Here is a 72,089-nt window from a genome sequence, read left to right on the forward strand (position 1 = left end):
GTTCCCATTCCACCCCTTTGACATGGTTGAGAAATACAAAAGTTGGAAACATCAAGTATGCAGTTTCCCTCTGCTCCATTTTTAGTCCCTACTTTATTTTTTAAAAAAAACGAAAGGATTACTAATTGCTTTAATTATTACTATTTTTGGCAAAACAGTCTATGCCCTAGCAATCCTAAAATAAATGTAGCTTTGAAAAAAAATTAAAGCTCAACAACAGTTGGCCAAAAACACTTAAAAACAGAGTATAGAATTCATTCACGTGGTTCGTTGTAGCTGTATTAAACAACACACCATTGAAGTTGAGTGGTTCCACTCTGTATATCCCCAGCCAGTCTTGACCATATGAAATGACATTCAAATACCATGGAGAGGACAGAAGAGTGTGAAACTTAGAGGCGGTTACAGCTGCCAGTTGCTGCTTGTAGCCACTTTTCCACACATGGATAATGGTGTCCGGCTTCAACTATAAAACCAAAAAGAAACATGTGCGAAGACAAGAAACCCAATGTCAGAAATTTCAGTGAGTTCTCTAACTTACAATGTTGAAAAATTAGATCTTAGAAAGTCAGGATGTGCATCATACTTGTAAAATTTAATACTACCATCTCACTGCCCACCAATAACTTCAATTCAGCAGACATGCAACGCAGGCTCCCCACCCACCCAACAAAAAGCTCAGATGCCCAAGAAAAAGTATCCATCGTTTGCCCAGAGACTAGTAAGGTTTCACCATAAGCAGAACAGCTAGATGAGATTGCAGAGAATGAATGTTCAGATAACAGCACAGAAAGTACCCTGGACTCATGCTGATCATTCAAAATTCTGACTGCTTCAGCCCATAGTAAAAATCAATCTGTACATCAAAGAGGCATAATACAAATGCAAGGAACATGGTATTAATGTAAAGTAAATTTATTTTTTATTTTGTGTATATTTAAAAATTACAGTGCACTCTTAAATAGAGCATCCACAAGTACTACTGTAATTAGGAAGGGACAAAATATGCTACATCATTCCTCACTTTAAATAATGAAATTAACCAACCATTGAAACGGAGAGGCTCAACTTGATGGTATTTTTGCCAGTCCTGTCCATAGGCAATGTAATCTAAGTACCAGGGTGCTGCAAGAATGGTTGTGAACCCAGCTAAAGTTACTTTAGATAACTCTGCTTTCATATTTCTCTCGATCCACACTTCAACTATAGTGTCTGGCTTAATCTGCAAAAATAAGTATATTTAAAATTTATACAGCCAACTATAAGTTACAAATTGTATTTTCTTTCTGAAAAATATTAATTTGGCACAAGTTGAATAATGAAGCAGCTACAGTACAAGCGGTGTTAAACAAACCTATTGTATCTTTTCCATTTTAGGAAGCCCGCTCTGGTGCTTGATGTACTGTTGAATGCAAGAAACCACTGGCCAAAATTTTAAATGCAGAATGTCTAAGTTAGGAACAGGAGTAGGCCATTCAGCCCCTCGGGCCTGTCCTGCCATTCAATGAGATGAAATGAAGGAAATGAAAATCGCTTGTCACAAGTAGGCTTCAATGAAGTTACTGTGAAAAGCCCCTAGTCGCCACATTCCGGCGCCTGTTCGGGGAGGCTGTTACGGGAATTGAACCGTGCTGCTGGCCTGCCTTCAAAGCCAGCGATTTAGCCGTGCTAAACAGCCCCTTCATCTACTAAAAGATCACGGCTGATCTGTGACCAACTCCGTATACCCGCCTTTGGCCCATATCCTTTAATATTTTTGCTTAACAAAAACCTTAAAGATTTAAAATTTATAACTGATCTAGCTTCAACTGCAGTTTCTGGGAAAGTGTTCCAAACTTCTACAAAGTTCTTTCTTTTTAAAAATCATCTTTATTGTCACAAGTAGGCTTACATTAATACTACAATGAAGCTGTGAAAATCCCCTAGTCGCCACATTCCAGTGCCTGTTCGGGTACACAGAGGGAGAATTCAGAATGTCCAAATTACGTAACAGTAATTCTTTCAGGACTTGTGGGTGGAAACTTGAGCCCCAGAGGAAACCCACACAGACACTGAGAACATGCAGACACCACAGAGTGACCCAAGCCAGGAATCAAACCTGGGACCATGAAACAAGTGCTACAATCTCTCCCGATTCAAGAGTCTGGCAACAGCGGGGAAGAAGCTGTTTGAGTGTTCTGACTTTTGTATCTCCTGCCTAATGGAAGAGAGAATAACCTGGGTGGGAAGAATCTTTTGATTAGGTTGACTGTTTTCCCAAGGCAGTGGGAGGTGTACTGCCTGCTCTTCTCGTCATAGTATTTACATGGCTGGTCCAGTTTAGTTTCTGGTCAACAGCAAACCCAGAGTGTTGATGGTTCTCTATCTACTCAAATCTCCTCTTCAGGGAGGACAACCCCAGTTTCTCAAATAAATCCTCATTTAGTAAATGTTTTCTGCATCCTCGCTTTATAGTTCCATTTGAAAACAATTCTTTGCAAATAAAATTTTTTAAAAAAAGGGAAAATAGTTTAGATTCTGGTCTACAAAAATAGATGACAAGAAATTGATATACTATTACCCCAGTAATTGCTCCAGGTCCATTTTACACACTATACCCATGTGGAAGTTAATGAATTCGTTCATTTAGATGAACAAGATTACCCCAAGTGGCATAATCTCTCCAGCAGTTGAATTACACTGGAAAAATCGGATTGAAAGAGTCATATCCAGGTTAAATTACAATCCAGACACAATCCCAAACATAGTTAATCTAAAAATGATAAAGTGGGAACATTATTTTGGGCGAGTCTGTAACAAAATCTGGAACAGTTTACTGTTTTGTCCTTGGTTAGGAACACGAAAATCAGAGCAAGGGTAGGCCATTTTGCCCACTGAAACTGCTCTGCTCTGCCATAAGAACACAGCTGATCATCCATCCACTTCAAAAAGGGCAATTTTCCCCTGCACCACCCAAAATCAACTGATCTCTATTGAATATACTCGATGATAGCCTCCTCAGCCCTGTGGGGTAGAGAATTCCAAAGGTTCACCACTCAGGTGAAGAAATCCCTCGTTATTTCAGTCCTAAGAGTCCCCTTATTCTGAGACGGCCTCTCCTGGTTTTAGCTGTAATCAGCAAGAGGAAACATCCTACCTGCATCATTCTTGTAGAGCCTGGTTAAGAATTTTTATGCTTCAAATGAGATGATCTCTCATTCTTTCAATTGGCCAGTCTCCACAACCTCTCCTCTGCAGACAATCCCACCACCCCAGGGATTAGTCTGGTGATCTGTTGCACTCCCTCTATGGCAAGAACATCCTTTCCTTACGCAAGGAGACAAAAATTGAACTCAATACTCCAGGTGTGGCGCAAGATATATTCAAGAGGCAGCTAGATGTAGCACTTAGGGCGAATGGGATCAAAGGCTACAGGGAGAAAGCAGGATTAGGCTATGGAGTTGGATGATCAGCCATGATAGTGATAAATGGCAGAGCATGGTCGAAGGGCCAAAAGGCCTCCTCCTGCTCCTATCTTGTATCTATGCAAGATATCTTTACTCCAGTCTTCAAATACTCATGCAATAAAAAGGCCAACTTAGGAATACTGCATTTTCCCTACCAGTGGATAACTTCATACATTTGTCCACGTTATATTTCATCCACCATGTTCTTGCCAATCACTTGGCCCACCCAATTCCCCTTGAAGCCTCTTTTTCATTTTCCATGAACTAAAATTCCAACCTAGTTTGTCATCAGCAATCTTAAGAGTGATAGAGATTGTGAATAGCTAGAGATTGTGAATGTCTAAGGCCCCAAACACCCATTAGTAACAGCCTGCCAACTCAAGATTACCCATTTATTCCTTCTTTAAAACCAATTCTCAATCCATGCCAGCACACTACCCCCCCCAAATCAACATTAGGAAAATAAAGCACTATTGCAAAGCAACTGAACTTCGAAGGGTATAGACAACATGGTGAACCTGCTCCAAAAGTACCATATTATATCTAAAACAAGTTGGAGGAAAGCACAAACAGGTTTTACAGATTGGTTTTAAAATAAATATTTTGTTTAAATAATTTGCTTAGTGGTATTTCCTCCAATAAATTAATACCATGAACCCTTGTAAACATTAAGATACAAACAAGCCATGCAATGCCAAGCACAAAAGCAGAAGCCAAAAAGATAGGAAACAAAACATGGAAATGTTCAACAGATTGTACATGTCACATGCCGATTCTGCTCCCTTAAATAGTATTCTACTGGAAACACCAAGACTATATTGCATAGTGTAGGTTTTATACAATATATGCTGGCCAAGTTAACTATATACTTACCTTCGCTCCATTATCAAAGACTTCCTGCCAGACCATGTAACCCTTCATATTGGCTGTTACAATATCCAAAACACTGCAATTAAGCACACATGCAGTTAGTATATTAATCTGCAAAAAGCAGCTAAATTACCAAGAGGTACATGTGTCTAGCTACAGCATTAATTGCATGAAACCTTTTACACAGTTTTATCCATTAAACACACTAGTATTGCAACTGGTCAGGTTCCTCATGCCACTACCTGGAAATGGTGAGTGACAAATGTGGCTTCAGGTTGGTTTGGGCAAAATTATATTAATGGCGCATATCTACTGTAAAAATGAATGAAGCTAATGACACTTGTTTACTTATGCCTAAACTGTTGAGGGAAAGTGCAAATATCCAAAAAATTACTGCTCATGTTGCATAGCTCTTTTAGCTTTGCAGAATGGCACCTGACAATCTGATAATGTGTAAAGTTGCTGTATTTTTAGTAGAAAGTAAGGTCATATTTAGATTAAGCACACTAAGAGCAGGACGGTGGCGCAGTGGTTAGTACTGCTTCCTCACGGCACCAAGGTTCGATCCGGCTCTGGGTCACTGGCCGTCTGGAGCTTGCACATTCTCAGTATTTGTGTGGGTTGCGTCCCCACAACCCAAAAGATGTGCAGGGTAGTTGAATTGGCCACACTAAATCGCCATTTAAATTGGAGAAAATGAATTGGGTATTCTAGTTTTCTATTTTTAAAAAAGTACACTGTATAAAATTATTTTTTTTTTTTTTTTTTTTAAATATAGTGTACTAGCTTCCAGTCAATATCTGACACTGAAAATTAACTATTAACAAGCCTGGAGTCTCATTCTTTCAGGTATAAAAGTCGAATTTGAAAGATCCCGGTCCCCAATCTTGGTCTATTTCTGCATTTCAGTCACACAATCACATCTATACTTCCTTTGCAACCTTTAAATATGTGATTCAGAGAGTTGCCAGTTTACTTGGGGCCCAGGCACATGTGTTTCCAATGCGCGTTTTATCAACTTCATAAATGAAAATAATTGAGGATCCAGCACGTTAGTACTTTAATTTGCAACTTCATTGATGTTTAAGTTGCAATTTCATTGATACAAAATTAAGTTTCTAGGTTTCATAACAAGAGATGGGACATAAAAGGTTGAATGAGGCACCACTGAAAGATAAACTGCTGGTGAAACATTGGAAGTGCTCAGTTTTGGACGTCACAAGTCAGGGATGATTTACTGATCTTAGATAGCAACGGTGAACTAGGCCTGGGATGAAAGCAGACTCAAGTCAGAGCCCTAACTGTTATTCCACCCATTACACCTGATCTCTCTCGATCAAGCAATCCCATTCCTCTATCCTTTAAAAGTTTTGTTCCCTCCCATTTAAAATTTGTTTGCTTCCACCACTTTCTGTATGTCATTGCTTGACCTCCAACTATGTAAAAAAAAACTCAACCTCTGGGCTTCATTATAATACTCTTAATTGATCACCCAATAGCTTGTGAATTTCCTCCCATGATATATTTCTCAAAGTAAAGCCCCAGAATTGCTTTTCTAAAAATAAAATTGGATAAATCAATGTTTTACTCACTGAAGACTGAAGTAATAATAAATAATAAAAAGGACCATGAGTAACAAACATTGACCGGAATGGCCTCATCATTCAAATGGGGTTGTGCCAAATAACCAAAAGTTCTATTGCAGAGTGCAAGTTGATATCTACAATTCAGTTAGTAAGAGTAACTAAAACCTGTTGCATTGATTGCAGCAAGAGCCTGTACAAACAATAAAAAATATTTAGATTAATTCATATCTTATGTCAGACAATGCAAAAATAGAAGGCTCCTGAGCAAATGAATAGGAATGCACAATACAGAGAGTGACAAAATGAGAAGATCATTACTAAAAATAACAAAACGGTAATGTATCAAAATGCTTACTTTTGAATATAGAAAGACTCAAGTTTCCTGTAATCACTTCCAAAACCTTGCTTTTGCATGAACTGGGTAACAGCAGGATTAGATTTCCTACAGGAAAAATATAAAACTGGAAGGTCAAAATGAGCAAACTGGCTCCAGGCAATATTTTTGTTTTATTCAACAAGGATGAGCAGACTGGCTCCAGCCAATATTTTTGTTTTATTCAACAAGGATTTAACAAGTATGCATGCTTCATACAAATCAATGACACTCGTACAGCAATATTGGTGCAATTTTAGGTATTCTATGAAACAAGTGTGCAGGTTTGAACAGGTCTACCTGGTTATGACCAACGACTAGTAACTTTATTTACACCTTCATAATGCAGGATGTGCAGTCCAAAGTCTCAACCTGATCCAAATGACAAGGTTTTAGAAATATCGCATCAAACCACCCCCCCCAAAAAAAAGCTATCGGCATCAATGCAGAACAGGTAGAGCACAAAACAGAAGTCATTGCAAGCATAGAAACAAACAAGACAGAGTGAATCAGTGGCAATATCCCCAACATCTTCTCTCCTCCAAGCATACAGGCAATACTACACACTTGCACCACATCCATAGCTTCAAACAAAGAAAAATCCTGAGAACTCTAGAGCCAAGGGGAAATTACACAGACATCCCAGAACACAAGTCGAACTGTCCTCCGGCCCCAGGATAGAATAGAAAACCATTGTTTGACTGCGCGAGGCTACAAGAGAGGATTGGGTGCTACAAGTCCAAGGAAACTTCAGACCTCAAAACTCAAGGTCTCCCACAGAAAATTAAGTGCAAGAGTAAAGAACAAAGATCCAAGCTACCAAACCCTGTCCACTGGATCCCAGGTGAAAATGAAAATCGCTTATTGTCACAAGTCGGCTCCAAATGAAGTTACTGTGAAAAGCCCCTTGTCGCCACATTCCGGCACCTGTTCGGGGAGGCTGGTATGGGAAGGTCTAAGGAAGGAACAGGCCACGAGACCATCAACAATGACATACCCCTTAAGGGGACAACAGGATAACTAGGAGGCCCTTGGTCAAGGAGAATATAGTCAGATTCCAGCCGACAAAAGGGGAACATGGAGGGAGGGGGACGTCAGGGCACCCTCCAAGAGGAGAGCACCGTGGGAGCCACCCCGCCCACCCCAGCACAAGGAAACCCATCCTGCCAACCAGGACCACTCTAGTAAAAGGATGAGGTCTACCACAATACAGCATATCCCGCCATCTTGCATCACCGCAATTAGCTCAGGTGAAAATCACAGCAAAGTGAGGGACACATTGGAAGGAACACCTCCAGGGTCTCTCCGAAGGAAGAAGAGTAAATAACAAGATTCGAACCACTGCCCAAGGCATTTCAAAAGGACAAGAACCAGCCAAGTAAGCCACAAGGTGGTCTTACTCCTACGCCAGGGAAGTGGAGAAAAAGGATAACCATTTTGTACAATACTCGGTCTGTCCTAAAATAATCACCTGCCCAGGTTAGATCCAGCCACACCGGACTCCTCCAGTGTCCCAAAAAGGAGCACCCTGTTCCTGGGGAAAACAGGATACCGAGCATGGTGCCAGATCTGGCCTAGTCCAGCACCATCATAAGGAAACTCAGAACCTGACCCAGGACTGTCCCAACTCTTATACCCCACTTACAGTTCCATAAGAGGACAAGCCCCTCCACACAAGGATGTACAGCGGAGGCCTAGTCAAGGGGGAACCCCAACCAGAGGAAGAGCCACCTAGCTCTAACAGGGGAGGGGGTGCCTTCCGCGATCAGATGGGACAGAATTAATCCTACCATCCCCAATGCAGCTCTGCTCATTTTTCTTCTACATGAAGTACCCCACCCCTCTCCCCAAATCCAGGATTGTCAGACAATGAGGCCCACACATATTAAGATAAAGACTGTGCACAATTCCCACATTCCTGTCAACATTATATAAAAATGTGTTAAAATTGTGATAGCTGGGGCGGAATGGTGATGCAGTGGTTAGCACTGCTGCCTCATGGCACTGAGGACCCAGGTTTGATCCTGGCCCACTGTCCATGTGGAGTTTGCACATTGTCCCAGTATTTGCATGAGTCTCACCCAATAACCCAAAGATGTGTAGGCTAGGTGGATTGGCCACACTAAGTTACCCCTTGGGGGAAGAAAATTGGGTACTCTAAATTCAAAAATCAGGATAGCCATCAATATGGATAATGAACACCCACATTATTCACTTCCTTGTAAAATGGAGAAAATGGACATGAAGCAGGCAACAATGTGGTCAACAGGGAGCAAAGTCCAGGATAATAGGAGATGTGAGGCAGTCCTCAGGATAAAGACTTCTCCACTGGTACATCAAGAAAGCAGAATCAAGAATGAAGCAGGGTCAGATCAATAAGCACTCTTCAGGATCTCTCAAGGGTTCTAACGATCAAAGCACAAGACATCATTTCTTCCAGCATGCAGGGTGGGAGGAGGAATGACTTGACTAGTTTGGCCACCTCCAAGCCCTCATGACCAATAGGACAACACAGGACCAGTGGCTGGAAGATCAACCCAACCAAAGGCCCTGAAGCCAACAAGTGTGCCCCATCAAATTTAATTTCTCTAGTCTCCAGATAGAGATCACCAAAACATGGCATCCAATTCTCAAACCCAAATTGGGATCTGCACCACCTCATCCTGGGAACCATGCTCAGCAACACTCCCTCTTTCTCCCTCCTGGCTAAGTCAGGATGGATGGCAGGCCATGCAGCAGGAATTCAACATTATGGAGGTGGGCACTCAGCAGGGACAGTGCTCCACTGCAAGAGCCTCCTCATCAGCCTCCATAAAAACACCATGCAACTCTTGGAATTGAGCTTTGATGGCCTGCACCACAGACCAAGACTTTCAGATAAAACAGCATCTCTGTTGGCAGCCATCATGTCGATGCACACCACAGCAGTCAGGGTAGGAGCCCACTCAAAAGCAACTGGCACCAAAGGCAGTGCCCCACCTCAGCCCCTTTCAGCTGCCACGAGAGCAACGATTTAACATCCTATCCCTGCTCTATCATATAAAAACAACCACCAGAACGTAAACCAAGAAAAGGCAAAAATAAAATGTACACAGGATGAAGAGCAGAGCCAGAGTGTGCAAAATCGCAGCCACTCCTATGCTCACATCAAGTGACATCCCACCCCCAAGTGATTTTTTTTAAAAACACTGTTGCAAGCACAAATCCAGTTTTCCTTTACAAAATGCAGAGTTGCAGACTAAAAATCATCAGGCACTTTAAAAAAAAATAAAAAAAATTCTAGAATATGGAAATCGCTGGCTAGGCCAACATTTGTATTGCCCTTGAAGGAGGTGGTGGGTTGCCCACAGTGCTGTTTGGGAAGGAATTCCGGACAGGATCTTAAACCAGTGAGAGTGAAGGAATGGTGACATAGTTCAAAGTCAGGATGGCGAGTGGCTTGGAGGGAAAATTGTAGGTGGTGATTTTCCATGCATCTGCTGCCCTTGTCCTAGGCGGTAGAGGGCTCTGGTTTGGAAGGCACCGTCAAAGATACCGTGGCAAGTTACTGCAATGCATCTCGTACATGGTACACACTGCTGCCACTGTGTGTCAATGGTAGAGGGAGTGGATGTGAGAGGCAGTGGATAGGGTGAGAATCAAGCAGGCTGCTTTGTTAGGCAGCAGTCATTGTACGAATGCTATGGTAGGCAGACATGCCTGCAACAAATTGATTTGTAACAAGAGCAAGTGGAATACTTGCTTGTTTCCTCACTTGGGTTTCTCACTACCTGGTGAGCACCTAGTCAGGCAGCAGCACCCTTCAGGATTCAGTGTTAGTATTAAGTCATTTTTGTTGGGGGGGACACAAATTCCCAATTCAAGGCAGCATTCTGTGCCATTGCATAAAACTATCTCCCAAGAGATATTAAACAAAGAAATATTTATTCATTAGTTGCACAACAGGCTGTAGTTATCAACAGATTTCTGGACTTCAACCACATACAAATTCCAGTACGGCATTTGGGGCGGCACGGTAGCACAATGGTTAACACTGTTGTTTCACAGCACCACGGACCCGACACAGCGTCACGGACCCGGGTTAGATTCCCACCTTGGATCACTGTCAGTGAGGAGTCCGCACAATCTCCCAGCGTCTGGGTGGATTTCCTCTCAAGTCCCGAGATATGTGCTTGTTAGGTGAATTGGACATTCTGAATTCTCCCCATGTACCCGAACAGGCGCTGGAGTGTGGCGACTAGGGGATTTTCACAGGAACGTCATTGCAGTGTTAGTGTAAACCTACTTATGACACTAATAGATTACTATTATTACAGTTGTATTGTTTTGTTTCTAATTTAGAGTACCCAATTCATTTATTCCAATTAATGGCAATTTAGCATGGCCAATCCACCTACCGTACACATCTTTTGGGTTGTGGGGGCGAAACCCACGCAAACATGGGGAGAACGTGCAAACTCACACGGACAGTGACCCAGAGCCGGGATTGAATCTGGGACCGTGGCACCGTGATGCAGCAGTGCTAACCACTGTGACTCCTTGCTGCCCTTGAGTTGTATTGTTGAAATGCCACATAGTTTGGTTCTTGACTGCATCAAGAAAGCTGACATCTCCCAATTAGCAAGATAATTATTCAACTAAATAGGATAAGGGCTCAATAGTTCAAGTGAGGGCAGCACAGTAGTTGGCACAATTGCTTCACGCTCCAGGGTCCCAGGTTCCATTCCCTGCTTGGGTCACTATCTGTGCGGAGTCGGCACCAGTTTCCTCTGGCTGCCTCCCACAGTCCAAAGATGTGCAGGTTAGGTGGATTGGCCATGATAAATTGCCTTAAGTGTCCAAAAAGGTGAGGTGTGGTTACTGGGATATGGGGATAGGGTGAAGGCACGGGCTTAAGTAGGGTGCCCTTTCCAAGAGCCGGTGTAGACATGGGCCGAATGGTCTCTTCTGGACTGTAAATTCTACGATTCTAAGAATGAATAAAGCAAGGTAGTCAGGTGGGGAAATAAAAGTGAATAATTTACATACCAGCATTCAAAGTTCACTTCATCTCCTCCCAAATGGATATAATTATCTGGAAATACAAAGCTGACCTCTTTAAAGAGTCGATTCAAAAAATCATAGGTTGTATTTAGAGAGGGATTTATAGGTCCAAATGTTCCAGAAGGTTTCGCACCACTGTAACATGGAGTAAGAAGGTTTTTTATGCCTAGACAAAAGAGGGAAGGGAAAGTTGATTACTCAAGCAAGGTCATTATGACACTGTTTATTTAATTACGCAACTATAAAAATTCTACCCACTTACGGTGGGGTTTAAGTGAACACTTTCTTTAAAATTTTGGGTTGGTGTGTTCAAAGCCCATGTTGGGCAACAAAATATTTTCCTATTCAGTGTCAAACATTGATTAAGTCAGCATGACTCGGTGCGGAAGATGGTGGATCCTTTTTGCTTCAAATGCTCGAACTGCAACCAAAAATAACTCTTTTCCTCAAGACACTAATTTTCTTAGCACTTCCCACACCAACCATCCGCCAATTTTGTGTAAGGCTGACAATTGCTTTTAACATTACTCTGGTGTTAGGCAAGGTCACATCCGAGGCTCAGCTCCCGAGACTTCTATCCATGTGGCTAATCCGCCGACACCGTCGATTATTTTCTCAAATTTTCATCAATTCAACTTTAACAGCTATTACAAGTTGATGTTACCAGAAATTGGTGTAAAGTAAACCAAGTAACAATAATCATCTGTATAAAAATTAATTCTAACTTTGTTGATATTACATTTGGCTCTTGGTTTCCACTCACTCAAACTATGAATAGTCCCTCTCCATTTGTCTTACCACAATTTTGAACAATTTTCAGATCTCCACTTTAAAAACTGCTCTACTGTAATTTCTCCATTCTCATAGCCAAGGCCTCTCATCCCTACCTCTGAAGTGACATGATCTACTTGTACATGCCACTAAATACTGCCGAGAGAAAAAAGCAAAAGCAGCATTTTATGGTTTCTCCATTCAGAAAATGTATCATTTTGCAATCAATCAATTAAGAACCTTTAACCACCCCTAGCTGTTACTTAGCAATGCACTTCCCACAAAGAATTACCCAAGTTTTTAAGCAAAATTACAAACATGCAAACAGAATATTATTGGATAATAAGCTTGTGGAGTGACTGTTTTCTTTAACCTGTGGGATCAGAAAATTGAATAAGCTCTTTTTTAAAACTGGAATTTTACTTGGTCATATGGCACTGTTCAGACAAAAAGAAAAGATCTCCTCCCTCCTGCACCAGCATTAGAATTGGAGCATGACACAATGATAATTGTGAAAATAACTCTGCTCTCACCCAGAGCATTAAAAAGGACTGGGCTGGGCAGCTTGGTGGCACAGTGGTTAGCACTGCTGCCTCCTGGCACTGAGGACCAGGGCTTGATCCTGGCCCCAGGCCGCTGTCCGTGTGGAGTTTGCACATTCTCTGATGATCTGTATCGGTGTTACCCCCAACAACCAAAAAAGATGTGCATGGTAGGTGAATTAGCCACACTAAAATCAGCCCTTAAGAACTATTCCTGGCTGGAAGGTCCAACTCGCTCTTGCATTGAATGATGAACTATGATATCTGTGCTGGTCCTAAACAACCACCTAACTATCCTAATCGCATTTTCCAACACTTGACCCATAGCCTTGTATGCCATGGCATCACAGGACATCTAAATACTTAAAATGTTACAGGGTCTCCACCATCTTTTCAGGCAGTGAGTTTCAGACTCCCACCACCCTCTGGGTGAAAAAGCTTTTTCTCCCTACATTCCCTCCAAACCTCCTACCCCATGGTCATTGATCCCTCAAACATTTCTTCCGGTCTACTCTATTCACGCCCATCAATTTTATACATCTCAATCATGTCCCTTATCAGTCTCCTCTGCTCCAAGGAAAACAACCTCAGTCTATACAATCTGTTTATAATTAAAACTCTCCAGTCAGAAAAACACCCTTCAACCATCACCCTCTGCGTCCTGCCACTCAGCCAATTCCGGATCCAATTTGCCAAATTTCCTTAGATCATCAGTTTCCCAAGCTATCAGTCTCCCACTGAAGTTCAAGTATTGCCTGCACACCCTGATTAGCTTCAATCAAGTTGGTCAGACGTTACTTGCTCTTAGCAAACCCATGCTGACTGTTCTCGATTAATCACTGCCTCTCTAAATGCAGATTAAATCTGATACTTTTTGTTTCCAATAGTTTCCCCACCACTGAGGTTAGACTGACTGGCCTGCAGTTTCCTGGTTTATCTCTTCTTAATAATGGTGCCACTCTATAAAGGAATTGCATTGGTATTTGTTACAAATGGTCATTGAATTTTACATATTTGTCCAAAATTTAAGTATTCAGGAATATTCCAATCAATTCTCATTTTAAATTTTTTTTTTTTTTTTTTTTTTAAAACTTCCTCTTACCCATCTGTAATTTAAGTTTCTAAGAAATATAGATTCTGAACTTAATTAGGAATGCAAACAGGCTGTGTGATGCCTAAAGTGTCCAAGTGAGGAAGGGCTGCCGCTCACTACTATGCTCATCAGCAATCACAGCTGCATTGCATAAAAGTTTAGAGCTGCTTTGTATGGACTAGTCATTTAAAACAGGTAAAGCTGTATTCCTTTGCCTCGTTTCCCTGGCCCAAATGCATCACCTCACACGGGCAGCATGGTAGCACACGTGGCTACACAGCACCAGGGTCCCAGGTTCGATTCCCTGCTGGGTCACTGTCTGTGCGAGTCTGCAGTTCTCCCCCCTGTCTGCGTGGGTTTCCTTCGGGTGTTCCAGTTTCCTCCCACAGTCCAAAGACGTGCAGGTTAAGTGGATTGGCCATGCTAAATTGCCCTTAGTGTCCAAAAAAGGATAGGAGGGGTTATTGGGATATGGGGAAAGGTGTGAGGGTTTAAGTGGGTCGGTGCAGACTCGATGGGCCAAATGGTCTCCTTCTGCACAGTATGTTCTATGAAAGGGTAAAATTGTTTATTTAGGTGCTAATCCACTCACCTTTCCATGACTGTGTGTGCCCTGGAGAATCAAACTCTGGAATGACCCGAATCCCTCTCTCACGAGCATACTCAATAACCATTTTCACATCTGCCAATGTATAAATGTGCGTAACTGGATGGAATGCACCCTACAAAAAAAAAAAAAAAAAGGACAACAATTCAGGCCAGCATTATAAACAGAATCCCAGCAGCACAAGGATGCCAGCTAGAGATTTGACATATGGCGCAGATTTTCTTAATTAAGTTACAAATCAATAAACATTTTTTTTTTTTTTTTTTAAATGTTTCATTTATCAAAGCAACTTAATGAACTACTGAACAATATTTGAAGAAAAGTAAATCCAGGTGCATACAGAGTCAGACATGGGGCGTCATTCTCCGACCCCCCGCCGGGTCGGAGAATGGCCGTTGGCCGCCGTGAATCCCGCCCCCGCCGAAGTCTCCGGTACCGGAGATTGGGCGGGAATCGGGCCGCGCCAGTTGGCGGGACCCCCCCGTTCAATTCTCCGGCCCGAATGGGCCGAAGTCCCGCCCAGAAATTGCCTGTCCCGCCAGTGTAAATCAAACCTGGCATTTACCGGCGGGACCAGGCGGCGTGGGCGGGCTCCGGGGTCCTGGGGGGGGGGGGGGGGGCGCGGGGCGATCTGACCCCGGGGGGTGCCCCACGGTGGCCTGGCCCGTGATCGGGGCCCACCGATCCGCGGGCGGGCCTGTGTCGTGGGGGCACTCTTTCCCTTCCGCCTCCGCTACGGCCTCCACCATGGCAGAGGCGGAAGAGACTCTCCCCACTGCGCATGCGTGGGAAACTTTCAGCGGCCGCTGACGCTCCCGCGCATGCGCCAGGAAACTGTCAGCGGCCGCTGACGCTCCCGCGCATGCGCCGCATTTCCGCTCCAGCTGGCGGGGCAACAAACGCCATTTCCGCCAGCTGGCGGGGCGGAAATCCCTCCGGCGTCGACCTAGCCCCTCAATGTTGGGGCTAGTCCGCCAAAGATGCGGAGCATTCTGCACCTTTGGGCCGGCGCGATGCCTGTCTGATTGGCGCCGTCTTTGGCGCCAGTCGGCGGACATCACGCCGTTGGGGGAGAATTTCGCCCATGATCCTGGGCTACACAGAAAGGAAAAAATAGTTACAATTTTGATGTTGCTATCCACTGCAAATAGGGTACAGAAGTTTCAACTGAGGCACAGCCATCAAATTGGAGGGTCAAAAACAAGGCCACCTACTCTGGGACGAGGCCAGAGATTTCAATCTGTTGTGAGACTACACCAACGTTACAAAAAGAGGGGCAAAGTCATGGAGACTTTAGGAACATTGGGATAAGAATTATATGTTCCAGGTAACAGGATATAGTGTTGCTCAATGGCTCCCATCTTCATTAATCAAAGGGAAATACAGCACGGTGACAGTGATTAGCACAGCTTCCTCACAGCACCAGGGACCCGGGTTCAATTTTGACCTCAACGGTCTGTGTGGAGTTTACAAGTTCTCCCAGTATCTGTGTGGGTTCCCTCCAGGTGCTCTGGTTTCCTCAGTCCAAAAGATGTGCAAGTTAGCTGGGGTTACAGAGATAGGGGGGGGGGGGGGGGCTCCTTGCTGCACTTGAGTAGTTAGGAAGTCAAATGTTACATTGGCCTTCATTAAAAGAGGAATGCAGTACAGGAACAAGGATGTCTTACTGCAGCTGTGCAAAGCCTTGGTGAAGCTACACCTGGAGCAGTGTGTGCATTTTGGTCTCCTTATCCAAGAAAGGATATACTTGCCAGAGGGAGTGCAGTGAAGGTTCACCAGACGGATTCCTGGGATGGCAGGATTGTCTTACAAGGAGAGATTAGGTTGACTCGGCCTTTATTCACTGGAGTCAAGAATGAGGGGGCATCTCAAATGAAACAAAATTCTAACAGTTGGACAGACTAAAATGCAGGGAAGATATCCCTGAACAAGGGGTCAGTGTCTTAGATTATGCAGTAGGCCGTTTAGGACTAAAAGGAGGAGGAGACACCTCTTCACTCAGAGGATGGTGAACCTGTGGAATTTTCTACCACAAGGCTGTGGAGTCACTGAACGCATTAGATTCCTCAATACTAGTCATCATGGGTAGGAGGAGAGAGAGGATCACAACCATGATCACCTTGAATGGGTGAGCAGAGTGGATGGGCCAAATGGCCTACTTCTACTTTCCATGTTAACCATTATTGCCAAATTGGAGTAGACCACGTCAGATACCAAAGTTCAGCTCTCCAGGACGATCCAGAGCTGTTTTGACCGAAACTCTTAGCATCTTTTCTACTGACCATCTGCATAAACCAGTTTTCTATTATAATGGACGGGAAGTTTTGGAATGAAATCTTGGCTCAAAAGTCCGTAACTTAAGTGGAGGGAGAGTCACAAGGCCACTAATTAGTTAAGAAAAAGAAACATGAAAAGTTGGATTATACAATTATTACTTTACTTCCCCCATAGCTAACCAATTACACAGATTCTAAGATTAACTACATTATAGACTACATTTTAAGATGCTATGGACTCATGACACAAGACCCCTTTAAGTACAAAAGTTATCAGTGGTCAAATACATGCACTTTGCTCTGAACCAAGTTAGTGTCTGTTAATTTCTCCTCTCCTCAGAATTCCCCCCAGGTGGTCATGCAAGTTTCCAAACTCCACTCCCAAAAACTCACTTTAAAAATCTTCTCATAATAATGCTTTCCCTTAGCAGTTTGCATTCTGAAATAGAGACTAGGTTTTCCCAAATGACAGTGAATCCAGTCGAGGATTTTACACCAACCCCTTTAGGACTTTTGCCTTGACTGTTATGCAAACTCTTGATACCCAACTGTAAAAATGGCATCAAATGTTTGATTCATCTCTGAAAGCTGTTGCCCCACTTAAAAATTGACTCTTCACAGACTCACTTTACTCTTCCTCGAATTCTTCGTAATAATACCTTGTTCACTGCTCACTTAACTGGAGTCTTAAAAATGTTCTTTTTATCCCAATTCCTTGGTAATTTGGATTGTATCTTGTTCTTTAGGAAGCTTGCATCTTTGCAACTCCCTTGTCCTGTCAGAGTTGAAAGGTTCACTCCCCAGTGTCCGATGTTACAGACGCCCAGTCAGCTCTCAACCATGGATAAGAGACTGAACCAGCCAGCTTTAAGACAGTGCAGAAAGATCAATTTGTTCCAGGAGTGATGATATAAGAAACAGTGCATTACTTGGCTATTTTAAAATATAAAATAAAATAAAACAAATATTTAAACTTAGACTCTTCAACACCAACGGATTAGATGTAGTTTCTTAACCTTAACACACTAGTTCCCATTAAACCACACTTTACATGCAGCTTTCTTTCCACTTAAGCAAGCAAAGGCAATACTTGCATTTAAGAAACAGTTTTTCTTCTGTTGGGGACATTTGATCAAAGGCATTTTCCGAAGCCTGTGTCGGTGGCAAGTTTCATGACCTCTCTCCGTTAATTTCCAAAGCCTTCTCCTCCAACTGTTCAGAGCAGCAATTTTTCTCTCGCTAAGCTCTGGCCAGCCTCTCAAAAGTATTCTGTTGGAGTTTCCAGGCTTGAACTCAAGTTATCTTGGCGGTTTGATTGCCCACTCCCATTTACACAAAAGAACTGAACTGAGCCTTTCTACTGATATGCAACTAACCTCCCATTGACAGTCAGAGGCCATCAGACTCTGCAATGGGCTAATAGTTGGTCAGACAGCAATGTTCCATAGAATTTACAGTGCAGGAGGAGGCCATTCAGCCCATCGAGTCTGCACCAGCTCTTTAAAAGAGCACCTTACTTAAGCCCACGCCTCCACCCTATCCCCGTAACCTCACCTAATCTTTTGGAAACTAAGGAGCAATTTAGCATAGCCAATCCTCCCAAACTGCATATCTTTGGACTGTAGGAGGAAACCGGAGCACCCGGAGGAAACCCACACACAGGGAGAACGTGCAGACTCCGCACAGACAGTGACCCAAGCCAGGAATTGAACCTGGGGCCCTGGAGCTGTGAAGCCATAGTGCTAACCACTATGCTACTGTGCTGCCCTGTTCCAAAGTACAATGGATCGGAGACATCTGTATATTCATTAATGAGTTTACGTCTGGCTGGGACAACGTAACTCAGCCAAGTGTGGGCATATCCCTCTAGACGCTTGTGCTAGCAACACCGCCCGCCCCTCAGTCTATCTAATCTCTAAATTGCCTACTACATTGAGGTCTCATTTCTGGACTCAATTTCCTAATATTTCCCTCACATAACACCAGTTTCCCCATTGTCCATAAATTAAAACTGAAAGGCATCTTTACCTGACAAGGTCCCAGTTGCTCAGCAACAGCTTATTCTACTCTCGGCATTTATTTATTTTTATGCTCAACCCTCTCCAAGCACAATAGAATCACAGCTGGACTTGAAACCAACCCCCACACATGCAAACACCTTTGTCCAGCATGAAGCGAACTAATGTTTTTTTCCTTCCAGGCACAGAAACATTAAATTAAACCCACTTAACCTTATTTCTATTTTTTTCCCCATTACAAATATAAATCCCTTAAAATTACCTTTATTTTCCTAACACACCTCAAGTCCAAGGAGCTCTTGGATTTTGACACCGAGATAGGGGCAATTGGCTCAGTTGTTTGTTCCAACCATGGTTGCCCACCAAACCAAGCAGTCATCCCTCGCACGGCCCCAATCCTGAACATATATATCTTTCTCCATTTTCATACATCACCCCACATAACACTGTTGGCAAGGTTGGTCCAGGGTATGTTCCAACTAACCAAACAAAGACAAACTATTCCACTCCATCATCTTTTCCTTGTAATCACAGAAAGTGCAACACCTGCCCCTAACTTCTCACCACTGATTACACTCCTTTCAGGTGAGGCAGCATTTCACATGCACTGTATTAGTTGGTCTATTGTATTCACTGCTCCCAATACAATTTCCTCTACATTGGGGAGAAACTTCCCTGTCACTTGCCATTTAAATTCAACCATCTTGCTCTCATGCCCATATCTGTCCATAGTCTGTTGCAATGTTCCAGTGAAGCCCAATGCAAACTGCAGGAACAGCACCTCATTTTCCAACTAGACACTCAAGACCATGAACTCTCTCCTCTATCTTGACCCCCTTTTTAATCCAATATGGTGTCCCACCCACCCCCACAGGGCCATCGGTCACTCCTGAGCTCCTGCATATCCCTGGCCTTTTTGCTTCATCCCTAACAGTATAAAATCCATCATGTTTTGCCCTCTTTAGCTCTGAAATCATTTGAACTCAAAAAGCTAATGTTTCTTTCTTCACAGATGCTGCTGGACCCGCTGAATCTATCCAGCATGTTCTGCTTTAATGACAACTATTCTGTTTGCCCAATCATGGTTATAATTGAAATTAAGTTGCCTTGCAATAGAAGATAAACATGCAAATTGCCCAGAGAAAGTAAAGTGCACAGTGCCACTAACGAGGGCGGGGATCAGCACTGAACACACAAATCATGTGCACGCGAAGGGGGCCAATGTTGTGGCCTTTGCCTTAGATTGCCCGGCAATAGATATTATTGAACTGGAGGTCAGCAGCGTCACCAGGGGTCATGGCTTGCCTGGGAGAATTGAATGAATTTCTCAGGCTGGAGAATTTAGGGGTTGTGTGTGGTGGAGGCGTTTTTGTCCATGCTGAAGGAAATTGTTTGAAGGGGGTGGAAAAATTGAACAAACTATGTACTATGTTCATGTCTCGTGTGTTTGGAATAAAATATATATTTTTTTTAAATCCCATGACTGCAGTTTTACTAGCCAGAAGTCATAATGGTGGCCTTAAAGTGAACCAGTACTGTATTCAACAGAACCATTATGCACACTTCACCATCTCCAGGCTTTAATGCTAACTAACCAGTGTTTAGTATCTATACAGACTGTGTACACAAAATCAGGTAAAATTAGATGGATTTGGATACTTCTATGGCAGTGGCTTTCCAGACATAATTCACTAGTATCGACTTAGATAAATTACAAACCCAACAAACAAAAACAAAACAAATTGCAGATTTCAATTTTAAAATTGATCACATAAACCTCTGCCTAATACGACAATTTCTATCCCCAATAGGAATTTCCACATTATCGGCTCAGATTAATAACTTGGTTCAGTAAAGTAATAAGTTTAATTAGTAAAGTAATAACTTGGCAAGTCTACAAGAGCAGAAGTTTTATACCATCACGCTGAATTATATGTATACCCAACTCTTAAGAATCCAAAGTCTAGGTTAGATAGATGCTGGTCTGGAGCACCAAGCTGGTCAGAACAGAATCAGTTTCCTCCAATGTCTTTGCAATCTATTCCGAGTTCCATAAGCTTTGTGGCACAAATGTTTTTGTATGTTATATACATTACTAAATTGGGTGTTCAAATCACTTTGAATCCAGAAGCTGCATTCATATGGTTATAATATAGGTAAAATATCTTTACTAACCTGTGCACTAAGCTCAGGAAAGGTGATACTTTGATAAGGGAATGATGGGTCATCCACAATATGCCAATGGAAAACATTAAACTTATTGAATGACATAGCATCCTGAAGAAAAATAATAAAATGTTAAGTAGCTTAGAGTCAACTTACTGTTTATTATAATTTTTTTTAAATACAGACATTAGCACAGAAGACTATTTAACTTTTTAAAAAGGCTATAACTAATAAAGACGAGATGACAGAACTGGCTAGTATCACAGCTTTGAGAAAGAGTTATTTAGGTTCAAAATGTTAGCTCCTTTTCTCTCCACAGATGCCGTTAGAGATTGTCCAGTATTTTGGGTTTTTGTTTCAGATTCCAGCATCCACAGTAATTTGCTTGTATCACAATGGTCTTGGAATCACTTGAGTCAGTCATTAATTGCCATTTTCTTTGTAATCTTTCGTCACTTTTGGAGCACAGTAAGTACACAAATTCAATAGCTGTCTAGGGGCTGTTTAGCACAGGGCTAAATTGCTGGCTTTGAAAGCAGACCAAGGCAGGCCAGCAGCACCGTTCGATTCCCGTAACAGCCTCCCCGAACAGGCTCCGGAATGTGGCGACTAGGGATTTTTCACTAACTTCATTTGAAGCCTACTTGTGACAATAAGCGATTTTCATTTCATTTTTGTTTTAAAAACATTCTAAAGTATAGCATGGGTGCTAATTACTTGGCTCAGAAAACGGTTTAGTACAAGTACAAAATGCATATTCCATGATTTTGAAATTATATATTTAGACACTTCGGATAACTAAAAAGGGACAAGTATTCCTGTGGGTTTAATATTTATAGAGGTTATACTAAACCCACATAGAACGCAGCAAATTATTATGCCCAATTTAGGTAGGATACAAATTGCTGTTAAATGAATAGACTGGAGCAGCTGGGTTTTTCTCGTCTCTGCTCTTATGGAGATTTTTTTTTTTTAAATTTAGAGTACCCAATTCATTTTTTTCCAATTAAGGGGCAATTTAGCGTGGCCAACCCACCTATCCTGCACATCTTTTGGGTTGTGGGGCGAAACCCACACAAACACAGGGAGAATGTGCAAACTCCACATGGACAGTGACCCAGAGCCGGGATCGAACCTGGGACCTCAGCGCCGTGAGGCAGCAGCACTAACCACTGCGCCACCATGCTGCCAACTCTTATGGAGATTTGATAGAGATGATGATTAAAATCATGAAGGGTTCACAAAACACAAATAAAAGACTATTTCCATTAGTTGAAGGAGGGGATGGGCCAAATATCTATGCTATTCCATGCTTCTATTAACAACCAAAGGGGAAGAAAACAAAAACAACAAAAATTAATATTGCAGGTTGAAGATTTTCAATAGATCCAAAATGGACCAGTGAACTACTTCAGTTAACCCACCTTCAAGAAATAAGCAGATATGCTGTACATTTTCAGCATTTTTGATTTCCATTTTAGATTTAGGTGCTATTCGCTTTAGCTTCAAACAAAGTTTCTGGATGGTGAATTATAAACAATTTCTCTTTGCATACACAGGGATGGCATGGTAGCACAGTGGTTAGCACTGTTGCTTCACAGTGCCCAGGTTCGATTCCCACTTGGATCATTGTCTATGCAGAGTCTGCACGTTCTCCCCATGTCTGTGTGGGTTTCGTCCGGGTGCTCCGTTTTCCTCCCCACAAGTCCCGAAAGACATGCTATTAGGTGAATTGGACATTCGGAATTCTCAGTGTACACGAACAGGCTCCAGAGTGTGGCGACTAGGGGATTTTCACAGTAACTTCATTGCAGTGTTAACGACACTAATTAAGATCATTATAATCACTCACAGGCACCGGAGTATGGCGACTAGGGGATTTTCACAGTAACTTCATTGCAGTGTTAATGACACTAATAGTATTCACTCACTAGGGCTTCTTACCAAGGTTTCAAGGATTACTTTAAGAGGTAAATAGTGCCGAGACGTATCAAGTAAAATTCCTCTGTGAGCGAATCTTGGAGCATCCATAACCTCAGTTTTATTAATGAGAATCTGAAAGAGGAGAATGCATTTTGAATGGCAGATCAATTTTTCCACCCGTGAAGAAGCTTGAAACTTCCTGCCATTTATAATCTTCAGAATATTAACAGTTACTGAATATACACTCTTCACACAGAACATGTAGTTTCATTCAAGATTGGGGGTGGAAGAGAAAAGACACACGCACTTAGACTAGTGCATGTTCAAAAATTACAAATTGTGCAATGTTCCCAAAGTGAGGCAAATCCAGCCACATTATAGTCATTGCAAGCAATTATTCATAATAAATTTTATTCATCACCCCACCTAATATTATTTTAATTTGTATGACTCATCACCCCACCCACTATTATTTTAAAGTTGTATGGGTGTGCTTATTTGATGTAATTCATTGTCCAGGGTTTGTAGTCTTATGCCTGAAAAAAGTGGCAATGCTGGGAGTATCTTCACCACACCAGAGTCCAGCAATTTGAAAGGAAATAGCAGGCTTCCACCCTGGACATCAAAATTCTTGCACTGTCCCTGGAGTAATTGCTCAAACCACCAACATAGCTTTAAGGCAAGGTAGTTAGTTCCAGAGGATTTTAAAAAAAAAATTGTTCATGGGACATGGGTGTCGCAGGCTGTGCCAGCATTTATTGCCCATCCCCAATTGCCCTGGAGGGGCAGTTAAGAATCAACCACATTGCTGTGGGTCTAGAGTCACATATAGACCAGAGAAGGATGGCAGATTTCATGCCCTAAAAAAAGACATTAGTGAACTAGATGGTTTTTTATGACAATTGGCAACGGTTTCATGGTCATCATTAGACTTTCAATTCCAGATTTTTATTGAATTCAAATTTCACCATTTCCAGCGGGATTTGAACCTGGGACACCAGAGTACTCTGGGTCTCTATAGTCCATTGACAATACCATTACACCACTTCCTCCTCTAGATGTGTATCAGTCAATGAACAGCAAGATATCTTCTTTCTGGTGCAACATAAGCCAATAATATAGCAGGAATCATATGGCTCAGAAGAACAAATTCAAATCTAAAGGAAAGGAACAAGAAGGAACGAAGATTCAGGTCCATGGCTATTCGCTAACATGCCTTTTTTTTGTAGCCCAGGTGATTTTTGCAGCCCTTAAACCTTTTATGCACACTCAAAAATGCACAACAGCTTAAGGGTCAACTTGTCCATGGCGTGCATGGGAACCTTTGGTTGTTGCAGCTTACAGGGAACAGTGCTATTTACCCTCATATTTCCCCAAAGGTAAGAGCAGAAATTGCTCTTTTTCTACCATTTGGTAAATCCATACAGAACATTTTAAACTGGTTATTTTTCCATTTACTGTGGTGATCTCTAGAGCCAGATTCCAAATCAACATGTAAAAAGACAAACATGGATAAGAGACCCCACATAATGATAAGCCACACATCAGCAAGTTCTTTAGAAAAGTGGAGAATTACAATATAGGGTTAACATGTAACCTTTAGTTCAAGAAACAAAGGCAACGTATCAATTCTGTAGTTGGTATTCAAATGAATCATGCTCAGCAGTTTGCAGCACAACAGATGCTGGCTAATTTGTCTAAGCTTCTATTGCTTAGTTAAATAAACCTTTCCAATAAGGTCTATACTTGAAGAACGCCAAGTTACTGCACAATTGGTGTGCCAACCTATTATTTGTGCAATATTTTAACAAAGAGCAAAGGAAAAACTATTAAATGTCCAGAAATCAGAACTCTGAAAATAGCTTACAGTTTCATATTCATCCTCATAAACCAACTGGCTGAAGGTCTCCAATCCTGAAACAAATTTTAATTGCATGAATATATATATATATATTTTAATTATCAAAGTCAATTGACAGTTTAGTTGTCGAACTAGCAGTAAAAACATTGTTCTGACATGGGGGATTTGATTTTCTCCCACACTGAACAGTTTAAACTTCAGTTAACCATTCGATACAAATTTACTAATTGATCCCAGATGTCACATTCAATAATAGTTAGGTGGTATAATGCTGCATCCATAATAAGGGAATGGGTACAATTAGTTTACATGTGCCATCCTGTTCCGTTTGAAATACAAAGTTGCTAATTGCCGCAATCCTTCCATCACTTACCTCGCAGTGCACCCCACACATTTTCTGATTTCAGAGAAGCTACAGGTTGAGTAACACTGATTTCATCTAAAAAAAACAAATATAAAAATACAAGTAGACAAAAATCTGTCAGATTCTGACCAAAGAAAGCAGAACAATTTGATTACACATAAATATCCTTAATTTATGTGGCAAATTAACATACTCTTGGGTAACTTCAAAAAGCTTGGTCAGCTGGTGGTATACTTGCTAACATTCTAGGTTTAAATCCCACTCCAGAACATCAGCACAAAAGGCTGACGCTTGGTGTAGTATTGACTGCTGAGTGCTGCATCATTGGGAGGTGCCAACCTTCAGATGAGAAATTAAACAGAGGCCTCATTTACCGGTTTGGGTGGATATAATTGGTCCTATGACAATAAGAACAGGGGAGTTAACTCTGGTGTCAAAGCCAATATTTATCTTTCCATCAACACCACAAACAGATTATCTAGTCATTATCAAACTGCCATTTGAGAATTTGCTGCATGTGATTTGGCCGTCACATTTCCTACACAACTAGTGACAACATTTCAAAAGAACTTCAGAGATGTTCAGTGGGCATGAAAAGAACAAAGAAAATTACAGAACAGGAACAGGCCCTCCAAGCCTGCACCAATCATGTTGCCCATCTGAACTAAAACCCTCGATACTTCCGGGGACCATATCCCTCTATTCCATCCTATTCATGGATTTGTCCAGACGCCCTTAAAAGTCACTATCGTATTGGCTTTCACTACCTCACCCGGCGAGTTCCAGGCTCCCACTGTATTTTTTTTTTTTAAAAAACACTTGCCTCATACATCTCCTTTGAACCTTGCCCCCTAGTAATTGACTCTTCCACCCTGGGAAAAAGCTTCTGACTACCCATTCTGTCCATGCCCCTCAATCTTTTACACTACTATCAAAGTCACCCCTCAACCTCCATCATTCCAGTGAGAACAAACCAAGTTTCTCCAAACTCTCCGCACAGCTCATACCCTCCATACCAGGCAACATCCTGGTAAATCTTTTCTGTACTCTCTCCAAAGCCTCCACAACACTATATTCCCAAGTGCAGCCTAACTAAGGTTCCATAAAACGGCAACACGACTTGCCAATTTTTAAAACTCAAATGTCCCGGCCGATGGAGGCAAGCATGCCGTATGCCTTCTTGACTACCTTCTCCACCTGCCTTACCACTTTCAGTGATCTGTACCTGTATCATAGAATTTAGTGCAGAAGGTGGCCATTAGGTCAAGTCTGCACCAGCCCTTGGAAGAGCACCCCCCTTCCACAGACTCATCCACCAAGCCCCTGGACGCAAAGTATCCATTTAATACCTCCACCCATTTCCTCTGGCTCCATGCATAGATTCCCTCCCCTGTCCTCGAGTGGGCCAACCCTATTGCTCTTTACATATAAAGAGCCTTGGTATTTTCCCTCCACGCTATCCCCCTAACCCAGTAACCACATCTAACCTTTTTGGACACCCAAGAGCAATTTTACATGGCTAATCCACCTAACCTGCACATCTTTGGACTGTGGGAGGAAACCGGAGCACCCGGAGGAAACCCACGCAGACACGGAGAACATGCAGACTCTGCACAGATAGTGATCCAAGCCGGGAATCGAACCAGAGACCCTGGAGCTGTGAAGCAACTGTGCTACTGTGCAGTACACCCAGATCCCCCATGAATACTCCCAAGGGTTCTGCCATTTACTGTATATTTCCCATCTGTATTAGATCTTCTAAAATGCATTACCTCACATTTATCCGGTATAAACTCCATCTGCCATCTCTCCACCCAAGTCTCCAACTGATCTATATCCCAACGGTCCTCATCACTATCCGCAATTCCATGAACCTTTGTGTAGACCGCAAACTTACTAATCAAACCATTGCTCTTTATATATGTATAAAGAGCCTTGGTATTTTCCTTAATCGTGCTGGCCAATGACTTTTTGTGAAAAGTACTATATAAAAACACAAGTCTTTCTTTTTACAGAAAATTATTTCTGACTTCTCACTTGACATAGGCAAATTGAGAATTGAGCAGCCAATTTATCTCACATTGGCAAATAAATAACTAGATCCTATTTTGTTTCAAGAATATAGGGTGAACCCTGCTGAAAGTGCCATAGATTCTTCCAGAATGGGCCTCAGTTGGCACTTCCAACAATGCATTATTCCTCAAGTATCACAGTGAAGCCAATGTAGGTCAAGGATTCGGTTTCCCATGCCGTGGCATTACCAACCTGAACAACAAACTAAAGTTAGTTGAGCCAATTACTTTAAAAGCTGCAACTTTATCAGCTCATCAGGATCTACTCCCATTTGGAAGCAAGTGGACGTATAAACGAGAGGCAGCACGGTTTTGTGAAGGGGAGATCGTGTCTCACTAACTTGATAGCTTCGAGGTGGTCACAAAGATGATTGATGCAGGTAGGGCAGTGGATGTTGTCTATACGGACTTCAGTAAGGCCTTTGACAAGGTCCCTCATGGCAGACTGGTACAAAAGGTGAAGTCACACGGGATCAGAGGTGAGCTGGCAAGATGGATGCAGAACTGGCTAGGTCATAGAAGGCAGAGAGCAGCAATGGAAGGGTGTTTTTCTGATTGGAGGGCTGTGACTAGTGGTGTTCCGCAGGGTTCAGTGCTAGGACCGTTGCTGTTTGTAGTATGTATAAATGGATTTGGAGGAAAATGTAACTGGTTTGATTAGTAAGTTTGCAGACGACACAAAGGTTGGTGGAATTGCGGATAGCGATGAGGACTGTCAGAGGATACAGCAGGATTTAGATAGTTTGGAAACTTGGGCGGAGAGATGGCAGATGGAGTTAGGGTAAATGTTTAATCTGGGCAAATGGGAGGTAATGCATTTTGGAAGGTCTAATATAGGTAGGGAATATACAGTGAATGGTAGAACCTCAAGGGTATTGACAGTCAGAGAGATCTAGGTGTACAGGTCCACAGGTCACTGAAAGGGGCAACACAGGTGGAGAAGATAGTCAAGAAGGCATACAGCATGCTTGCCTTCATTGGCCGGGGCATGGAGTATAAAAATTGGCAAGTCATGTTGCCGCTTTATGGAACCTTCGTTAGGCAACACTTGGGGAGTATAGTGTTCAATTCTCGTCGCCACACTACCAGAAGGATGTGGAGGCTTTAGAGGGTGCAAAGAGATTTACCAGGATATTGCCTGGTATGAAGGGCATTAGCTGATATGGAGGGCATTAGCTATGAGGAGGTTGAATAAACTCAGTTTGTTCTCACTGGAACGAAGGAGGTTAAGGAGTGACCTGATAGAGGTCTACAAATTATATGGGGCATAGACAGAGTGGATAGTCAGGGATTTTTCCCCCCAGGGTAGTAGAGGGGTCAATTACTAGGGCGCATAGGTTTAAGGTGCGAGGCACAAGGTTTAGAGGAGATACGAGGCAATTTTTATTTTAAAAACAGAGGGTAGTGGGTGCCTGGAACTCGCTGCCGGAGGAGGTGGTGGAAGCAGGGACGATAGTTACGTTTAAAGGGGCATCTTGACAAATACGAATAGGATGGGAATGGAGGGATACAGGCCCCAGAAGCGTAGAAGATTTTAGTTTAGACAGCAGCATGGTCGGCGCAGGCTTGGAGGGCCGAAGGGCCTGTTTCTGTGCTGTAGTTTTCTTTGTACCAAGACATAGATTTTCAGTACGCATTTAATAAGGTTCCACACAAAAGATTTTTTTGGGGGGGGGGGGGGGGGGGGGGGAGGGGGGTGAATGAAAGACCACAGTTGGACCGAGGCACAGGTTGGGAGCCATTTTTTAAAAAATAAACATTTTATTGAGGTATTTTTGGTATAGAAACAACAACAAAATAGACAAGATACATGAAACCATATACATAGTGCAAAAACCGTTTACCTTACATACAGGTCCCACCCTTATTACCCCCCTAGTCTAACCTAAACTACTCCTTTCTCTCCCCCCCCCCCCCCTTGTCTGCGGACGATTAACCCCAACAGTGAACCTCGCAAGGCGAACTTAATTGTCTCCAGACAGAGAAAGCTAGCCATGTCAGATAGCTAGGTATCCAACTTCGGGGGCTTTGGGTCCCTGCATGCCAATAGTATCCATCTCCGAGCTACCAGGGAAGCAAAGGCCAGAACATCTGCCTCTTTCTCCTCCTGGATTCCCGGATCTTCCGACACCCCGAAAATCGCCACCTCTGGACCCAGCGCCACCCTTATTTTTAAAACCTTGGACATGACATCCGCAAACCCCTGCCAAAATCCCCGAAGCTTTGGACATGTCCAAAACATATGGACATGGTTCGCTGGTCCTTCCGCACATTTTGTGCACCTGTCTTCCACCCCAAAGAATCTGATCATCCGGGCCACTGTCATGGGAGTCCGGTGCACAAGCTTAAATTGTATCAGGCGGAGGCTGGCACATGTTGCATACGCGTTGACTCTACTCAACGCGTCCGCCCATAAACCATCCTCTATCTCACCTCCCCCTCCCACTTACACTTCAGCTCCTCGGTCTGCATCTCCTCCGACCCCATAAGCTCCTTATAGATGTCCGAAACGCTCCCCTCCCCTACCCACCCTCTGGAAATTACCGTCCTGAATCCCCCTCAGCGGTAGGAACAGGAAGATTGCCACCTGTTTACGAAGGAAGTCCCGCACCGGAATTAGTTTCCCCTCACCAGCCCAAACTTTTCCTCTAGCTCCCTCATACTCCCCTCTATGAACACATACCCATCCTCTCCATCCCTGCTCTCCGCCATCCCTGGAACCCCCCCATCCAATCTCCCCGAGAATGTCCAATTCACCTACAGCACGTCTTTTGGGACTTGTGGGAGGAAACCGGAGGAAACCTACGCAGACATAGGGAGAAAGTGCAGACTCCGCACAGACAGTGACACAAGCAGGAATCAAACCCGGGTTCCTGGCACTGTGACGCAACAGTGCTCTCCATTGTGCTACCGTGCTGGGATTTGTGGATTGTGTGTTTCCCAGAGGTTTTTCCTCAGACCTTTACATCAGCTCATCATTTATATTAAAATTACTAGGATAAAAGGATAAGAGAATAGTCTATAGATGCCGCTGTTGGCAAGCACAGCAGGTCTGTAAATAGGAGCAAAAAGTTACAAAGTGAGTGGGGAAATATTGTGGTATGTAAAGGTCAATGCAGGGAAGAGCATGAGATGTACCAGAGGAGTAGTTTGAACAGGACTTCTGGGAGAAAATGACTGCACAGTTCCTTCCAATCTAAAAAACATTAACCTCTCATTTAACAGACTTCTTACCCACACAGCAATTGCCCATCTAATCCCTTGGGACTTCGAAGATGATACCCTTCCTACACATCAAGGAATGAAAAACAGCAAAGGCAATGTAAATAAGGTACCATAATGCAGCAGAATGGCAAAACAGCCTGGAGCATCTAAATGTCCTATCTCTGTACTAATGACACCCTCCTGGATAGTCAAAGAGCCAGAAACACCCCAAGAGAATCCACGCTAGGCTACACTGAGCAATCTGCTTTTTGAATCAGTGATTTTCCTGCAACGATTATCATTGCACAAAAGGCCAAGAGGCGATCGAATCATAACACCAATACAAGTGAGCTGGGTGTGTTTTAAAAGAATGCAGATGGACCAGAATTTTCTTCAAGGACCTCTCCCCAGTCTTTTATTCCTCTTTAAAAAGGTAACATACATCACTCTAAATAGGCAATAGCGCGATAGGCTCAAAAATACCACACTGAAGCAACTTCCCAAAATTGGCAAAACACAAGGGTTCTGAAGGGTCAAATACAGCTCAAAACATAGCTCCACAGGTACTGCCAGGCCTGCATAGTTTTTATAGCATTTTGTTTCAAATTTCCAGCATCCATGAGCTGCTTTTAAAACTTGGAAGGTTGCTCAGTGAGTGATCAATGCCAGTTCCCAAGATAGTGTCACTGTGGCAATGTAGTTCAAACTACCTCACTTATAATAAGATCCAAAAATACATTCACTTGAAACATGGGCCGGTTTAGCTCAGTGGGCCAAACAGCTGGTTTGTAATGCAGAACAAGGCCAGCAGCGAGTGTTAAATTCCTGTACTGGCTCACCCAAACAGGTGCCGGAATGTGGCACCTAGGGGTTTTTCACAGTAACTTCATACTTGTGACAATAAAAGACTATTATTATTATTAACAGGTTGGGATAATATAAGAACATAAGAACTAGGAGCAGGAGTAGGCTATCTGGCCACTTGAGCCTGCTCCGCCATTCAATGAGATCGTAGCTGATCTTTTTTGGACTCCGCTCCACTAACTGGCCCAAACACCATAACCCTTAATTCTTCAAAAAACTATCTATCGTTATCTTAAAAACTGCTTCACTGGGCAAGGAATTCCATAGATTCACAACTCTTTGGGTGAAGAAGTTCCTCCTAAGCTCAGTTCTAAATCTACTTCCCCTTATTTTGAGGCTATGCCCCCTACTTCTGCTTTCACCCGCCAGTGGAAACAACCTGCCCACATCTATCCTATCTATTCCCTTCATAATTTTATATGTTTCTATAAGATCCCCCCTCATCCTTCTAAATTCCAACGAGTACAGTCAGAGTCTACTCAACCTCTCCTCGTAATCTAACCCCTTCAGGTCTGGGATTAACCTAGGTGAATCTCCTCTGCACACCCTCCAGCGCCAGTATGTCCTTTCTCAGGCAAGGAGACCAAAACTGAACAATACTCCAGGAGTGGCCTCACTAACACCTTATACAGTTGCAGCATAACCTCCCTAGTCTTAAACTCCATCCCTCTAGCAATTAAGGACAAACTTCCATTTGCCTTCTTAAATCACCTGTAAACCAACTTTTCTGCGACTCATGCACTAGCACACCCAGGTCTCTCTACACAGCGGCATGTTTTAATATTTTATTTAAATAATAATCCCTTTTGCTATTATTCCTCCCAAAACGGATAACCTCATATTTGTCGACATTGTATTCCGCCTGCCAGACTAGCCCATTCACTTAACCTAACCGAATCCCTCTGCAGACTTCCGGTATCCTCTGCACTTTTTGCTTTACCACTTATCTTAGTGTCGTCTGCAAACTTGGACACATTGCCCTTGGTCCCCAACTCCAAATCATCTATGTAAATTGTGAACAATTGTGGGCCCAACACTGAACCCTGAGGGACACCACTAGCCATGGATTGCAAACCAGAGAAACACCCATTAATCCCCACGCTTTGCTTTCTATTAATTAACCAATCCTCTATCCATGCTACTACTTCACCCTTAATGCCATGCATCTTTAGCTTATGCAGCAATCTTGTGTGTGGCACCTTGTCAAAGGCTTTCTGGAAATCCAGATATACCATATCCATTGGCTCCCCGTTATCTACCGCACTGGTAATGCCCTCAAAAAATTCCACTAAATTAGTTAGGCACGACCTGCCCTTTATGAACCCATGCTGCGTCAGCCCAATGGGACAATTTCCATCCAGATGCCTCGCTATTTCTTCCTTGATGAGATTCCAGCATCTTCCCTACTACCGAAGTTAGGCTAACTGGCCTATAATTACCCACTTTCTGCCTACCTCCTTTTTTAAACAGTGGTGTCACGTTTGCTAATTTTCAATCCGCCGGGATTATCAGCTATGGCTCAGTGATGGCATTGCAATTGACAGTTTTCTGACTCAGCGGTGTGGGTGTTATTCAAAAGTGCGTTGATTTTTAAAAATGTACAGGATGTGGGCATTGCTCATTAGGCCAGCATTTGTTTCCCATCCCTCGAGAAGGTGGTGGTTAGCTGCCTTCTTGAACCACCACAGTCCCTGCAGTTAGGGAGGGAGGGAGCCAGGATTTTTGGCCCAGTGACAGTGAAAGAACAGCGATATATTTGCAAGCCAGGATAATGAGTGGCTTGGAAGAGAACTTCCAGGTGGTGGTAACTCGTCTGGCTAATGAAACATATTTATACACAACTTTTTTAAATGTATTCATTCATTGGATGACAGCATCACTGTCTAGACCAACATTTATTGCCCACCCCTAAATGGCATAGCCGTAATCTTAGCTGTACCAGAATTTTGTTCACAGTTCTAGTATAACCTCTTTGCTCCTATGTTCCATGCCTCCGCTAATAATGGAAAACATCTTAACCATCTTGTTAACATGTGGTTAAAGTCTTTGTCCCTCTTCTTTTCAAAATCCTACCATTTTTTGACCATTCCCTTGCCTTATTTACCACCCCCAAATGCATTATCTCACACTTCTCTGGATTGAATTCAATTTTCCACTTTCTGCCCACCCAACTAGTCCACTGATATCTTCCTGTTGTCTGCAGTTTTCATCCTCACCATCAACCACAATGCTATTATTTTTGCATAATCTGGAAACTTCTTTAATGTAGGAACCATAAAGTCCAAAATATACATAACAAAAAGCAACAGATATGGTACTAAGCACCCCCCCCCTCCACCCCAGCCTTGGAAACGGTCCAGACGAGTTTTGCAAGAAGGTAATCATAGAATTTACAGTGCAGAAGGAGGCCATTCAGCCCATCGAGTCTGCACCAGCTCTTGGAAAGAGCACCCTACCCAAGGTCAACACCTCCCCCCTATCCCCACAACCCAGTAACCCCACCCAACACTAAGGGCAATTTTGGACACCAAGGGCAATTTATCATGGCCAATCCACCTAACCTGCACATCTTTGGACTGTGGGAGGAAACCGGAGCACCCGAAGGAAACCCACGCAGACACAGGGAGAACGTGCAGACTCCGCACAGACAGTGACCCAAACCGGAATCGAACCTGGGACCCTGGAGCTGTGAAGCAACTGTGCGATCCACAATGCTACCGTGCTGCAATGAAGAGCTTGTTATACGAGGAGCTGTTGAGGACTCTGGGTCTGTACTCGTTGAAGTTTAGAAGGATGAGGGGGAGGGGGATCTTACTGAAACTTACAGAATACGGAGAGGCCTGGATAAGAGTGGACGTGGAATGGAGGTTTCCACTAGTCGGAGAAACTAGAACACGAGGGCACAGCCTCAGACAGAAGGGACAATCTTTTAAAACAGATGAGGAGGAATTTCTTCAGCCAGAAGGTGGTGAATCTGTGGAATGCTTCACCGCCAAAGGCTGTGGAGGCCAATCACTGAGGGTCTTTAAGATGGAGATAAATAGGTTTTTGAAGTAATAAGGGAATCAGGGGTTATGAGGATAAGAAAACTATTAGCCATGATTGAATGGTGGTGCAACCCGATGGGCCAAATGGCCCAATTCCACTTCTATGCCTCATGGTCTTATTAACTTTTGCTTCCTGCCACTGAACCAATTTTGGATCCAACGTGAAGTCTAAAGGTTTAATTTTTTTCTGGCCAGCCTGCCATGTGACACCATGTCAAGACCCTTGTAAAAGCCATGTAGACTACATCAAACACCCCACCGGTTACCTCCTGCAAAAGAGAAACCCAACAAGTTAGGTGATGACCCTTCCCTTAATAAATCTGTGCCTTTCCCATGATATGACTTTTAGGCCACACAACAGAAAAGCAGAATTAGGCCACTCGGCCCATCGAGCCTGCCCTGCCATTTAAATCATGGCTGATATTTTTCTCATCCCCATTCTCCCTCCTTCTCCCATAACCCCTGGTCCTCTTATTAATCAAGAACGTATCTATCTCTGTTTTAAAGACACAGCAAAGAGTGTCACAGATTCACGGGGCTGAAGAAATCCCTCCACATCTGTTTTAAAGGATTGTCCCTTTAGTCTGAGATAGTGTCCTCTGCTTCTAGTTTTTCCTACACGTGGAAACAGCCTCTCCACATCCACTCTATCCAGGCCTCACAGTATCCTGCAAATTTCAATAAGATCCCCCCTCACGTTTCCAAACTCCAACGAGTACAGACCCAGAGTCCTTCCAGGGATCATTCTTGTGAATGCCTCTGGACCCTTTCAAAGATGATTTATTTGTCCCCCAATTCCTTCCAATAATTTTCCCACCACTGATTTGTCTGCAATTATTTGAAGAGTAAAGAAACGGTTTTAACTCGCCCTTTTAAAAAGGCTAGAACAGACTTTGGGAGGTCACAGAGGCTTGAAAGGCACGATACGAATGCTGACACTGCAAGCACGTTCTCCCGATGTCTGCAATGAGGTTACTGTGAAAACCCCTAGTCACCACATTCCAGCGCCTGTCCGGGTACACAGGGGGAAAATTCAGAATGTCCAATTCACCTAACAGTACATCTTTCGGGACTTGTGGGAGGAAACGGAGCACCCAGAGGAAATCCACGCAGACACGGGGAGAACGTGCAGACTCCAATCCTAGCTGGGAATTGAACCCTAGAACCTGGCGCTGTGAAACAACAGTGCTAACTACTGTGCTATCCCACATGGCGGGCGGGCCGTCATTTCCAGGTGCACCCCGCCGCCTTCTCCCCGGAACAATACTCACAAGCTTCGTTGCTCGTGATGCTGGGATGCCGGTTACACTCAGGGTCACTGGCGATGATAGTGACCTGCAGCTGACGCAGCTCCCCGGTGTGGCTCGGCCTAGCAGTCGGCTTCCGGGGACCTCTCCTGGCCGCGTTGCTGCCGAAGATGTAGTAGAAATATCTGCGGAAGGCGTTGTCCAGCAGGGAGCAGCCAACAGCGGCGGTGGAGCTGGGCGAGTGGACGATCTGAAACGTGTGGCCGCTCAGCCGGTAAAACTCGGGGCTGATGTGGAGGTTTTTGGGCAATGGCCAGAGCGAGCCGGAGGGAGAGTCGCCCATCTCGGGCTGGTACACGGGCTCGTCCTCCGCCCGATCGGCGAGAGCGGAGGCCGGCGGGAGGAGCAGCAGCACAAACAGGCTCCCAAGATTCGCCATCTCCTGTCAGACTAGGCACTGCCGGCTCGCGCTCCGCTTTAAGAGGCGGCGCGCATGGACGGTCATGTGAGCAGCTGTCGGTCACGTGACACATTTAAAACCGCATTCAACGGCCGGGCGGCCCCGGCCTCCAAACCCCCGGCGGGTCCTAGCGCCGGGCCATTACTTCTCAGATGACTGCGCCTGCTCAGTGAGGGGTGGATGACCGCTGGTAAGTGGCTCCTGCGCCACACCACGGAAACTAAAAACAAAATCAAAGCCCCTCTGCGCCACCAAATGCATTATCAAACAAAAACAAATCTCAGAAAATAAGCCATTTGGCCCATGGAGTCCGTCACAGTTCCTGTTCAATCGCCAAAGCCCTGCAAGTTTATTTCCCTCAAGAGCCCATCCAGTTATTAAATTGTCATGTTATTGGCAGCATCCAGGGGCGGCACTGTGGCCCAGTAATAATAATAATTATTGTTAGCTCTGCTGCCTCATAGCGCTGAGGACCTGCGTTCGATCCAAGCCCCGGGTCACTACATGTGGAGTTTGCGTGGGTCTTGAACCCTCCCCGTCAGTATCCGGCACCATCGGTGCCCCCGGGTCTGATGCCAGGGATACGTTGGCTGGCATTGCCCTCACTGGGGGATGCCGTGGAGGGTGTGGCCCTGGCTGGTCGGCGGCCGGATTGGCGGGGTGTTTGGGGCAAGGGGGGCACGTGCTGTGGCGGGTGGGGGGGGGTTGGGGTGCAGGGGTGTGCGCACCCAGACAGCCGGTGTCACTGTGTAGACCAGGGACCGAGGTGGGTGGTCAGTGGGTGCTAAGGAAGATGGCCGCCGTAATGGCAGTCAGTGCCTGGGCACCGCCGCAGTCCTATGGGGGCGCACCTCGGCTGCTCGGCCTGTCACCCCCCTTCCTCCTCCCCTCCCCCAGCCTTGGCAGGGTTCCCCCACCGCAGCTACCACCGCCGGTGTCCGGGCCGGCTGCCCGCAGTCACTCCACGCCATTTCCTACCTCCTCTCGTTCAGCAGCCACGACACGAAGTTCACGACTTTTGAAACCACAAGTTAACCACGCCGTCGGGAACTCAGCCCATCGGAGGCAGTGAATCTCTGAGGATAGGGTGTCAGGCCCGCTAATGATATGCCTGCTGTACTTTAACCCTGCTTGGCGAGCGATGCATTTACGCCATTTTCGGGGTGCCGGAGCATCCCGATTTGGCATCAAACAGGCACCTACCGTGATTTTGTCATCGGAAGCTATTCTCCGATCAAGCGCGTTTTGGGATTTTGGCGTCGGCAAGCGGAGAACACCACATTTAATAGAATGCCCAGAATTGCATCCAACCAACCCATCCACATTAACAAACAGCAGATCACATACTTGCTAAATTGCCCCTTAATTGGAACAAAATAGAATTGGGTACTCTAAATTTAAAAAAATATAAAAATAAAGTGACCCAAACCAAATTCAGGTACCTGGGGATGCAAGTGGCCCACAATTGATGCGGCTCCACATGTGGTGTGGTGATGTGCATCAATGTAAATGCACGTAGGCTAGCTAGACACTAGAGGGAGCACCAAAGACATCACACACACACATTCAACCAATAGATCAAGTAGATAGGATACGACCAATGGACATTCACAATACACAAGGAGGTGACACGACCACTGGGGGGCATTACACCAACCCATATATAAAGGACACCACACACATGATCTGCCTCTTTCCAGTGGAGACAGTCAGTGAGTACAGACACAGGGTTGATTCAATATTACACCCACCACGTGGATTGCAGCAGCTGGTTAGTCAGTCTGGGTAGCTATAGTAGGATTAGCAGTAGTGTCGAACCCGAGTAATAGAAGTGTAAATAGTTTAATAAACGTGTTGAAGTTATCTCCACGTCTGAACCTTCCTTTGTCAAGTGCACTTCAAGGAAGCCGCTTATGTGACACCTACAACATAACAAATTATGGTACCAGGAGTGAACTGTTTCAATCCAGATAGCCATACCTCAGCGTACAGTGACAACCAGCAACAATACCCAGGCAAGATGTTTGAGATCCGGGTTCCGCAGCAGCTCCAGTGCCATGGCGATTTCTGCGAAAACTGGCGGGCATTCCGGCAAAAGTTTGAAATCGTCCTGGTGGCAGCCGAACTAGAAGAAGTGGCCGACCCTGAAAAAACAGAGCTTCTCCTCACCATCGCCGGTGCCAGAGCAGAAGAAATCTTTTAAAAATTCAAGTACTCCAAGGGGCAAAACAGGATCGACTTCCAGGCAGTCCTGGACAAATTCGGCAAATGCTGTGAGGAAAACACACTCCAACCAGCAAGAAAAGGTAAGAGAGGCGCCAGTACTCACCTCGAGGCCGAAATCCCGGAGCAGAGAACGATTTGGTCGGCGGCCATCTTTCTAAAGGGACTGCAGTTGCGCGAGAAGCGCACAGAACGGGAAGGTCCGTTTGTGCATGCGCAAGACAACGTGCATGTGCAATCACGAAAAAGGCCCGATGTAAAGAAACAGCGATCTGCGCATGCGCAATCGCTTCCTACGAGCTACGTCACATGCGTCATGACACCAGAGGCCCTGGACCATGCCCATTTAAAGGAGAAACGTCCCAAATCATACAAAAAATCTTTTAAAGCTGTAAAACAACCTTCCTTCACCTGGAATGACAGCACAATGCCTCAAATTGAACCAGGGAATGAAATTAACCTCCAAAGAACCCTTCAACAAGCAGTTACCTACTCCCAAACCGATGATTCTGACCTTGAATACTTCGATACCGACGTTTACATTTTCTCTGGACTTCACGAGCCCAATGCTAGCTCCAACGCAAACAGTGATGAAATGGTCCTAGAAGACTACGACTTGGATGAACCTTTCACCTTGGGAGGCTACCCCAGTACCAAATCCGAACCGCAACTAGATGTGTTGCACATTGACGCCCCCGTATTGAATCCAACGCAGACGCGGATTCGTTCTTCGGATTTGAGGATCTTCAGCCCAGCAGATATGACATCCCAACCCGTGAGTGCAGGACGATGCTGCAGCCTGAAACCAAGAGACAGAGAGCGGTACAAGCCCACAGAGAGTGGCCTGATGCCACACAGTGCGTGGTCCACGCACCGCTCAGGGTTCCCGACTCTACGAAAGATGACACGCAAGACTCCACACCGCAGTCCTTGCATGACCAAGAAGTGACTCCAATCTCACAAGACTCCACAGCAAGCTCGTGGACAGACTCCACGATAGAAGCAACGCAAGACTCAGATGCGCAGTTCTTGCAGGAACAAGACCATAAGGGTCTAGCAACCTCCTCTGACCTAGCGGCAGACAATGCAAGTCTGCCATGCTCAAATAAACAGCAAGAAGACTATGAAAGTCTACCATGCTCCAGTGCACAGCAGGACGACCATGACGGTCTATCATGCTACAGTGAAGAACAAAGCGACGCTGACAGTCCAAGCCCAAATGAAGGACAACAGCAAGACAATGACAGTCCACCCACATTGTTTGCACCACCAGATGAAGACTCTGACAATTTACCCAACCCAAGTGAACAACAAGCAGCTACTGAGGCTCTACCCACGGTATGTGAGACGAGTGACGACAGCATCCCACTTCCCATGCAAGATGTGCAAAGTGACAGACCTCAGCGAGTGTGTACAGAGGCGTTCGACGATCACTGTGAGACCACTGGTGACTCCGGTGACACCATGATACTTCCACCCTCATTCACTCGAACCTCTCCACAAGTCAATGCATTCCTGCATGTTCCGACTTCAGACGTGCAGCTTCAAGAAATCTCAGCTGACTCCAGTGAACCTGCTAAGACTCCGGACTGAAAGCACCAACAAGCCAACACTGACTCAGTTAAAACAGACCAGACTCCAGATGGGGAGCAACCAAACGCCGACTCTGAATCACGTAAGCCGGACTTTACTCCAGACAGGGAATGCCGCAGCCTCAGTGATGGCACGCTCAGGGTGACAGCAGATGCCACAACGACAGGAGATGGATCACTTAACAATTACACTGGGTCGGTAATAACAAGCAGCGGCTACAGTCCAAGAGGAATACACCAATATTCACCACAGCTATATCCACACATTGGCTGCACTGCTGGTGTGGAAACAATGACAGCTCATGCTGGACAAACCCAATATTCAGGCATGCAGCAGCCAGCAGTCTATGCAGCATATTCTCAAACAGGCCAGCACTATGGATTGCCCACTAATGGAATCAAGACCGAAGGAGAACTACCGCAAGCGCAATCTGCACTACAGACTGGATGCCTTAGTTACAGCCCAGGATTTGCTGCACCCCAGCCTGGCCAGATGGTATATTCCTATCAGACGCAAGGTTCTAGTTTCACACCATCACCAGGTATTTATGCGAGCAGCAATTCTGTTTCCAATTCGACAAGCTTCAACGGTTCTCAGCAGGACCACCCTTCCAGCACAGCATGTGGCCAGAACCAGTATGTACAGTCTTATCCAACGTCACCATATGGCACATCCATGACCTCGAATGATACTGTTGATGGTACCTCTTCAACGTCAACACCTTATCAGCTACAAGATGCCATCCGACAGCACCATCACAAACATCGGGAAAAAAAGACTCCAAATCAGACAGCAAAGTGATTTGACCACTTCTTGGTTCCTGTGGCACAGGGACATTGATGGCGTTCATAACCAAGAGAGACATTTGACCATGATGATTGATGGTTTTTGGGACTCACACGAATGCTTTGGACTTATTGTTTAATCACTGTTCCCATGACTTGTATATACCTTACCTTATCTACCTGTTCTTTGTTCAATTTTCTTAAAGTGGACAGAAAATATGAACATATAAAAAAGGGGGGATGTGGTGATGTGCATCAATGTAAATGCATGTAGGCTAGCTAGACACTAGAGGGAGCACCAAAGACATCACACGCACACATTCAGCCAATAGATCAAGTAGATGGGATACGACCAATGGACATTCACGATACACAAGGAGGTGACACGACCACTGGGGGGGCATTACACCAACCCATTTATAAAGGACACCACACACATGATCTGCCTCTTTCCAGTGGAGACAGTCAGTGAGTACAGACACAGGGTTGATTCAATATTACACCCACCACGTGGATTGCAGCAGCTGGTTAGTCAGTCTGGGTAGCTATAGTAGGATTAGCAGTAGTGTCGAACCCGAGTAATAGAAGTGTAAATAGTTTAATAAACGTGTTGAAGTTATCTCCACGTCTGAACCTTCCTTTGTCAAGTGCACCACAAGGAAGCCGCTCATGTTACATCTATAAGATAACAAATCAGGTGGAACCTCGCCAACCTGGTGGAGGAGGTGAAGAGGGATCTGCAAAGATGGGACTCACTCCCTCTTTCGCTAGCAGGAAGAGTACAGACGGTCAAAATGGATGTGCTGCCTAGGTTCCTCTTCGTATTCAGATCGCTCCAAATTTTTATCCCCAAATCCTTCTTCATCCGGGTCAAGAAACTAATTATGGCCTTTGCCTGGGGAGGTGGCGGGTGGCGGAAGAATCTCTCGGACACGTAAGACCACCTTACAGGGAGGGCTGCATGTGGGAGGTCTGACTCTACCGAATTTCCTGTACAACCACTGGGCAGCAAACCCGGAGAGGATGAGGGGTGTGGCTGAAGGAGCCGGAGGCGGGCTGGGTCCGAATGGAAGAAGCCTCCTGCACGAGGATGTCCCTCCGGGCACTGGTCACCGCCTCACACCTGGCCCCCCAGCACACACACTCCAGGAGCCTGGTGGAAAACCGGTTAGGCGGATGCGGATTATCTTAACCCGCCCTCCCCTCTAGAACACAATAGGGGATCAGGGCACCCCCATCTGGACGAATGCACATATAAACCTGTTGGACTTTAACCTGGTGTTGTAAGACTTCTTACCATATAAAGAAAGTCAAGAGTTCGGATATGGACTGTAATTACGAACGTAAATAACAGAATACGAGCACTGGAACCTTGGTCACAGGCTAGCTAACAAGCGTTTGTACAGATATGCAACTATTGTTGCCTAGTTTCTTTGTTTATGTATTTGCCAATGGCTCAGTTTTGTTTGGTTATATATAAAAATGATTTTACCAAATGTAAAAATCCCAATAAATTTTTTTTTTTTTTTTTTAAATGGAAATATATCACCGTTCCTTCACCTATACTCAGTCAAAATAATGGAACTCCTTCCTAGTGGCACTGTGGGTGTACCTACACCACATGGACTGCAGTAGTTCAAGAAGGCAGCTCACCTTCTCAAGGGCAATTAGGAATGGGCAATAAATGCTGGCCTAACCATCAAAATCCATTTCCCATAAATGAATCATTTAAAAATGACATAAAGGGATATGGGGATAGTGTGGGAAAAGGGCATTGAAGTGGATGATCAGCATTGATCCTATTGAATGGTCTTGATGATACAAATACTATTAACAAGATGGCCAATTTCTTCATTTTTCTCCAAAGACAAATAACAGGTGCTGTTATAACAGTTCATTTTCATATTTTGTGGCAAAGCAATATGTAAAGCTTCTAATGTTCAAGCATGATGTGAGAATAAATCTTTCCATAAAATACTGGAACTTTATATTGTTGTCAACCACACTTACATTGTGGTCTTCCAATTTTAATTAACTTATATTTGCACTTTATTGACTACATTTAGACTGATATGAGTTTGCTGCATCTTTAAAATCTAAAAGTCACCCTGAAAAGCACCATTTTAAGAACATAAGAACTAGGAGCAGGAGTAGGCCATCTGATCTCTCGAGCCTGCTCCGCCATTCAATAAGATCATGGCTGACCTTTTGTGGACTCAGCTCCACTTACCCTCCCGCTCACCGTATCCTTTTATTCCTTTACTGTTCAAAAATCTATCTACCTTTGCCTTAAAAACATTTAACGAGGTAGCCTCAACTGCTTCACTGGGCAGGGGATTCCAAATTTTAAAAGGAAACTGCAGACAATATGTGAGATTAAACCAGAAAATCTGTGAACCAAATCTGAACTCATTTACTTAAATGTGGTTTCATTAACAAAATTGGATAAAATTGCTAGTAATGTTAATTCGCAAAGCAAAGTTCATTACCAAAAATATGTGTACAGCTAAATTTTAAATTAGATTGTTAAATCTCTAAATAAATGATCCATTGCATAACTACATACTCTCCAACCTGCTTCAAAATTACTAAATTATCGAAACAGTTGGGAAGAGCGGTAAGAATAAGGATTTCCCCTCTACATTGGGGTGACTAACTCAAATTGGGGTATTTGTAAGAATATCTTCAAGGGAACAATTTTTTAAAACTTTGAAAACTGGAAAGTAGATCCTAAAATATTCACAAAATATGAAGATATTATTAATTCAAAAATCATATATATTTGTGTATGTGATGCAGATATTGTTAAATTGTTTTGCCATTGTGCAAATAAATGGCACCGTAAGTGAGGAAGCCGGAGAGGAAAAGTACATGAGCACCCTCTGCTGTCAAAGAAGGTTTACAGCAAGCAAGTCTCAGACAATGGTGGAATTATCTGATATTTTTTGAAGGGTCAGTCTCGGCGGAAAAACCAGGAGAACATTGCCGGTATAATGGGTCCACGAGGCAGAAGTCCCTTCACCAGAATTCCTTTTTTTTGATAAACAATTTTATTAAGACATTTTGGCACAATAAACAACAACAATATAAAACATTGTGCAAACAATAATCATTATAGTGCAAGAAAACCAGCTCCCCTCCCACAAGGACCAGCCTAACTAACCCCCTAACCTACGTTACCCGCCCCCCCCCCCAACCCGCTGGCGATTAATTTTCCGCGAAGAAGTCGATAAATGGTTGCCACCTCCGGGCGAACCCTCTCAAAGCAAACTTAATTTTCTCCAGACCAAGAAAGCTCGCCATATCTGATAGCCAGGCCTCCGACTTCAGGGGTTTTGAGTCCCTCCATGCCAGCAGAATTCGTCACCCGGGCTACCAGGGAAGCAAAGGCCAAAACATCAGCCTCTCTCTCCCCCTGGACTCCCGGGTCCTCCGAGACCCCAAAAATAGCCACGGGACTCATCACCACCCCTGTTTTCAGTACCCGGGACATAACGTCCGCGAATGCCTGCCAGTACCCCCTGAGTCTTGGGCATGCCCAAAACATGTGGACATGGTTCGCCGGTCCTCCCGCACATCTGCCGCACCCGTCCTCCAATCCGAAATATTTACTCATCTGGGCCACTGTCATGTGGGCCCGGTGGACGACCTTGAATTGAATCAGGCTGAGCCTGGCACATGTTGCGTCACGTTTACCCTGCTCAATGGCTCCACCCATAAGCCCTCTTCCATCTCACCCCCGAGCTCCTCTTCCCACTTAAGCTTCAGCTCCTCGGTCTGTGACTCCTCAGCTCCCATAAGTTCTTCATATATATCTGAGACCCTCCCCTCCCCACCCATCCACTGGACAGTACCCTGTCCTGGATCCCCCTGAGTGGCAGGCGTGGGAAGGATGGAATCTGTCTGCGTAGAAAGTCCCACACCTGCAAGTACCTGAACTCATTCTCTCTCGGCAGCCCAAATTTCTCCTCTGACGCCCTCATGCTCGGGAAGCTCCCTTCCAAGAACAAATCCCCCATCCTCTCAATCCCCGCCCTTCGCCATGCTCGGAACCCACCATCCATATTCCCCGGTGCGAACCAGTGATTGGCGCAAATTGGGGACCAAACCGATGCTCCCACTCCCCCCACGTGCCTTCTCCATTGGCACCAGATCCGCAAAGTCGCCACCACTATGGGGCTGGTGGAGTACCGTGCCAGCAGGAGCAGCAGGGGCGCCGTAACCAGGGCTGCCAAACCGATCCCCCTGCAGGAAGCGGCCTCCATTCGCCCCCAAACCGAACCCACGCCCACCATCCACTTCCTTATCATAGCTATGTTGGCCGCCCAGTAGTAATTACTGAAGTTTGGCAGCACCAGCCCCCCTTCACCTCAGTTCCCCTCAAGCATCACCCCACCAGAATTCCTTTTATTTACAAAACCAACAGCCGAACAACCAGGTGCATTCAGCTTGCTATCTACACTGGAAGTGTAGGAATCTGACACTCCCTGTTATATACAGAGAAAGGGGTTCCCTGATTGGGCCACTAATCAGGGAACTCGGATTCTAATAGGCCAATCTCAAAGGCCTGGCCTAAGTCATTACTTATTACACCCCCCCCCCCCCCCCCCCCCCCCCCCCCACTACCCCCGCCAAAGTCCAAGGAGCCCTCGTGCCTCACGGGTCTCCTGCTTCGTTTCTGCGCCGGGTCCGGCTCCTCCACTTCGGCCTCCTATGCAGGGCGGGGAATAACATCTAGGCGGCCGTCTTTTCCGATAAGAGTGCCTGGGGGCTATTCGCCCCCTTCCTCTGCCGGCAGGGGACAACCGCGGCGTCATGAGGACTCGCCACGGTCCTCAGTATGCTGGGCTGAGTCAGCTCCGGGGGAGGGAATGAATCGGAGGTTCGCACCAGGTCCAGGTGTTTTTTTACTATGTGTTCTCCCACACGTATCTCATACAACACATGTCCTGACCTGACCTTGACCGTTCCTGCTACCCATGTGGGCCATTGGCATAACTTCTGACCCGTACCTTTTCACCGCGTTGAACTACCTTTCTCGGCGAGTGTTGTTGTGGCCCCTGCATTGAGCCTCTTGGTGTCTTTCCATTCGTCCGCTTAAGTTTGGGAACAGTAAACTCAGCCTGGTTCGGTGTCATCTGCCCATGAGTAGCTCTTCCCGTGCTATTCCCGTTGTGGCGTGTGGGGTTGTCCTATAGTCGAATAGCCAGTGCGACAGTTTGGTGTCTACTGATACTGTTTTTTCAACCCAACTTTTAGGGCCTGGACGGCTCTCTCCGCCAACGTATTTGATGCCCGGTGGTATGGTGCCGTCCTTATGTGCCGAATGGCGTTTGACTTCATGAAGTTTGTGAACTCCTGGCTGGTGAAAACCGATCCATTGTCTGAAACTAACACCTCTGGGATACTATGTGTTGCAAATGATGTGCGAAGTTTTTCGCTGATTGCTGTTGTGTTTGCCAAATTCATTTTGTAGACATCCAGTCATTTGGAATGGGCGTCTACTATCACAAAAAATATTGAATCCATAAACGGCCTGCAAAATCGACATGGTCTACCCGGCCAGTCCCATGGGTGCAGCGGGGTTGCAGTTGCCACCTTCTGCCCTTGTTGACATTCTTGGCACCAACCTACCAATGCCTCTATGTCTGTGTCCAGGCCAGGCCACCAGACATAGCTCCTGGCCAGCATCTTCATTTTTGAGACTCCAGGGTGCCCATGATGTAGTTCAGCCAGTAGGACTCAACGCCCTTGACTTGGAACTATTACTCGAGCTCCCCATAGCAGTATCCCGTCTTCCACAGTGATCTAATCTCTTCTGCTCCAGTAGGGGTGGAATTCCGCCTGGACCGGTCTTTCCATCTCCCCCGTTAGCACCATGCGTATTATTTTTGCTAAAACCAGGTCCCTTTGTGTCCACAAACGAATGGTTTGTGCGGCCACCGGAAGGGTGTCCAGGAAATGTAATGTCATCACCGTTTCTTCTATTCTGGGTACCAATGGTGGGGTGTCTGGTAATGGCAGCCTGCTTAGTGAGTCGGCGTTGGCCATCCGGGTTCCCGGCCGATGCTCCAGTTGATATTGGTATGCTGCCAGAAGTAGGGCCCAGCGTTGGATCCGGGCCAAAGCTCTTGGTGGCACCGCTTTGTCTTCTTTCAGTAAGCCCAGCAATGGCTTGTGGGCTGTGATTATCGTGAATATCCACCCATACATGTACCGTTGAAATTTCTTCACCGCAAAGATCACAGCCAGTCCTTCTTTTTCAATTTGGGTGTACTCTTGTTCTGCTTTTGCTAAAGTTCTGGAAGCAAACGCTATAGGCCATTCCTTTCCGTTTTGTCCTCTGTGTGCCATAACTGCCCCAACGCCATGTGGAGACACGTCGCAAGTGAGCACCAACTTTGTCCTGGGGTCATAGTGTGCCACGATGTTTTCTGAGGCGAGCTGTTATTTGATCTGCTTAAAAGCCCTGTCTTGGTGGGCAGACCACTCCCAGGCTTGCCCCTTTCTTAGCAATTGGTGTAGGGGCTCCAGGATGGAAGCCCTGTTTTGTATGAACTTTCCGTAGTACGCCACCAGTCCCCAAAAAGATCTTAACTCCTGGATTGTGGTGCAGGCCGGGACATCTTTCATCACCCTCACCGATCCTCCAAAGGGTGTAGCCCTGACTTGTCAACCTTGTGCCTCAGATAAGTTACTTCAGGTGCTAAAAAAACACATTTCTCCCTCTTTAGATGCACGTCTGCTGCTGAAAATCTCCTAACTACTTCCTCCAGGTTTTGCAGGTGTTCTGCCCTTGTTTTTCCCGTAACGATGACGTTGTCCAAGTAAATGGAGACCTGTGGTAACCCTTGTAATATATTCTCCATTGTCCTCTGGAATATCGCACAGGCTGACGATACTCCGAAGAGTAATCTTGTATACTAAAAAAGGCCCTTCAGGGTGTTTATCGTCTAGAATTTTTGTGACTCTTCATCCAGCTTCAGCTGTATTTATGTGTTGCTCATATCCAGCTTTGAGAATAAGAGTTCTCCAGCCAGCTTTGCATACAAATCCTCAATCTGGGGAATTGGGTATATGTCCAGTTGTGAGTAACGATTAATCGTTTGTTTGAAATCTCCACAAAGGCGGACCGAGCCATCCGGCTTAAGGATAGGCACCACGGGTGTCACCCATTCTGCAAACTGGACTGGTTTTATTATTCCCTCAAGCTCCAATCTTTTGATTTCCGTATCGACTTTCTGCCTTAACGCGAAGGGTACCAGTCGGGCCTTGTAGAATTTTGGGACTGCCTCTGGATCGACATGTAATGTCGCCTTTGCTCCCTTTATTGTTCCGAGCCCTTCTCGGAAAACCTCTGGGTATCTGCACAGGAGTTCACTCAGGCGACCATTTTCCAGCTGGTAAATGTTTAACCAACCCAGCTGGATCTCTTTTAGTCAGTTTTGTCCCAATAAGCTCGGTTCCGCACCTTCCACTACCATTAAAGGCAACCTAACCAGTTGCTCTCCATACGCCACAGGTACATGCGTTCTGTGCCACACTCTCAGTGGTTCCCCTGTGTATGTCCTCAGTTTTGCTGAGGACCTAGTTAGGGATAAGGGTTGGAGTCCGGTACAAATTTTATTAAATACTGTTTCCCCAGGCAGCACGGTGGCGCAGTGAGTAGCACTGCTGCCTCACGGCGCCGAGGTCCCAGCTTCGATCCCGGCTCTGGGTCACTGTCCATGTGGAGTTTGCACATTCTCTCCGTGTTAACGTGGGTTTCGCCCCCACAACGCAAAGATGTGCAGGGTAGGTGGATTGACCATACTAAATTGCCCCTTAATTGGAAAAAATGAATTGGGTACTCTAAATTTTTTTTTTAAATACTGTTTCCCCTATCACTGATACGGCTGCTCCAGTGTCAATTTCCATTAATGTGGGACATCCATTCAGCGTTATGGTTAATTTAATGGGTTTGATTTAGCCATTGTTACACAATTTAGTTTTTCCTCGTCGGAGGTAGGTGGGGCTTTTAGGGTGTGCATTCTCCTGTACCTTGGCCTACCTATCCTTCGCCAAGATGTTGGTATTGGGCTTCTATTTCTCCTCTCTGGCTCCGATCTCTGCCAACACTACAATATCTTGCCGGGCGATAGGCTGCAGGGCTGCCGTGTGTCTGGTCCTACTTTTCCCTTGCTTGGGCGCGGTTCTGTGACTGGTCCTGGGTTCCTTAGTATCCGAGTCATTCCTGAGATTGGCTATGCAGTTGCCTATCTACCAGCGGTAGTCCCTTAACTCACTTTCACGCGACTTCTGGTGGCGGCCATGGAGGAGTAGGTCGCACATTTGATAGCTCCCGCCTGTGACGGACTTTTGGACCTTTTTCCCCTGGGTTTTTTCTGGATTTTATGGGATAAATCGGTGAAGAGTGAGACAGTGAGGAGAAATCCCCCTCCGGTGTATGGAGAATTGGACCAGAAGTGGCCGTGTGAGACGACAAAGTCCTATAAGGAAGACGTGAGCAGAGCAGGCAATGCGGGAACGCATGGCGGAGAGCAAGGGCCGCGGGGAGACGGCACAGTGGTTGACGGGGCAGCTGGTGGAGTTTTTCGAAGATTGCTTCGCCAAGCTGAAGAAGGACATGCTGGACCCGATTAATGCTTCGATTGATCAAGTTGTGCAGAATCAAGAGACCCACGGAAGAGCAATCCAGGAGGAGGAGAAAAAGGTGTCCGAGCACGAGGAATACATAACCGTGCTGGAGACCAAGTGGGAATGATGAACGACCACCAGAGAAGAATGCAGGAGAAGCTGGAGGACCTGGAGAACAGGTCCAGGAGCCAGAATCTTAGAATTGTTGGCCTCCCTGAAGACAGTGAGGGATCGGATGCGAGGGCTTGTGTGACGGACATGTTGGAGAGGTTGATGGGGGCTGAGGCGTTCCCTCAGCCCCTGGAAGTGGATAGAGTGCACAGAGCCCTCAAGAAGAAGCCCCGAGCGAATGAGCCGCCGAGGGTGATGGTGGTATGCTTTCACCGATTCCTGGACAAGGAACACGTTCTGCGGTGGGCCAAGAAGGAACAGAGCAGCAAGTGGGAGAATTGTGAGCTGTGCATTTATCAGGACCTGGGAGCGAATTTGGCCAAGAGGCAAGCTGGGTTTAATCGGGCAAAAACGGCCCTCTTTAAGAAGGGGGTGAAGTTCGGGATGTTGTACCCAGCCCGTCTGTGGGTCACACATGAGGAGCGGGACTTCTACTTCGAAACACCAGATGAAGTATGGACTTTTATTAAAGAAAAGAGGCTGGAGGTGAACTAAAAGACACTGAAGCCTTGGAGAGTACTGTGGTGGTGAATTGTTGTGCTGGGCTGTCTAAGTATAAGTGGTGTTATGTGTAATAAGGGGCTGTTTGAATGGCTAAAGGTAACTTTGTCTTGCAGGGAGCTGGTTGGGGAGGGGGTGGTCTTTGGGGCTGGTTCTGTTTTTGGGTGGGTTTTTTCTAAAGTGGCTGTTTCTTCACTGTTTTTTCTGATGTTTGTTTACTGGGGAATGTGATGCTTCTAATATGTTTGTCCAAGTGGGGGGAGAGGGGAGAGATCAATGGGGAGACAGACTGCTTGGTGCCATTGGCGGGCGCTATCAAGTCAGCATGGGTCAGCTGACTCACGGAAGCACAGTGGGGGCGAGCAGGTGATAAGCTGGAGCTTGACTTGGGGGGTTGGGTTTCTAGTGTTGTTGCTAGGGAGGGAGGGAGAGGGGGGGGGAGTTGATTTGCTGACAGGGGAGGAACTGTTACTAGGGGACAAATGGGAGGTCGGGAACGGCGAATGCCCGAGGGGGGGCTCGAGGAGGCAGAGGGCGTGAGCTGGATGCTGGCCTAAAAAGGGTGATGGTTAGTCGGCAGGGGTGGGGGGGTGGGAAGCCCCCTGACCAGCCTTTTTACATGGATCGTTAGAGGGTTGAATGGGCCGGTCAAGAGGGCTCGTGTGTTTGCAGATTTGAGGGGGCTGAAGGCGGACGTGGCAATGATACACGAGACACATCTAAAGGTTACAGACCAGACGAGATTGAGAAGGGAGTGGGTTAGCCAAGTATTTCACTCAGGGCTGGACTTAAAGACCAGGGGGATAGCGATCTTGACCAACAAATGAGTGGCATTCGAGGCAGGGAGAATCATGTCAGACAAGGGAGGTAGGTACATAATGGTGAGTTGGAAGCTGCAGGGGGTGTGGGTGGTACTCGTGAACATATATGCTCCGAATTGGGACGACGTGGAATTTATGAGGCGGGTGTTAGGTAAGATCGCAGACTTAGAGTCACATAACCTGATTATGGGAGGAGATTTTAACACAGCCATTGATCTGGAATTGGACCAGTCAAAATCCAGGACAGGGAGGAGGCCGGCCGCGGCAAAGGAATTGAAGGGGTTCATGGAACAGATGGGGGGGAAGTAGACCCATGGAGGTTTGCATGGCCAAGGGCGAAGGAGTTTTCTTTTTTCTCACATGTCCACAAGGTATATTCTCGCATCAACCTTTTTGTTCTGAGCAGGGCGCTAATACTGGGGGTGGTGGATATGGAGTACTCGGCAATCGCAGTGTCGGATCATGCCCCACATTGGGTGGATCTACGGGTTAGTGCGGAGAGAGGGCAACGCCCGCTGTGGAGACTGGATGTGGGGTTGGCTAGCGGACAAAGCAATCTGTGGGAAGGTTAATAAGTCCATCCAGAACTACTGGAAACAAATGATACGGGGTCTCCGGAGCGACGGTTTGGGAAGCTTTGAAGACAGTCGTCAGAGGGGAATTAATCTCGATACGGGCCCACAGAGAAAAAGTGGAATGGGCTGAGAGAGATAGGTTAGTGGAGGAGATACTCCAGGTGGACAGGAGATACTCGGAGGCCCCGGACGCAGGGCTACTGAGGGAGCGGCACAGGTTACAGGTGGAGTTTGGGCTGTTGACCACAGGGAAAGCGGTGGAACAGTTGAGAAAGGCAAGGGGGGCGATTTATGAGTACATGGAAAAGGCAAGAGGAATGTTGGTGCACCAGCTCAGGAAAAGGGAGGCGGCCAGGGAGATAGGTAAAGTAAAGAGTAGAGGCAAGAATACTGTCCTGGACCCAGTGGGGGTGAATGAGGTGTTTAAGAACTTTTATAGTAACTTATATGAGTCGGACCCCCATCTGGGGTGGAGGGGATGAGGCAGTTTTCGGATCAGTTGCGGTTTCCGAGGTTGGATGAGGATCTGGTGGAAGGCCTGGGAACCCCAATTGAGATTGAGGAAATATTTGAGGGGCTGGAGGGCATGAAGTCGGGCAAGGCCTCGGGGCCTGATGGCTATACAGTGGAATTCTATCAGAAGTTGTCAGAGATATTGAACCCACTGCTGGTGAGGACATTTGATGAAGCAAGAGAGAAGGGAGTCCTCCCCCCAACAATGTTTAGGCCTCGATTTCATTGATCCTGAAACGGGAGAAGTATCCGGAGCAATGCGGGTCATACAGGCCAATTTCTCTACTGAATATGGACGCCAAACTGCTGGCTAAAATACTGGCCACAAGGATAGAGGACTGTGTCCTCGGGGTGATAGGGGAAGACCAGGCGGGATTTGTAAAGGGCAGGCAACTCAAGGCCAATGTTCAAAGGCTTTTGAATGTTATTATGATGCTCTCAGAAGGAGAGGAGGCTGAGGTGGTGGTAGCGATGGATGCGGAGAAGGCTTTTAATCGGGTGGAGTTACCTGTGGGAGGCGCTGGGAAGGTTTGGGTTTGGGGAGGGTTTTATTGACTGGGTGCGGTTGCTCTGTCAGGCACCAGTAGCAAGTGTGCGTACGAACCGGCTGAGGTCGTGGTATTTAAAACTACACTGAGGGACGAGGCAAGGGTGCCCCCTCTCCCTGTTACTGTTTGCTCTGGCCATAGAGCTATTGGCCATGGCGTTAAGAGCCTCTAGGAACTGGAAAGGGCTGATTCGGGGGGGGGGCGGAGCTCCGGGTCTCGCTTTACCCAAATGAATTGCTCTTGTATATTTCAGACCTGGTTAGCGGGGATGGGGTAAGTAATGTGAATCCTGGAGGAATTTGGCAATTTTTCGGGGTATAAATTGAACATGGGGAAAAGCGAGATGCTTGCGATCCAGGCAAGAGGACAGGAGAAGAGATTGGGAGAGCTGTCGCTTAGAATGGTAGGAAAGAGCTTTCGGTATCTGGGAATCCAGGTGGCCCGGGAATGGGAGGCACTGCACAAGTTAAACCTATCCCAGCTGGTAGAACAAATGGAAGGGACTTTAAGAGATGGGACATACTCTCGCTATCACTGGCAGGGAGAGTACAGACCATGAAAATGACGGTCCTCCCCAGATTTCGGTTTGTCTTTCAGTGCCTCCCCATCTTCATCCCAAAGGCCTTTTTCAAGTGGGTGAATAAGGTTATTTCGGGCTTTGTGTGGGCGAGTAAAACCCCGCGAGTCAAGAAAGTGTTGCTGGAGTGCAGTCGGGGGGAGGGTGGGTTGGCGCTGCCGAACTTCTGCAATTACTACTGGGCGGCTAATATAGCCATGATTAGGAAGTGGGTAGTGGGGGAGGGGGCAGTGTGGGAGCGGATGGAGGCAGAGTCATGCAAAGACACAAGTTTGGGAGCACTGATAACAGCACCTCTTCCATTCTCGCCGGCCCAATACTCCACAAGTCTGGTGGTGGTGGCTCCTCTGAGAATCTGGGGGCAATGGAGGACATATAAGAGAGTAGAGGGAGCATCGGTTTGGACCCTGATTTATAATAATCATTGGTTTGTACCGGGAAGGCTGGATGGTGGGTTCCAGAGATGGCAACGGGCAGGAATTAGGAGAATGGGGGATCTATTTATAGACGGGAACTTTCCCAGCTTGAAAGCCTTGGAGGATAAATTTGAATTGCCAGCAGAGAACGGGTTTAGGTATTTGCAGGTGCGAGACTTCCTGAGAAAGCAGGTTCCGGCCATTCCGTTGCTGCCGCCACGGGGGATACAGGATAGAGTAGTCTCCAGTACCTGGGTGGGAGAGGGGAAGGTTTCAGATATTTACCAGGACCTTTTGAAGGCGGAGGAAACTCCGGTGGAGGAGCTGAAGGGCAAGTGGGAGGACAAGCTAGGAGGAGAGATAGAGGCGGGTCTATGGGCGGATGCCTCATCAGGATTAATACCTCCTCATCGTGCGGCAGGCTTAGCCTGATACAATTTAAGTAGTCCACCGGGTACACATGACAGTTTTTCGGGGTAGAGGATAGGTGTGCGAGGTGCGCAGGAAGCCCAGCAAATCATGTCCACGTGTTTTGGGCATGCCCGAAACTTAGAGGGTTTTGGCAGGGTTTTGCCAAGGCAATGTCCACACTACTAAAAACACGGATGGTGCCGAGTCCGGAGGTAGCGATCTTTGGAGTGTCGGAAGAGCCCAAAGTTCAGGGGGCGAAAGAGGCTGACGTCTTGGCCTTTGCCTCCCTGGTAGCCCAGAGCCGGATCTCGTTAATGTAGAGGGACTCGAAGCCCCCAAGTGTAGAGACCTGGGTTAGTAACATGGCTGGGTTTCTCAGTCTCGAGAAGATAAAGTTCGCCTTAAGAGGGTCAATGGTCGGGTTCACCCGGAGGTGGCAGCCGTTCGTCGACTTTCTCGGGGAAAATTAAAATGTCGGCAGATGCAGTATATTCCAAGGGGGTGGGGGCGGGTGGGGGGGGGGAAAAGAGGGCTGGATTGTTGTTTTATGGTTGGGGGGGTGTGAAGATTGTGATGGGTGTGGAAATGTTTATTATACCATGTCCATGGCAGTGTTATTGTTATTATTACAAAAATTTTCAAATACCTTAATCAAAGTATTTCTTTAATAACCTCAGTTTCACTGATGTGGGCATCTACCTCCATCGGAGTACCCTGTAACATAACTCATGCGCTCCGCTCCCAGCTTTTTCTGAGGACAAAGCCAGCTGCAATGCTTGTTTGTAATCCAGCTCAGCCTCTGCGAGCAGACGTTTCTGTATTGCTAAATTATTTATTCCGCACACCAATCGGTCTCGGAGCATCTCATTTAGCGTCAGGCCAGATTCGCAAGCCTCTGCTAATTGCCTTAATCTTGTAAAAAAGTTAGTGACTGACTCCCCAGTGTCTCAGAATGCTGAGTAAAACCGGTACCTTCGCAGCATCAGAGGCGGCTTCGGGTCATAGTACTCTTTTACTAAGTCTGTGAATTCCTGGAAAGTTTTCGTGTCTGGTACCTCCGGAGAAGTGAGACTGCGCATAATGTCAAAAGCCGCCGGCTCACACGCAGTCAGCAGAATGACCCGTTGCTTTTCATCCGGAACTATATAGTTTGCTCTAAAAAAGTACTTCATCCGCTCTATATATTGGGCCCAGTCTTCCACTCAGGGTCAAAAGGGTCCAACTTCCCAAATAAAGGCATTTGCCTGTCAATGGTTTACCCGCAATATGTGGCGGCTGCTAATGAGCAGGTTTCTTCGGATCGTTCCGTTTTCCTCGTCGCCACTGTAATAAGTCCACGGAGGCAGAAGTCCCTTCACCAGAATCCCTTTTATTTACAAAACCAACAGCCGAACAACCAGGTGCATTGAGCTTGCTGTGTACACTGGGAGTGCAGAGAATCTGACACACCGTGTTTTCTACAGAGAAAGGGGTTCCCTGATTGGGCCACTAATCAGGGAACCCGGATTCTAATTGGCCAATCTCAAAGGCCTGGTCTAAGTCACTACACCGGGCACTGTTGGCGGGATAAACTTGCTGTATATTCAGTTTCTAACAATTTTTTCACGAGTTTCATGCTGCATCCGTGGCGACCTGCCTTTGATTTGCTCACCATGCTACAACTTATTGTCTGTAATCAGTGGGGCGCACCATTTAAACACCTCCCCGGTACTTGTTCCAAGGCGAGTCAGGGAGTTGGCTGCCAGAAAGACTGCACCATGTTTTACCAAGGGAGCAAACTTCTGGATGGGGTCCAGCAGAGGTGGGAGAACCTCTACCCTTGATCGGACAGAGGCCCTGCCAGCAAGATGACCAACCCCGCCTGGGAATCTGTGGGTGCAATTGTGAGCATCTGATCACTCCATAAGAGGGCGGAGCTACAGCGCTGGAAGAAGATTCATGATCTTCGTGCAACCAGGGTAAGTCTGCCTCTTCATGTCTCCCACAGCACCCCTTAACACACCCCTCACACCGCCATGCTGATCTCACTCTCACCCACCTGGTGGGGTCCCAGCACTTGCTGTACCACCCCCACCCCCTCCCCATAAACCCCCAGTATCTCCTGTGCTCCTTACATCTCCACTCCCACTCACATAGCACAAATGCCGGAATTCATTGCCATCTGATGTGGTTCAGCCCCCGCCTACACTTCTCATCTGCCTCATCGCAGGACGAACTCAAACACAATCGTGCAGCTCCGAGGGAGACATCTCGGAGACGAGTTCTGAAGAGGTGTCACATCTGTCATCCGCACCCTCGACCAGCGCAGATACTCTCACCTTGGTGGGTACAATGAGTGGGCAGGCTTCTGGGTCACTCAGTGGTGAGCACCTAACAGCTGATGATCCACAGTAGGTGGAAGCAGGGATGCCCCAGGGATCCAGGCCTCAGAGAGATGCTGGAGCACAGGACTCTGCTGAGCCCCAGTCAGATGACGTGCCCCTAGGTTTGGTTGTCCCGCAACTGCTGCAGCTACAAAGGCAGAGTTGTGAGTATCAGGAAGGGGTGTCAGCATTCCTCTTCGGACTTCAAGGCCAACTGGAGGAGTCCCATCGCCTTCTGACCGAGGAGATGGTGCTGTCACTTCGACGCTACGAGGCCAACACTGTGAGGGTGACATCTACAGTGGAGACCTTGGTGCAGGATGTCACTCCGTGGAGGGGTGATGTCCGCTCCATGGTTCAGCTCATGAAATCCATGGCTGAGGGCATGTGCTCCATGGTTCAGGGCTTCACTGAACCCCTGTGGGCCAGTGGCGCAATGGATAACTTGCCTGAAGGATAGGGCGATTCCAGGTTTGTCTCCTGGCTGGCCCGTGGTAAACATTTCGACATCAGTTCACTGCATGGTGCAGGCACTAGTGGGAATCCACGAGTGTCAGAGGACAGTGGGTCTTTTGGATCTCACTCCAACTGCCCCTCTATCCCATGCAGGTGTCCCGAGATTGATGATGCAGTAGTGCTGCGCAGACCTCGTCACAGGCCCCCACCCAACCTCCCCACTATGGGAAGTATCGGGCCACTCGCCTCACTACCCTCCCTCCCAGAGCAATGCTCAGGCCTTTCATGTCTGCCAACAATTTTGAGCATTGAGGATGCCATGGGTTGAAAGCTTGTAAGAGTCTGTCCACCTCATCGGTTGATGGACCGCTGACCTCGGAGGTTGCAGTAGCAGCTGAGAAGTGTCATTCAGCCTCTCTGTGCCTCATGATCATCCAGTTCAATAGCAGTTCGCACTTAGGTCTCAGTCAGGCAGGAGTCAGACATTTGCAGGTGGTAAGAGAAGCATCGCTCTGTCCTCACTGTAATTTATCATCATTCTCCTGCTCCATCTGGTAATATTGCTTTGAATGCCCATGAATGATGTGACCATCACAGTGACCTCGCCGCTGGCAAGACACAAGTGAGAAGATGTCAGACCTCATGGGAGGAGAGGTCATGCCACCCTAGTCCCAGTCGTCAACCAAGAGGCAATAAGGGTGTCCCTAGCCCTGTGCGGATCCTGGCCATTGCCCGAGATCCTTCCTCTGCCTTCTCTGCGGTTTGCCCCTCGCCACCCTCCTCACTCACCTCCTCATCTGAGGAGATGTGGCACTCCTCCAAGTCCTCCTCATCCAGCTGCTCTCCACATTGCAGTGCCAGATTGTCCAGAGCGAGCAGACCACTGTGATGCTGGACACCCTCTGGAGGTCTCCGCCCCAACAGGTCCAGGCACCGGAACTTCACCTTAAGCAGGCCGATCACCTGTTCGTCCAGCGCACCCATAGACACACAAGTCTCATTGTACTGAGTCTCAGTGAATATTTGGGGCCTCCACACTGAAGTCATCAGCCACCTCCTATGTGGGTACTCTTTGTCCGTGAGGACCAATCCCTCGCTTAAATTGGCTGGGATCGGAGTTTCCCAAGATGTAGCTGTCATGAATGCTCCACAGGAAATGGTCCACCTGCAATATGCGCAAGGCGTGGTCACACATGATCTGAATGTTGAGGCTGTGGAATTACTTGTGAAGGTGGTGCAAAGGAGGCACCACATGGGGCCTCACATATGCTGGCAGCGCATGTCATTCGAGGACCTGCCACACCGGGCACGCCGTCAAAGACTCCTGCTGAGCAGGCAAACAGTGCGACATATCTGCTAGATCATGGCACATCTGGCACCACGTGGCATGGGTGGGGACACCCGCGCTCAGTGGCCGTCAGGTGACGGTCACCCTGAACATTTATGCACCATGTCCTTCCAGACGGCGAGTGGGGTCCTGTCCGGGATCTCCCAGACCTCAGTGCACAGGTGCATCCGCGCCGTAACAGAGGCCCTCTATGCCCAATTGGCTCAATACATCTATTCCAATGTGGACCGAGCCCACCAAGATGCCCTGGCAGCGGGTTTACTGCCAACCACGGGATGCCTGGGTCCAAGGGGTGATCCACGGGATGCATGACCCCTTACAAAGCAGCCCGCTTGATTGGCACCCACCCACCACCTTAAAGATTCACTCAGTGCGGAGGTGTGTCCTGTATTAAGATGCACCACAGTAATTCGCCAAGGTTTTTTTCAGTTATCCAGTTTCGAAAGGAATTACATTTCTTGGGAATCTGTTCTCTATTTCTTATCACTTCTAATGTCATTGTCAGAAAGGATGCAGCTAATCTTCTTAGAATTCTATTATCAATTATCTAAACTGCCAGTGTGTGGTCCATTCCATAGATTAAGCAGAGTGTTTACAGAAACATTTGCAAGCCTAAATAAAGACATTGCTGTGAAATGTAAGATCCAGCAGCTGGTGTATTTAGTGTATTCAGCTAGTAGGGCAAGCTAAGAATAGGAGAGAAGAGCTGGTATGTACATAGTTGAAGGTTATAATGCCATAGCAATTACACATGTATTAATGAAGACAAATATTATGATTATATTTGAAGTAGAGTAGGGAAGTGATGGGAAACTAAACACAATTATCTTCCACGGCCAAAAATCTTCTGAAGCTCCCAAGATTCCCATTCAGATGGAAACCAAGCTCCCGACAATCCAATACAATATGACTTTTTCATGCATCAATTGGTGAGATGTTAACTCATTCAAAATCGAACCACTTTCAGGTTAAAATTGATCCCAATGAGTCCCACTATGTCCAGGCTTTGGGGATTAGTTATGTGGCTCTCTACACACTCCCCTCAGGCACTTGTTTCTTGGTGACCAAATATCCAAATATTGATATCCAAGATATGGTCTAGCCCAGAGCACTATACAGGTTGATCAACACTTCCTTTGTCTTATACTCCATGTGGTTCAACATTCTATTAATTTTGTTGATTGCTGTTCTGCATTCATTGGGCGAGACTCACGCAGATACGGGAAGAATGTGCAAACTCCACACGGACAGTGACCTGGGGCCGGGGTCGAACCCAAGTCCCCGGTGCCGTGAGGCAGCAGTGCTAACTACTGCGCCACCGTGCTGCCCTTGGCTTTGTGGATATTAGAAAGTAGAGACTAGTTCTCCCTCCATTTAAAAAAAATAAATTTAGAGTACCCAATTATTTTTTCCAATTAAGGGGCAATTTAGCGTGGCAAATCCACCGAATCTGCACATCTTTGGGTTGTGGGGTGAAACCCACACAGACACGGGGAGAATGTGCAAACTCCACACGGACAGTGACCCAGGGCTGGGATTTGAACCCGGGTCCTCAGCACAGCAGTCCCAGTGCTAACAACTGCGCCACGTGCCACCCGCTTTCGCCTTCCATTTTGACCTAACTGCTTCAATACCATGATCTGGAGAGTAGCAATGGGAAAAATCTGAAGACTTGGATAATTAAATGAAGTTTATCTTCTATTAAATCGCATCTCACCCTGTGGGAATACCATTGAGCATTTTAATCAACAACATTGAAATACTTTGAAATCACCTAGCTGTGCATGGGCCAAAGCAAAGTCAAGAGTGTAGCACCATCGATCACACACGAGGCGAGACGGAGAGAACTTCAATCAAGGCTTTATTGAGCAGACTTGTTCAGACTTGTTCCCCAGCAGCTCAGTCACAGAATGCAGCTGCGGGGAGTAAAACGGGTTCTTATACCCCGCCTATCTGGGTGGAGCCCAGTAGGCGGCAGATCCAATCGAGACCCAGCATCTGTTCTCCAATAGCTCCTTGGCATTCATGGTGTACCGTATTACCCCTAATACATACCACCACAAAGAGCTTTGATTTTAACTTGAGGCAGCAGTTGTACAGGTAGACGCCAAAGCAGACAGCAAATCAGTTTCAAACTTGGCACTTTGCGGCTTAGGAAACTTGGACTAATGGGCCTCATCGACAGAGACTCCTTCGGTGTCCTGCTAATATGGAAGTGACAGCTGGCCGGCAGATAGTCGTGGAAGTTCAGGCGCCGGGAGGTCACTGCCACCCTGAACTGAAGAAATGGTCCCTGGCACTCATGCAAGTGGTTGTGAGGGATTTGGGGAGAAGCAAAGAAGACCTAAACTTCTACTCCTTGCCCCACAAGGGAAGTCCAGAAAAAAAACACCTATTTGGACCTTCCCTGGCTACAACTTAATCTTCCAGCTAGTTAGGCCTAGTGGGAAAGCCATAACTCAATAGGGGAAGAGTTAGGTAGAGTTGCCTTCAGCCTATCTGAAGAGGCTGGAGTCAAAATGTTACATGAAACAGCATAATTTGCCAACAGGTTTTCAACACAATTTATTTTTCTCAAATGCTGCTCAAATGCCTCAACAATCAGGGTTAAAAATTTGACTCTTCTGACATACTCTGAGCGAAAGTGGAATTTCCATTTACCCACCATAATAGGCAGTATAAGAATTGAAAGTAGTCTGTTTCTGGCTGGGTTGTTGATTTAAATTAAGACCATTAGATGTTAGGTGCAGTGGCCATGCAGTCAGATTGAATTTTATGCATTTTTTTGTCTCATGAACGTTCTGGCAGATAATCCCAAAAGTGTTTAATGGGGCCATGGATGCGAAAAGCTTCACTTTAAATTTATTTCTAACCAAATAATTGGACCCAGGGCTTTTCGCTCTGGTCATTTTGCCAATTCTCTAATTGTATTGTAAATCCATCAACATATTTTTACAATAATATATTTTCTACATTATTTTAATAAGATGTGCCATCTTTTACACAGATAGCAAATACTCTCCCAATGATTTTTCTGTAATATGCAGTTCCCTCTTCCACTTTTTTTTTTTAAATAAAAAAGCTACTTCACTAACCCTAATTTACAATGAAACAAAAAAGAAACAAAGCACACATGCTGGAAATTTGAAATAAAAACAAGAAGTGTTTTTGACATAAGGTCATCATTTGTAATAAAAGCAGAAAGTTGTTATGACATAAAGGTCGTCTGCCTGCAATGTTAATCTTGCCTTCTGATGTAGTCTGACTTGCTGACCATTTCCAGCATTTTCTAATTTACAATGAGAATGAGGATGGTTTCCAAAATCATCAGAGAAGCCACCAGTTGCTCAATGGCGCATTGTTCCTTGTGCTGTGCGGAGACTTATTTCACATTTAATTTATAGCCTGTGGAGAAATGCCCTATTGAAAATTTCAAAATGTATAACTAAATCTGCCATTCAGCTTATGAAACACAACCTCCCAGCTTAATGATATAACTAGTAACCACTTTAAATGTTAATGTTCTCTGCTTCAGCTTTTATCTCCCACCCCCAGCACCCCCACAATTTTTCTCCACAGTGATATTATACAAGAGATATTTGAAAATCAGAATCCCCCTTTTAAGGTTATTACCTTTGATGAGTTAAAATTAAATTGTTTCCAGATAGAAAAAAAAATCTTCAGGCCAAAAGGCTTCCTACAATCAGGGCACCAGAGAGGTGAAGTATCTATTTAAACTTGTGCAGAAAGAGATTCTAATTAAGAGATGGTAGTCAACAAGACACATTTTACCAACACATCTGAATTTCACAATTCCCTCCCAGTTTTTGTTTTGATGGGATCCCCTGTTGGAGGGATCCTCCGCTTCACCGGCAGCACACCCACACCCATGGGTTTCCCGATGGCGTGGGATGGCCATAATGGGAAACCCAATTTATCTGGCTGCATGAATGGAGAATCCCGCTGCTGGCGGGGACGCGCTGGAAAACGGGGCTGGCAGGACTGAGAATCCCACCCTTAGTGTTGACGCTGGGACTGAATCGGTGTGTTCTATGACAGGAAAATTGGCGCTGTTCCCAGGGCAATTCAAAACCTTTATGGGCTAGCACTGGCGCCACATGTAACACAACCAATTCCAATGGAAAACAGAGTTTGATTTGCCAGAGTTGGGATTGGCACTCGAGAGGCTGACAAGCTGCAGCTGCATTCCACTCACACATACTCATCCCAGCCAACACGAATACAGCAAGAAGAGTGGCATCCAGTTTCACCAACACAAAACAGGAGACACCGCTGGATGCAGTGGAGGAGATGTACCCCGGGGTGGGAAGGAGGCTACCACCCGCCAGCGTGCACCGGGCATGGGCACAGGTGGGAGACATTGTGAGCGCTGTGGGCAACGCCACCAGGACCGGCCAGCAGTGCCGTAAGAAACTGCACAACCTCCTCAGGGCAGCCAGGGTGAGTAGGCAGCACCATGTCCCTGGCACCTAACCCCTGTCACATACACCATAATAATAATAATCTTTTATTATTGTCACAAGTAGGCTTACATTAAAACTGCAATGAAGTTACTGTGAAAATCCCCTAGTCGCCTGTTCGGGTACACTGGGAGAATTTAGAATGTCCAGTTCACCTAACAAGCACACCTTTTGGGACTTGTGGGAGGAAACCGGAGCACCTGGAGGAAACCCTCGCAGACACGGGGAGACCATGCAGACTCCGCACAGAAAGTGACCCAAGCCGGGAATCGAACCTGGGACCCTGGATCTGTGAAGCAACAGTGCTAACCACTGTGCTACCGTGCTGCCCAGTAATCCAACCTTCACCACCTGCCAGCACCCATACCAGCCACTATGTCCAGGTGCCCTGGCCACGAAGGCCACCAGCTACCCACCCCCTGTGCTGCATGTCTAACACTGTGCATTTTTGGTCCCTCCACCACCCCAGGGAGAGGTCGGCCCACAAACTCTGTGAGAGGGAAAAGACTGGAGGGGGACTGCCAGACCTGCAGCCCTTTACCACAGCGGAACAGGAAACACTGGACCTAGGGAAAGGACAGTCACCGAGGCAGAGGTCAGCTTTGGGTGAGCATGTGAGACCCCGCTGGGTTGCAGTTTCCCATGGCACATGTGTCACCCCCCTTCAACCACCCCCAACCTCCCACATCACCCCATGCCCACCCACACTGCCCCCTCAGCCCTCTCCACCACCACACTGCCCTCCATCACCACCATCACCCCCACACCCCTGTCCACTACCCACACCCCCTCGACCACCACCCCCATACCCCCCTCCACCACCGCCTCCACCCGCCATCCCAACGCAAGGTCCAATCATCCGTCATATCTTGTGTCTTGCAGGATCTCCTGGCGATGGTGCGGGCCCTTCTGTTGTCCCTCATCCCCGACTCCAACCACAACCTCAGGAGGAGAGCAGTGAGGAGGAGGAGGTTATGGACAGCGACGGGAGCCCTCGACCCACAGCCCGAGACACCCCGGAGCACCAGTCCGGGGCGACACGGTCTCTGACACCCTCCATCATCTCAGAGACACTCACCTTGGTTGGGCATGTTAGTGAACGGGCACTCTCTGATGCACACCACATACATGCAGCTGCACAGCAGGTGGAGGTAGGAACCCCTGAGTGGGCAGGCGGTAGGATCACAGGCTGACCCCAGGGACTAGCTGCCATCCGGATGGGTTTCAGGATTCTGGAAAGGGCGGTCCCACGGAGATGTAGTCTCAGAGCCAGGGGCTACATGAGGGGGTGTTGGCAACCATCCAGTGCCTGTAGGTGCAGTTGGAGGAGTCCAATTACCTGTAGGAGCAGGAGGTGGTGCTGACCATGCGTGCCACCCAGACCAACACCGTATGGGTGCCATCTGCGGTGGAGTACTTGGCGACAAAGGTTTCAGCCTTGGATTAAGATGTCCAAGGCCTGGGGCATTCTGTGGAGGCGGTGGCCAAGGCCCAGGACAAGGCTGCTCATGTACCAGGGCCACCAGGCTATTGATGCAGTGCTCCAGAGCATGGCATCCTGTCAATTACCACTTGGACCTGGGCATCTTGGCGATGGTGGCGAAACCCACTGCCCGGGCATCCTGGTGGGCTCGGTCCACATTGAATTTGATATATTGTGCTGACCGGGCAAATAGGGCCTCTGTGAAGGCGCGGATGCACCTGTGCACCGAGGTCTGTGAGATTCTGGACAGGACCGCACTTGGCACCTGGAAGGGCCCCTTGGTGTAAAAGGCCAGGGCAACTGTCACCTTGAGAGTTACCAGGAGCAGGAATCCTCCCCATACTCCCTGTCGTGTTCTGTGATATAACCGTTGTAATGATGTACACAGAATACCTAGTTGTTTCACTAGAAAGATGATTTATTAACAAGCACGTGGAAAGATAACACAGGAACTATAATACAGACAATGGCTACTAAATTAATTCAATGAATTCTCCTGAAACTACTCTAAGTGTAACTATCCTCTCGTACGTCCTCCTACTAACTGGCGAGTATCTCAAGTCATGTGAAGGATGTCTGACACCACCCACTGGTTGGAGATCGCATTACTAACTATATACACAACTGTGCATAAGCTTATCACCACATTCCCCGGTGCCATGTCCGCCATGATCTGGCAGATATGTCGAACTGTTCCCCCCTGCTCAGCCGGCGTCTTTGACGGCATTGATGTGTTGGGTGCTCTGCTACACAGACGAACCAACTCGGTTGCGAATGGTACAACTCAAGTTTTATTACTAACATTTATTTACAGTGGTATACTGGTTACTGAGGTTCGACCATAACCCTAGAATCTGTGGACCTATTCCTAATACTATCTTGTGGTGGCACTCAGCACATGGTGGATGTCTGAGTGGCTTGCTATGAGCTCTGTGCCCTGAGCTGTCTCCTGCTGGAATGCTCAGGAAGTGTCGTGTTCCCTGTTTTGTACTGTGTATGCTCTTGCCTGTGGTGTTGTGTGTGTGTTGATTGGTCCGTTGATCTGTCCATCAGTATGTATGTATGTTTGTGCTATGATGTTTACCTAAATATCATGACAGGCATGTCCGGTCCAGCAGGTCCTCGAATGACAGGCGCTGCCGGTACACACAAGGCCAGATGAGGCATTTCCTTCCCACCTCCTCCTCCTCCTCGGCCTGTTGGGGAGCCGGCTCCCCATCCTCACCAGTTGCCCTGTTCCTCTGGGGCAGGCGCCGTTGCTGCAAGGTCCGCCTCGAGCAGCTCCAGCTCGTACAGCCTCAGTGCTTCCCCCAGAGTTGCAGCGACTAAGATGAAGGTCACCATTGCTGGTTGGATTCCAAAGTCCATTGTCTGCAGGGGGTGACAGTCAGACATATTAGTTTGGTGCTTACCCCCGTGCCCAACGAGGTCCACTGGGCTACACGGTGGACCCGGTCGGCTCTGCCAGAGGCAGCTGGCAACCCACGGTCACGCCTCTGCATGTCCTATTCCTCTCCCTCCCTCATCAGCCACGATGCCTGGTTCCCGATTTTTAAAAGTGAAACCTGTTGTCGGTAGTTCCCCCCGGCGAAGGTGGAGCATTGCGGAGACCCCAGAGAATACCGGGTCAGACCCACTAATGATATGCGAACGGCATTTACTGTGCGTACAGAGTGGAACGTATTGGCGCCACTGTCGAGGCACTGGAGCATGGCATTCTGCCTGGCGCCCACCACATTTTGGCGTCACAACCAATTCTCCGGCCAATCGCATTTAGCGATTTTGGCATTGGCCAACGGAGAATCTCGACCAATATGTTTACTTCTGCTGATTACTAGGTTACAGGAATTGCTCTCCTGGTCAGTCTGACTTTTTTCCTCTCCCAAATTACTGGTGAGAGAAAATGATTCAGAATTAACCTCCAGCTGAAATTTCAATGGATGAATGAGAATGAGTTCTCTTTCTGCATCTTTTTATTCTGAAGTCAGCTGCTTGCTTTACCCGATAGCAACTTACTCTTGACCCTAATCCTAAATTTCAGTAGCAATCCATCTCTTGTTATATTTTCTCCCTTTAAATACTCTGTCTGGAAATATTCTTTTTTAAAATAAATTTAGAGTATCCAATTTTTTTTTTCCCAATCATGGGGCAATTTAACGTGGCCAATCCACCTACCCTGCACATCTTTGTGTTGTGGGGGTGAGACCCACGCAGACACGGGGAGAATGTGCAAACTCCACACGGACAGTGACCCGGGGCCGGGATCAAACCCGGGACCTCGATGCTGTCAGGCAGCAGTGCTAACCACTGCGCTACCGTGCCGCCTGTTCTTGAAATATTTTTTGGGATTCACAAACAATGAAATTAATTTGGAAAGTTTGGTCAATATTGTCATGTGAGAGTACCCTTTAAGAAATGGGTGTTTAAGAAATGTACCTTTAAGAAATGGAGCGGCTCATGTTACTGGAGTGATGTCAGAGTGTGGGTGGAGCTGAGCTCCACTTCGGCTTTTTGAGTTTCAGTTTGAGAAGAGCTGGGGTGTGTCTGTGTTTCTTCAGTGAGCTGCACTGCTGTTGATGTCTGCCACGCAAAGACTATCTATGGATCATTTGGCAAACTCAGAATTGTAAAAAGGTCTCAGTATTAAATGTAACCCAAATGTGTTCCTGTTTGAAGGTTTGTTAAGTCTTTTGGATGATAAAAGGAAAGCATACAGGTTACTTAGTGTTTTATTCTTTTGGGGGGGGGCTGTATTTGATTTAATGGTTGCTAAGATGTTCACTGTTTGTTTTAGAAAGGTTAATTTGAGTTCATAGAATAAACATTGTTTTGTTTTTAAAAACCACTGGTCCGTTCTCTGCTGTACCACACCTATAGAGTAAGCCGTATGCTCCCCACACCACAATCTATTAAACGTTGTGGGTCAGGTGAACTCCAATGTACACTTTGGGATTCTCTAAACCCTGGCCCATAACAATTGGGGGCTCGAGAGGGTTATAAGTCTATCTATTGGATTGGCTTAGTGAACTTAAAGACAGTGAGGGGTGAGCATATTGTGGTTGCTTTTCAGGTGTGATATTTTAGTTTAGGTGGGGAATGTGTTGTGCACAATGGCGCTTTCAGAGGCTCAGACTTTTTGGGGGTGGAGACTGTCACACGTAGTACCTTTCGGACAGAGACTAAAAGCAGACTGTTAGATTTGGCAAAAACATTGCAGTTAACATTACCTGACAAAATGCGAAAAGATGAGGTAATTATGGCGGTGGCTAAGCATTTAAAGTTGCCTGAGATGCAGTCTGACTCATTGGAAATGGCAAAAATTCAGTTGCCAGTTAAACAAATGGAACATGAGAAAGAATTAAAGCAGCTTGAATATAAGAGAGAGAGAGCGGAAAAAGAAAAGGAGAGAGAAGAAAGTGAAGAGAAAGAATAGCCCTAGCAGAACAAAAAGAAAGAGAAAGGGAGATACAGATCAGGGAAAAAGATAAAGAGAGAGAGAGTTTGAACTTCAGAAAATGGCCATGAAACATGACAGTCAGTTAAAATTGGCAGACGTAAAGGGAAACGTACAGTTGTATGACAGTGATGAGGATAGTGAGAAAGAGCGTCAAAGTTGAAGGCTTGGTGGGATCTATTTAAATATGTCCAAGCATTGCCAAGGTTTGACGAGAAGGAGGTGGAAGCCTTTTTCATTTACTTTGAGAAGGTAGCTAAACAAATGAAATGGCCACAGGACATGTGGGTATTACTGATTCAAACTAAGCTGGTAGGTGGAGCTAGAGAAGTGTTTGCGTCACTATCAGAGGAAGTATCGGAGACGTATGAGGAGGTGAAAAAATCCATCTTAGGTGCATTTGAACTAGTGCCTGAAGCCTACAGGCATAGGTTTAGAAATTTAAGGAAATAATTTGGTCAAACATACATGGAGTTTGAAAGGAACAAACAGGGTAATTTTGATAGGTGGATAAGGGCTTTGCAAATAGACCAAACGTATGAAGCTCTCAGAGAAATTATACTTTTGGAGGAGTTTAAAAATTCAATTCCTGATGTAGTGAGAACTCATGTGGAAGAGCAGAGGGTTAAAACTGCGAGATTAGCAGCAGAAATTGCAGATGATTATGAATTAGTTCATAAATCGAAACTTGGTTTCCGACATCAGTTTCAGCCTGTGAGGGATAGAAACTGGGGATATGAGAAATACACAAGTGGTAAAGGTAAAGGTGATCTGATGGGGGATGTTAAGGAGAGTCTACCTCAGATTAATAAAGAGATTCAGGAGGGTGGAAGAGACTTGACAAGTTTCAAATGTTTTCACTGTAATAAACTAGGCCATGTAAAGTCACAGTGTTGGTGGTTGAAGAAAAGCACTGGGAAGGCTGATGTGGTAAAACAGGATAAGACAGTGGGGTTTGTTAGAGTGGTAAAGGAAAGCCCAAGGGAAGCGAAGGAGGTGCAAAAGATTGTACAGCCTGATCAAGAGGCGATTCATAAGAAGGTGCCAGATCTCTTTAAAGAATTTACTTGTGTGGGTAAAGTTTACTCATGTGTATCAGGAGGAGCAGGTAAAGAAGTCACAATTTTAAGAGATACGGGAGCTAGTCAATCTTTAATGGTAAGAGATGAGGAGTTATGTAGTTTGAGAAGAATGTTGCCAGAAAAGGTGGTGATATGTGGAATTCAGGGTGAGAGGAGTAGCGTTCCATTATATAAGGTAAGGTTGGAAAGTCCAGTGAAGAGTGGTGGAGTGGTAGTAGGAGTAATAGAGAAACTATCTTGTCCAGGAATACAGCTTATCTTGGGTAATGATATATCTGGATCGCAAGTGGGAGTGATGCCTACTATGGTTGATAAGCCAGTGAAAAATCAGACAACTGAAGTGTTGAAGGACGAATATCCTGGGATTTTTCCGGATTGTGTGGTAACAAGGTCACAAAGTCACAGGTTAAGACAAGAGGAGAAATCAAAGAGTGAAGATGAAGTGGAAGTTCAATTATCAGAAACTATTTTTGATCAGATGGTCGAAAAAGAACAAGAACAGATGGAGGATGAGGCAGATATTTTTAGTTCAGGAAAATTGGCGGAGTTACAATAGAAAGATATAGAAATACAACGTATGTATCAGAAAGCGTATACGGAAGAGGAATCTGAGTGCATACCAGAGTGTTATTACCGTAAAAGTGATGTCTTGATGAGAAAATGGAGACCTTTACATATGCAGGTGGATGAAAAGTGGGCAGAAGTTCATCAAGTTGTATTTCTGGTAGGTATAGAAAGGAGTTGTGCGAGTTGCACATGAGGTACCAGTGGGAGGTCATTTGGGGATAAGGAAAACTCAAGCTAAAATCCAGAAACATTTTTATTGGCCTGGACTACATAACGATGTAGTTAAATTTTGTCAATCACGTCACACATGTCAAGTGATAGGGGAACCTCAAGCAGTGATAAAACCAGCGACCCCTTAATACCCATTCCAGCATTTGAAGAACCTTTTACAAGGGTCCTAATTGATTGCATAGGACCGCTTCCAAAAACAAAAAGTGGGAATCAATATCTTTTGACTATAATGGATGTGTCTATTAGGTTTCCAGAGGCCATTCCAGTACGTAATATTACAGCTAAAAAGATTGTGGAGGAGTTACTTAAATTCATTACGATATGGACTACCCACAGAAATACAATCGGATCAAGGATCAAATTTTACCTCTAGGTTATTCAAAGAAGTGATGGATAGCTTGGGAATAAAACAATTTAAATCAACTGCGTACCATCCAGAATCGCAGGGAGCGTTAGAAAGGTGGCATCAGACATTAAAGACAACGTTAAGGGCTTATTGTCAAGATTATCCAGAGGATTGGGATAAAGGAATTCCATTCGTACTGTTTGCAATTAGGGATGCACCTAATGAGTCAACCAAATGTAATCCTTTTGAACTAAGTTTTGGTCATGAGGTAAGAGGACCACTTAAATTGATTAAGGAAAAATTGGTGAGTGAGAAATCAGAAATTACATTATTGGATTACGTGTCAAATTTTAGGGAACGATTAAATAGAGCAGGTGAATTGGCTAGACAACATTTGAAAGTTGCACAAAATGTGATGAAACGGGTAGTGGACAAGAAATCCAAAGTTCATAGTTTTTCCAGTGGAGATAAAGTGTTAGTGTTGTTACCAGTGGTAAGTGAACCTTTAAAAGCAAGGTTTTGTGTACCTTATCAGATTGAAAGGAAATTAAGTGAGGTGAATTATGTGGTAAAAACACCGGATAGAAGAAAGAGTCACCGAGTGTGTCATGTGAATATGCTTAAAAGGTACTTTGCTTTAAAGGGAAGGAGAGAAAAAGGAGGAGGTTTTAATGATTCTAACTCAAAGTGATGAACCAAATCCAGATGACTGAATTTGACATACCTCAAATTAAATTGGAAAATGAGGATGTTCTTAAAAATTGGGATAAATTGTTGAGTTATCTGCCAGAGGGAAAACGAACTGACCTGAAAGTGTTACTGATATCACATGGGCAAGATTGTAGAGATAAATTGGGAAGTACTAAAATGGCTATCCATGATGTAGATGTGGGAAATGCTGTTGCGATCAAACAACATCCATATAGACTTAACCCTTTAAAATTGGCACAGGTTAACAAAGAGATTGAGAGTATGCTTAAAAATGGCATAATTGAAGTGGGTTGCAGCCAATGGAGCTCACCCATAGTGATGGTACCAAAACCAGACAGTACCTAACGGTTGTGTGTGGACTATAGAAAGGTCAATGCAGTTACAAGAACAGACTCTTATACTATCCCACGTTTGGAGGATTGCTTTGAGAAAGTGGGACAATCAGCTTTTATTTCCAAATTAGATTTACTTAAAGGTTACTGGCAGGTACCTTTATCCGAAAGGGCGAAGGAGATTTCAGCTTTTGTGACTCCAGATGGTATATACCAATTCAAAGTTATGCCATTTGGCATGAAAAACGCCCCAGCCACATTTCAAAGGTTAACTAACACAGTCATTTCAGGATTACCCAATTGTGCGGTATACATCGACGATCTGGTAATTTTCAGCTAGACATGGACAGAACATTTGAAACATCTGATGGAGTTATTCGATCGACTTCTGGAGGCGGGTTTGGTGATAAACCTAGCCAAAAGTGAATTTGGAAAAGCCCGAATCACTTTCCTTGAGGAGTTTTCGATACCCTCGAGACAAAGGGAAATAATGCGATTTCTTGGCACGAGTGGATTTGATCGAACTTTTGTGCAAAGGTTTTGTAGCGTGATTGCTCCACTGATGGACTTGTTTAAGAAACGTCAAAAATTCCAATGGACAGTGGACTTTCAACAGGCATTTGACTGCCTGAAAGCTGTGATAACCAATGCGCATGTGTTGGAGAATTACAAGGGACTCTATGATCCGATTGAACTAAAGTATCTGACTTTAAGGAGAAATGCTGAGGCGTAGATAATTGGACGGATCGTGCAGAGACCTTCATGTTCAACGAGAATGTCAATCATGAAGGATTTCAGTTGGAGGAAGAAGAATGTAAAAAATGATACCTGTTTGCGTGTGTTGTTTTTTTGTTTTAAACGAAAAGTATATTTACTGTGTGCATTTCTTAAAGGATGGTGAACAGGTGAAAAATGAAACCATCTTGAAGTTGATGGTTTATTTTTTTTCTTGGGGGGGGGGGGGGGAAGTGTAATGTGAGAGTACCCTTTAAGAAATGGGTGTTTAAGAAATGTACCTTTAAGAAATGGAGCTGCTCATGTTACTGGAGTGATGTCAGAGTGTGGGTGGAGCTGAGCTCCACTTCTGCTTTTTGAGTTTCAGTTTGAGAAGAGCTGGGGTGTGTCTGTGTTCTTTCAGTGAGCTGCACTGCTGTTGATCTCTGCCACGCAAAGACTATCTATGGATCATTTGGCAAACTCAGAATTGTAAAAAGGTCTCAGTATTAAATGTAACTCTAATGTGTTCCTGTTTGAAGGTTTGTTAAGTCTTTTGGATGATAAAAGGACAGCATACAGGTTACTTAGTGTTTTATTCTTTGGGGGGTGTATTTGATTTACTGGTTGCTAAGATGTTCAGTTTGTTTTAGAAAGGTTAACTTTAGTTCATAGAATAAACATTGTTTTGTTTTTAAAAACCACTGGTCCATTTTCTGCTGTACCATACCTGTAGAGTAAGCCGTGTGCTCCCCAGACCACAATCTATTAAAAGTTGTGGGTCAGGTGAACTCCATGATACACTTTGGGATTCTTTTAACCCTGGACCATAACAATATTTAATTATCTCATCAAGAGGCACATCTTTGTTTTTCCAAGATTTCCTCAAACTTTTCATAGAATCCCTACAGTGCAGA

At 45.7% G+C, this 72,089-nt stretch overlaps 1 protein-coding gene across 2 annotated transcripts; it reads right to left on the bottom strand.

Annotated features, from left to right (window-relative positions):
* Positions 1–160: 160 nt before the first annotated feature.
* On the bottom strand, positions 161–35,867 carry LOC140406764 (beta-hexosaminidase subunit beta-like). Of its 2 annotated transcripts, XM_072494704.1 has the most exons (11): positions 35,398–35,865; positions 24,949–25,014; positions 24,582–24,628; positions 22,736–22,846; positions 20,801–20,902; positions 14,317–14,446; positions 11,304–11,484; positions 6,258–6,344; positions 4,320–4,392; positions 1,048–1,222; positions 284–466 (listed from the first exon to the last, which is right to left on the bottom strand). In XM_072494704.1, exons 1-11 carry the CDS (start codon positions 35,810–35,812, stop codon positions 393–395), a joined length of 1,461 nt encoding a protein of 486 aa, XP_072350805.1. In that variant the 5' UTR covers positions 35,813–35,865; the 3' UTR covers positions 284–392. The 2 variants fall into 2 exon arrangements, with proteins under 2 accessions (XP_072350804.1, XP_072350805.1); XM_072494703.1 differs by lacking the exon at positions 1,048–1,222 and having other exon boundaries at positions 161–466; positions 35,398–35,867.
* Between the last annotated feature and the right edge of the window lie 36,222 nt (positions 35,868–72,089).

Source organism: Scyliorhinus torazame, unplaced genomic scaffold, assembly GCF_047496885.1.
Source record: "Scyliorhinus torazame isolate Kashiwa2021f unplaced genomic scaffold, sScyTor2.1 scaffold_862, whole genome shotgun sequence".
NCBI classification, from domain to species: domain Eukaryota; kingdom Metazoa; phylum Chordata; class Chondrichthyes; order Carcharhiniformes; family Scyliorhinidae; genus Scyliorhinus; species Scyliorhinus torazame.

Bases quoted from the DNA above. Each gene is read 5' to 3' on its own strand.
- LOC140406764 (XM_072494703.1), bottom strand. From the start codon at position 35,812: ATGGCGAATCTTGGGAGCCTGTTTGTGCTGCTGCTCCTCCCGCCGGCC. The intron at 20,903-22,735 runs GTAAGAAGCCCT...ATTTTTCTTCAG, and splicing joins AAGTAATCCTTGAAACCTTG to GATGCTATGTCATTCAATAA. The intron at 467-4,319 runs GTAAGTATATAG...TTGGTTTTATAG, and splicing joins TCTTTGATAATGGAGCGAAG to TTGAAGCCGGACACCATTAT.